Here is a 69,445-nt window from a genome sequence, read left to right as displayed (position 1 = left end):
CGCTTCTATCCTTAGCATTTCAAGCTATTTGTACATTGTTCGTACTCGCATTTTCAATTTCCTGAAATAATAAGGAAGTACGCTTTACTTATTGCTTTTTGGGAACCTTCCGGACCCTCGAGGGCTCGGGTGCACACGAACATTGAGGTACGCTCGGCTTTACCCTCGGCAAAGCCGAGCCTCCCTCGGGGGCTACTATGGGGGGAACCCCCGAACGTCCCCAAAAAGTCGCCAATGTTTTTTCGAAATATTTCCGTCTCGACCCTAAGCTTCTCGTATCCTTAGAAAAAACGGATGCGAGGCGTAAGCAACTATGGTACGGGGCTGGCCGAGTCGTGGGGCCGCCTACGCCTCCGGGATACGGCACCCCTCACCACCCTACGCCTACATTGCTTATGAACGCGAACTTCCTCGCAGATGTTTATCTAAGTCGCATACGAAGAACACGGAAATAAAGTAAAGAAATATAGGCTCGAACTCACAAGGCCTCGACGGGCCACACATTCAAATTATGAAAATAAAATCTCTTATATTCATAGGATGCGATTACAAAGCGCGACTATGATAAACACTAATCTATTTACACGGGCTTCGAGGCCCAGTTTTCCTACAGGCCACCATCCCCCCTTGCGGGCCCTCAGGGGCGTCGAATTCGGCGATGGGAGGGATGTCTACTTCGAGCTTCTCAGCGAGGACGGTGACAAACTCCTCCGCGGCTGCGTCAGCTTCATCCATGATGACCGACGCGGCGTCCGCATCCGCATCATCGGGAACGACGTACCCCGACGACACCCTCTGGAGATCCATGAGGTAGTGTGTCGAGGCCACGGCGAGAGCCCGCAGGACACCAAGACGGAAGGTGCTCTTGGCGTGTTCGGCAATCCGGCCGCCTAGCGCGCGCAGGCGGCTGATCACCGAACTGCCCGAGACGGCACCCTCCCCCTCGAGCTCTTGACACACGCTCACGGCGGTCTGCTCCAGCTCAGCAAACTCCATCTGCGCCGCCGTGAGCGTGGTGTGGACCGCTTCCTTCGCCGCGGTCTCGTCCACCACCTTCTGCCTCAGCTCTGAGCAAAGGAAACCAACGTCAGTTACGAAAAGTAACAAATCAACGAAAAATCGAAGGTACTCACCCGTGATGTTCCTCTGCGCCTCCTCCCTCTGGGCTCGAGCTGCCTCTTCGAGTGAGGACAAGGAGGCTTCCTTCTCCTTAAGGGTAGCCCCCATGTTCTGGAGAGCCACCTCCTTCCCTTCGAGGGCCTCGCCCTGTTCCCGGAGGGTCCCGGTGAGCGCAACCACGGCTACCTCCCTGTGGAGGAGCTCGGCCTTCTGCTGCTCGAGCGTGGTGCTGAGACGCTGCAGCTCGGCGCTTTGCACCTCAGCCTCCCGAGTTCTATCCTCGAGCGCCGTCCGAAGGCGCTGCAGCTCGGCAGCTTGTGCCTAGGCCTCCCGGGCCTTCTCCTCCGCTACCGCCCTCTGGACATCCCGCTCACCAGCAACCCGCGCTAGCTCCTCCTCCAGCGCCTGCTGACGCGCTCCCAGATCCGCCATCTTCGCGTTGGCGTCAATGTTCTTGAGTACCAGCTCGGCGTTGTGTTGCCCGAGCTGGCTCAGCTGGGAGTACAGCCGGTTCATCTCGGCGCTCTTTTCGCGCGAGATTTCCCTCAGCTGCTGCAAAAGGGAGGACGTGGGTGAAGACGCGTAAAAGTTAAACCAAATCCGAGCAATTTTCGGGGGGGAAGCATTTACTTGGCTGACCTGGTAATCCGCATTTGGGTGGAGCGTGAAGGCGCGGTCGAGGGCTTGCAAGATCTCGCGACCCACGCCCATCTGCTTGTTCCAGGCCTCCTCCTCCTCTTGCTCCTTACGAAGGAACTCCGAGGGGACCCCGGACGGAACGATCGCCCCGAGATGGCCCCCCTCGGACGTCCCCGCTTCGAGCGTTCCCGCGCTGGCTGACGCGAACTCGGCGATGTGCGCGGCGGCGCTTGCCGCAGCAGCGGGGTCGATGTCCATCGAGTCCCCGTACTCCTCGCTGCTGTCCGGCAGCTCCACCACCGCCGTCACACCCCTTTGCGCCGTTGGCATGGGCACTACCGCTACAGTACCCTCGTCCCGGGCCTCCGCGGGCCCCGGGGCGGGAGCTCCTTCCACCATCGGCACCTCTTGCGCCGTCTCCTCCTCTGTGACGCCCTCGCCCTCGGCCCTCGGGGGTTTGAAGATGAGGGTCTCCTCCTCCACACGGTCGGCAAGGCGCTCCTGCGTGCCCCCGCCGGTCTATCCTCCTGTGTCCGGTCGGGCGGCGCTGGCCGCATTGCCCTGACCGGCCTCAACTTCAGTAACGGCTAGGGTGGCGCCGTCCACACCGCCCTGGCCGGTCTCCCCGGCGTCGACAGCCGGAGCGGCTGCTTCGGCACCGTTCTGGCCGGCGTCACCCTCCTCCTCCTGTGCCCGAGCTTGCTGCGCCGCCTAGGCACCCCGAGCCATGGCCTCCCGTAGCCTCGCGGCCGCTGCCTCGAGGTCCACAGCAGGCGGGGGCTGCGGCGCCGTGTGCGGTGTGCTTCGTGCCCCGGTCTAGAGAGCCTTGGCCGGGGCAAGCTGCACCGCATCTTTGGGGACGGCCCCGGGGCTAGAAATCGAAGAACACGAGTTGAGGGCAGTAGGATCGAGAAACCCACCAAACACGCAACAAAAACGAAAGCGAGGTCTGCTTACCCGGATCGAGCACTCATGCTCCACTTCCTCATGGCGCTTCTTCGGGCCCGAGTCGCCATGCCGCCCCTCGAAGACTGCCCCGAGGGCGCCCCCCTCGTGTCGGCCTGGTGACTCGAGGCTGCCAGCACAGACGACTCCTCACCCGCCGCAGCCTCGTCGCCACGGACCAGTACCTGGGGCGCAGGCGTCTCCTCACCATCTGCCAGAGGCGACGACCCCCGCTCAGCCCCCTCGAGGTATGGGTGCGCCGAGGACTTTGCTGTGGCCCTTGTCACCTCCGGCGCCACCGGCTCCGCCTCGTCGTCATCCCACAGGTAGAACGGCGGGGGGCTCGCGCCCGCGGCTTCCCCGTCGCTCCTCAGAGCATGGTCCTCGGCATCCGAGGCCTCCTCCTCCTCCTCCTCCGAGGACTCGGGCGTGGCGGGCCGTGCTCTCCCCTCCGCACGAGCAAGCTTGCACTCCTTGTCATGCTTCGCCTTTCTCTTCCTCTTCCTCTCGGCCTTTGCCTCCGTCGCGTCCTTCCGCCTTTTCATCTTCTCCGCGTGGAGACGATTGATTAGGCGTTGTTCCGGGACCGGGGGCTTCGAGGTGCCGCACCTCAACCCCTGCAAAGCACGCCCGAGATAGGGTCAGGAAAAGGAGACCACACAACATACAACGTATTCGAAATCAAAACTTACCAGAGAAATATACCCCGGCTCGGGGCGCATCTTGATCCTCCAGAGGTCCTCGGGATTTTGAGGGAACTCCGCCACCGCGTACTTCGTCCTCCAGGCGGCGGCGGTGTGGGAAAGCAGCTTTTTCGACGTCCTCGAGCCCTCCACCTGGCTCCCGAGGGTGAGCTCGAAAATCGGCAGGGCCCTTTCCACGAGAGGGATAACCCTCTGCCGGTGGAAGTTCGCGATGACGGCCGCAGCCGTCAGCCCCTTCCTCACCAGAAGCGCCAGCGCGTCGGTGAGGCCCTCGAGCTTGGCTTGTTGCGATGGGGGCGACACCCCCCAGTCCCACTTCGGCGGACGCTCCCGGAGAACTTTGTTAGTAAACACCGGGAGCGCGCCCCTGTAGTTCCGAAGGTAGAACCACCCTCGGCTCTACCCGGAGTTGTTTGTCGTCATCTTGCTCGTGATGTAAAGATTCCTCTGGGTCGGGCGGACGTGGAGCGTCAGGCCCTCGGCGCGCACGAACTGCCTCGGTTGGCCCTGCGCGTTCTCGACGAAAAGTTCGCCTCGGAACAGACGGACCCAGAGGTCCCAGTGGGCTTCGATGCCGAGGTACCCCTCGCAGATGGCGACGAAGACCGCCGCCTGCGAGATGGAGTTGGGGCTGAAATTGTGCAGCTCCACTCCATAGTACTCGCACAAGGCCCTCATAAACCTGCTGACGGGGACGCCGAAGCCTCGCTCGTGAAGGTGCACGAAGCTCACGACGTAGCCTTGCGGGGGCTTCGGCTCGGTCTCATCCGGATGCGGGTAAATCCACGCCGGCGCCCCCAAGTCGGTGATCCGCGGCAGCAGCCGGTCGGCGACCAGCTGCTCCAGGACTGCCACGGTGGCGGAGGACTTCCCCCAGGGCAAGGGCTCTTGGATGTCCGACATCTCTTCAAATTCGAGGGGGGAATGTGGGGGCGAAGACTCTGGGATGGCTAAGGTGCTCTTTCTCTCTCTCTCCTCCTTCTTCCTCCTTTTCGCTCTTGGCTACGGGCTCAGGATGCAAAGGAGGCGGAGAAGGCGGAGAGGGATGAAGGCAAATGGCCAGGTGAGCCCAAACAACCCATTCCTCTTCATTTTATTTCACCACGACGGGCGCAGCCGCAGCCACAGCCACGGCCCAAATTTACCGCATTGAGTGCGGTAGATTTTGCTCTCGCTGACGGTTGGGCCCCACGACCACGGAGTCTCCCACGCGCGCACGCAGCAATAACTGCGGCACGGTAACCGGCGGGCACGGCGCGACTGTTGCGCTATCCCATCCGTCAGTCGCCGCCCACGCCGCTTCATCTACCCGAGGCTGTCGCCTGAAAAGGCGCACCCACGCCGCGCCACACAGATCGGGCCACGTCGCCCACCACCAGCGGAAGACCCGCGCGCATAACTCGCGACTCTGCGTCGTTTCCGAATCACGACGGAATATTTCTTCGAAGGGTCTCTTTACCCTCGAAGGAATCGCATTTCGAGGCCTTACTGATCAGGGGGTCGAAGCCTGGCCCTTCAGGGGGTTCGACAGGCGCCCCAGATCACCAGAGTCAGGGACTGCTGGGATGTGTCATACAAGCTACCCTCGAACGCGGAGTTCGAGACATCCTACGCAGTGTTCGAGGCCAGTCGAGGGTGCCTAGAAGGGGATCCCATCGAGGGAGAGCATCGAGCCCTCGGACCCTATCGAATGGGTCCGAGCCCCGCCTAGCGAACCTTCGCAAGTGCTCTATGTGACGTGTCTATGGACCACAAGCCGACCCTTATCGAACGGGGCACGGACGTCCGCTTGAACAACCCGCTAATAGCTCACTGAAGCAGCCATAGCTCGCGGCCCGGGCATGGGTAGCATGGTGCGCTTCACCCCTCCTCCCTGCGGAAGGGCGACGAGGGTCGTAATCAAAGCCGAGGGTTCCCCTGAACGCCTTCATACGGGCCTGGGCTCGGGGGCTCCTCGCACACCACGGTTCAAAACCACACCCTCGAATAAATCGACAACCGTCACTTATGAAGCTCCACGTGTATAACTGAACCCCCCGCTATTAGCGTACGTTCCCCTAACGGCTAAGCTGAATGCCGGGTCGCTGTACCAGCACTGAGAGTGCCGAGGCCGGTTGAAAAAGTGCCGATGCCGGCTGAAAAAGACGCTGGACGGCCATCCCAGTAAAGCTTCCCAGTGGGACAACGTTTGTAGCCCTTGGACGAGCACAAACACTCCTCCAAGGCCTCGGGGGCTACACCCACGGGTGTGCTGACGCGCCCCCGCGAAGGAGACTTCACACATATTCGAGGGTCGTAACTCTATGTACACCCCTATACCCTCGGTAATCCTCCCCGTAGAGGAGAAAGGGGACTTTATTGCTCAAATGCAAATAAAGATTACAAAGGGTTACCAGCGCGAAGCCATCGAAAGATACAAACACGTTGCCACCTCCGTGGCAATTTTCCCTGTCTTGGGGAGGAGCGGGCAACGAAGAAAGGCACCAGGCCCCTGGCTAACGCAACAACGAGGCTGCTAGGGATGCGAGAAGCAGCCCCCAGACCTCACGAGTCCAGCGGGACGCTCTCCTCGCAAGCCTTCTTCTAGCGTCTCCTCCACCGAAGACCACGCGGGGGGTCGAGCTGGCGGACAGTGCCCTCCGCACCATCACCCCGAGAGCAACCTTGTCACCGGGGGGGACGATGCGAAAAACAGCCGCCAGACCTGGCGCCAGCGCCCCGGTCAGGCGTCTCCATCCCCCTTCAGGCTAGGGGACATCGCAGGAGCAGGACCCCATGGGCCCAATGCTCTTCTGCTGATCCCGCTGAAGCTGAGGGATGGTGCGCACACCCACTCCGGTCTTCCCCCACCGCTCGCAAGCTTTCTTCTAGCGCCAAAAGCCTAAAAAAGCCAGGCCGCCCCATCCGGGGGCCGGTCACAAAAGGGCAGAGTAAACATTACAAAATTAGGGTAATACTGGAAGAAAGAGCTGAGAGGTTGGAGAAGAAAGGGAACCCCATGACCCCTATTTATAGCTGCGCCGGGCACAAAGCTTCAAGCTTATCAAATGGCGGAGGCTTGTTTCGCCCGTGACGAAGCGGCGCTCCACGAGCAAAGGATGTCCTCGGTCCCCGCGCCGAGACACGACCGAATGAAATAAAGCGGAGCTGAGCCCCTGGACGCTAAGCGAGGCAGTGTCGGCTCTGGCCGACTGCCCTCGAACGGCGGGCCACAAGGCAAACAGGAACGCCGGGGCCAAAGCCCTATCTGCGTGACAGCGCGATGGGCGCACCAGCTGCCGAGCAGCGGGCGCCACCGTCGCCCTGGCCCCCTCAGCGCGCGGACACGTCTTGTCCTTCAAACAAATAAAGAGGCGCGCGCCTCGAAGTATTCCCCTCGCGGGCGTACTACCCCGACCGGCGTATTGTCACATTCGCCGGGCTGGCGCTCAGGCGCGTCTGTTGGGTGCGCAGCATTGACTGATCACGTCAAAGGAGAAATCGCCGAATCACCCTTTGGTCGAATCCATTGACTCGGCCAAAGCCTCGGGGGCTACTGTCGGGTACCACGATTAGGGGCACCCTAATCGGGGTACTAAGATCGCTTTAAAAACACAAACACCTGTTAAGACAACTGGGCCCACGAAGGCCCATGGCCTGCTTCCCATCCGGAAGAAAGGAAAGGACTCAAAGAAGCCCAGCATGCGGCCCATTCGCATCCCCCTCGAACCCGCGAAAACGATCTCCGCCTCGCTCGAGGGCTCCCCTCGGGACCCTCGACCGCGCAACACACCTCCGCCTCGCTCGAGGGTAGCGGATCTACCCTCGAGCGGGTGACTCATCTCCGCCTCGCTCAAGGCCGTCTCTCGGCACAAGGGACAAACGGCCCCGCCGCCCAACCGACCGCCATACGAAGGCATTAAAGGCCAGCCACTCCGCCATGGCTCAAAGGACGGGCGGCGTCAGACTGCCACTCCCACAGTGGATGTGACCGGGGTCCCATCCGCTGACTTCGATCACCGCTCCGCTGTCCCAGTTGCTATAGCAACGCTGTGGGACCAGTGATACGGGACAAGACAGGCCCGGCACTGCTCCCGTACCATTCTGCCGACACCGACCATCCGGACTCACCTCCCCGCTGGGGAAGGGGTCCGGCGATGTCACGTGTCCTTCCGAGAGGGGCACTCAGCACACACGGGCGGGGCCCCGGACCTCCCCCCTTGTGGAGTCCGGGACCTCCGCGCGTACCCCGGACCTCCTAGTGTGCACGCCCGCACTCCGACTAGGGGGTCCAGGGCCGCCGCGCGCCCCGCTACCACTGCCGCTGGTGCTTGCCGGACCCTAATCCGTAGGGCCCACCGAATGCCACCGCGCCGTATATAGGAGACCATACATCAGCGACGACCACGCCGCCTACAGGGACACTGCAGGACGACCGACGCGATCCTCGCAGAACCAAGGACGAAATCCAGAACGACAGCGACGCGCGCCGCCTTCCTATAGTGTACTTCCTACAGTATCCAACCACTGTACCCCGCGATTCAGGGGAAAACGACGACTTCTATGCCCCCACTCATGTACCCCGCCCCTCCTTGTGACTATAAAAGGAGGGGGCGGGCTTCATTTAGCCGGGGCTGCGGGCTGGTTAGTCTCTCTCTCTGGCTTCTCTTTTCCAAGAGGACGTTCAGGGACTACTGAGCACTCATCTGAGCCGACTCCACTTCTAGCAGAGACTTGGGGGCTTCCCTCCCTCTCTCGCCTTGCTTGTATCCCCTGCTACAAGCACTCCGGGTGCAAGATAATATAGTGCCCTCGCACATCCCCTTTGCTGGACGTACGGCCCCGCGGCCGGAACCAGGATAAACCGCGCGTTATTGTGTTGCCTCTTGCATCATCATCTAGGACGAGGAAGCACGCCGCATTTACTAGTTGGGATCCGGGGCCCCTGGGTCGGGACACCGACAATAGTAAGCTCGCAATAGACTCCCTAAGATTTGGAGTTTATACTACCAGGTCACGGGCGTCTCTTTTTTTTCTTTACTTTTGTACCCCGTGTTTTAGGCCATGTTGGATTGTTGGTATGACCACGTGTCAATAGGCTAACAGCTACTACTCCTTTTCAAATTGTAGTCGTTTGACTTTTTTTACTCTAAATTTGACCACTCGTCTTATTTAAAAAAAATTACAAATATTGTCAAATTTAAATCATTCTTGAATATTTTGTATTGATAAAGCAATCCACAACAAAAGAAGTGATATTTTGTATAAATTTTTGAATAAGATGAGTAGTCAAATTTGATGTCAAAAAAGTCAAACGATATGTAACTTTTTTTTAGAGAGCAAACGATATGTAACTGTAAACGGAGGGAGGACCACGGTAGCTCTGCAGTCTGCAATAATACTACACGTCCATTTAGCCAACACCACTAATGCACATCATGTACAGGTCGTTAATTGAATTTTCAAAACTCAGGGTTACAGTTGCTCTTATAGCGTCGTTGGCGTCCTAGTTTGTATCGAATGATCGGGGTGATGGCAGTCCCTTTCAAGTTTCATCACTTCGAACAAGGGGTGATTGGTAGTGAATGGCCGGCACCCCTGGTGGTAGGCACTAGGCGCGGCAAAACAAGCTACATATTAGCTATTTAGGGTGTGTTTAGTTCATTTTGTAAAAACTTGTAAAGATGTAAACAAGACATTTGAAGTATTAAATGAAGTCTATTTGCAAAACTTTTTTTGCATAGATGGGTTGTAAATCGCGAGACGAATCTAATGATGCTAATTAATCCATGTTTAATCAATAATTAGCGGATGGTTACTGTAGCATCACTATTGCAAATTATGAATTAAGTAGGTTCATTAGATTCGTCTCGCGATTTACAGTCCATCCATGCAAAAAGTTTTGTAAATAGACTTCATTTAGTGCTTCAAATTAGTAAGATTTCGTTTCACTTTAATGTGTTTACGTCTTTTTTGTGTTTACATGTAAAGATCTAAACAGGGCCTTAAAGCTAGACACACCAAAAACGTGTGCCTTGGCAGAAACTATTTTGCTCCGTAAAAAGATCTTACAAAATTCCAAATTATCTATTTACACTCTAATTTTCAACAGCTATACAAATCACAAACCAAAGTTTCTCCAGCCCTGAGACTACTAACTAGGGTTCGAATACTGTATCCCGCAGAAAAAATCACTGTCTATCAGTCTGTAATCCTTCTACCTGTGGAGTTGTGTGCTCCCTCCTACGAACGGCTCCCCGCACGAGAGGCCAGCCTTCATGACTTTTTCTCGGCCCTTGTGGTTTGAGGGTTTTCATCTTAATACAAAAGTGGTGAAGATCTTTCTTCCTTAGTAGGGTCCAGCCTTTTTAATACAAAATCATAAAACTTGCCGAAATACTAGTGGACCTTCTTCTTTGTCACCATCAACAAGAAACACGCGGAGTGACTTCCGATAAGAAATGAATGGTGTGCGTGAAATCGTGTGAGTGACTGATCGTTGCATAGTTGCATTGAGATATTGATTGAAAACCTTATTGAATCAGTGATTATATCTGCGTGATTTGGACATAAAAACGGAGGCTGATTCGACACGAGCATGAAGAAAATCGAAGAATATGTTTCAAGGCTAAAATTGGAATGGTTTCCTTCTACACAATTCGGTCGGGATTCAAAATGTCTTGCGTGAAATTATGCTTCCTCGCTTCAAATGAGTTGTAAATAAATAAGTACTAATATGATTTGGAGGTTGGAGCCATGCGCTTGATGGGTAGTCAAAATTCCTGGGTCAAAAAGAACACAACCGCCGCCGGCCGCCCGCCAGCGGCAGAGGACCGCGTAGGTCAGTCCTGTCCTGTCCTGGCGAACCCACGACGTAAGCAGTTGAAATCAATGCTACGACTTTCACATGCTCAACGAGCACGAGAGAGCACCTGTCCGCTCCGGGCCTCGTTTTGCTGTGCGGCTCGGCTGCCCGCGTAGCACTCGGGGGCCAGACCAGAGCAGAGCAGAGCAGGCACGAGGAAACCGTGTGCGGGCACGGCGTTGGCAGCATGGAGCCGCGGCGGCGGCGCCCGATCCCAACGCCATCCGTACTACGCGCGCGGCACTGTGGTTGCCCGCTGGCGCGGCGTGAAGCCGGGCCATGCCACACGCAGCGGCCGTGGCCGTGGACCACCGTCGCCGGATCACAGCGGAATAGGTAGGACGGCGGACGGGCGCGTACGGGCACGCGGGAAACAAAAGGAGGGAGGGGGACGATCGGAGAAGCACGCGGCGCCAAATGTTGGCGACCGGCCAGGCCGTCTCCTCTCCGATGATTGGCCCCGGCCGGCGGATCCGGTGGCGCGGTCACGGCGCAGGCGTCGTAGGAGTAGGACGCGGCGGTTTTAGAATTTAGGGGACCGCGAGGGCCCAGGGGCACAGGATCCTCGAGCGCGTCTCAGCGTGACCGGATCCGCTGCCCCCACACCACACGGGCAAAAAGAAAGGGACCTCGAAGCTACCATGATCTTACACTGGTGGGGTCCGACCACACGAAATGCGTCGCATGCTCCGGCTCCGGTTCGCGCCCGGCCGGGCCTGCTCCGTCCATTCCCGTTGGCCGCCGGCGGCCGGCGCCGTGGTCCGCATTCCATCAGCACCGTGTCATGCGTGCGTGTGCGCACACGACACGACTGGGTGGAAGGCCCCCGTTGCGCTGGGCCACGACGTGCGGGTAGAGACAGGACAAATCATGGGGAAAGTTGCTGATTGGATTTGGAAAAGGGCAAGGGGATGGACGAGAGCGCGTGCGCCGAGACCGTATGATCCATCCCCTTCATCTCCTAGTGGCCAGAACGAACAGTGACGCCCACTGCACCGACCCTCGCGCGGATCGACCCCGAGCCTCGAGACGTCTCGTCCCCTTCCACCGAGCCCGTTCCGGGCAAGCAACATGCGACTTCCCCTCCCTCCCCGTGTGTGTGGACAGCAGCACGGTGCCCGCGATAATAAAAATGCAAGGGCGACCTGACGGCATGATAAGGGCGGCAGCAGCAGGGTACGACTTGAGATAATGAGATCGCACAGCATGTCGGGTAATTTTCTGGCAATTGTTCATTGTGCCCTCTAGACTTCGACAGGAGAGGGGGCGCCCGTGTCTCTCTTCCGCGCCACGAACTTGACCTCACCTTATCGCAAGATTGCAAGAAGAAGAAGAACTTGCTGGTACTTGCACCATGCCCTTTAGTTTTTTTTCGAGGGGCAAGGCTAACATCACCAACCAATTTTCCTGTCATATTGTACAAGCAAAATGACTACCAGCACACTTTAGACTTGGGTTTAGTTAGGTTCACATGGCAAGTAGACTATAATAAAGAGGCAAAGAAGAGCTTTCTGCAACTGCAAGACACATTTTTTTTAGATTATAACTGCAAACCACATGACGACCCTTTTATTCCAGATAAGCTGCACACGTTTGTACGGCATCTTTCTGGTTGCAAGTTTGGATGCATGGGGAACACATGACACTTCGGGGTGGAAGATACTGATCCTCAGCCATACACGCTTGGCAGAAGCCAAAAACAGTTGACCAACAAATTTTCATATGATTGTACCCATTGTCATTGGTGTTGCTCACAAAGTAAGTCAAGCTGAAGCAATATCATACATAGTTATCAAAGGAGGTTACCAACCCCTGTTAGTATCAAAAAAGAAAAGCATACAGTATCCTTTTTTGGGGAACTTCTGAAATATCTGAAGATAGAGGGAACGCAAGCAGAGGGAACTCCTGTTGTAATGCCAGTAAACGCCTGATGGCTTCCATATGGAATTTCAACAAGAGACTAGCATACCGGCAGCCAAGCAGGCGCTTTTTAACACTCATGATTTACAAGGCATCCATACAAATTTGTTCATCTTGCAGACCGGATTGCTATATTAATTTTCTTTGCAGACACTAGACAACATTGTTCAGACTATTCTGGCACGACCAATACTTTGTGTCTACACCTTCAAGTCTGAAAACAAGAGATAAGGTTCCTGTCAGTATTAGTTGAACAGGGCATCTTTCATTTCCTTCACCATGTTAGCTTCTTCATCACAGAGATGAGGTCCTTAAGAATTCACACATCAAACTCAGATTAATTGGCCAAATCACTCAGACAGAGACGCATTCTGACCAGGGGTGAAGCCTGGCCAAAAGTTAACTGGGGTCATGTCTATCAAACAACAGGGCATCGAGCACTATTAACCAGTATGAAGTATGAACAGTGATTTCCATTGCACTTTACAAAATTCGTTGGGGTCGGCAGACCCCGGTGAGAAGCTGCAGCTCCACCCCTGATTCTGACTTTTCTAAGAACGAGGAAAAAAAGGATATCAGCTGGTTAAAATCTTATATTGGTCTTCAATTTTCTTCATGAAAACAAATCATTGCTACATGCTTGAGATAAACAAGCTCAAGACAATGACTACCAGATAAAGTGCACTCAATTATTTGATAAATGGGGCTTTGGCGTTGTTGGCCCTGTTTTGAATGTCAATGGTGATTTTGCCCCTCCTTTTTGTTTTGTGCATTTTTGCCCTCACTTTTCAAAAACGAAGCTCTTTGCCCCTATTCTGTTAGACACAGTTAACGGTGTTAATTCCATAGCAAAACTACAGATATATCCTTTGTGATTCTGCCCCTCTTTTGACATCAAGCACTTTGTACATGCATTATACTCATGTTTTGACCTTTTTTTCTGTTATGTTTTCACATATTCTAGAAGTATTCGGATAAATTTCCAGAAGCAATTTGACAAAATTTAGCAGCATTTGGATAACAATGGATTCAATTGTCTAATGTTGTGCTTAACAGTAACAATAATAGACGCATCAGCCAATCGGTGGACTAGGATTCAGTGATTGGCTGCTCCACTGCCAACGTATCCAAGCAAAAGAAATCTCTCCAAACCTAGGCCTTCTTCAAAAAAAAAATCAATTCAGAGAGGAAGGCACGAAGGCAAAAGCACGGTGGTCAGGTTCAGGGACAAAATTCTTGCAGCCGTGTGCCCGTGCCGGGGAGGCCAATCTCGCGTGCCTGGGAGGCCACCATGCCAGTTCACCGTGCGTGCCTGGGGGTGCCGTGCGAGCCTGCACCTAGCAGGCCACCGCCTGCTCCCGCAGCGCGTGCCTGGCTCCCGCGTGAACACCTGGGGGCTGCGTTAGCCCGCGCCGCGTGCGCCTCATGGTTCGTCAGGCGTCGCCTAGGCGACGACTAAGCGTCCAGACGCCCTCGGGGTGGTAGGCATCCCCATCGTCTTGCCAGGATGTGTATGGCGTCCGCCTGGGCGTCCTAAGGCGTCCTCTGGACGCCATGGAGGATGAGGCGGGCACCATCCTTGTACCGTGTGGGAAATCGAGCGGGAAACAAAGGGAGGGCGGAAATTGGGCGCGAAATCGAGTGGCAAAAGTCCAGTGCAGGCTTAATCGAGCGAGGGAAAGAAAGAAGAGAGGGAAACAGAGGAGAGGCGGGAGAACTCACGGAGCGTCGGAGCGGATCTCGGCGAGGCGGCCACGGCGACCTCGCAGACTCGCACATCTTCCCGTCCGCGAGGAACGGCGTGGCCCTGCGCATCTCTGCTCGTCCGCGAGGACCCACCGCGCGGCCCTGCACATCTCTGTCGTCCGTGCGGCCCCGCACATCTCCGCCGCCCGCGCAGCCCCGCCTCCTCCGCGCGGCGGCGCATCTGCTGGTCGACAGCCCCGTGCGGCCGCGGCTCCGTGCACCTGCTCGACAGCCCCGTGCGGCCGCGGCTCCGTGCACCTGCTCTGTTTCTCTGCGGCCTCGTGCGACCCCTGCAAGACTGCAATGGCCAGGCAATTCCATCTCCAATCTTTCTTCCCTCTGCTCTGCTGGTATGCTGCTCTGCTTTATGCCTCTACTGGTAGCTTTAGTAGTGCGTGGCTCTGTAATTTGTGCCTCTTTTATTTACTAATTAAGCCATGCGATGTTGCTGTGTGCTATGTGTTAAGGGTATAAGTGTCATTGTACTAGTCTAGGGTTTGGGGTCTCCCCTTGTATATATAGCCCTTTGGGCATATCTCAATACAAGCATACAGTTCAGTCTCTTCTTCCCCTGTTAAGGGTATAAATGTCATTGTACTAGTCTAGGGTTTGGGGTCTTCTCTTGTATATATAGTCCTTTGGGCATATCTCAATACTAACAACAGAGGAGTCCATCTTCCTCATCCATTCGTGACATGGTATCAGAGCTCTAGGATTCTCGATCCGGTCCGCCACCCTCGTCGTTCCCGTTGCGCCGTCCCTGAGAGGATGATTCTTCCCTCCCGGGGGCGGCATCTCCAGCCCCAAACCCATTTCTTTTTTTTAGTTGCGTCGTAGCAGCAGCAGCAGGATCTTGTCGACATCGTCGATCCGCTCGCGGGAGGGGAGCAGCAGCCCCTGCCCGTCATCGATCCGTTGCCGCCATCCTCTGCCCGCAGCCCGTTGCGGCGGATCCATCTGCGCCGCCGTCAGCGCCGTCCCCGTCCGCGCCGTCATCCTCATCTCCGCCGGTCGCGGAGCCAGCCATCCGCCCGTCGCGGCGGCCTCTGCCGTCGCGGATCCGCCCGTTGCTGAGCCGCCGCCCCCCTGTCCGCTGCTCGTCGCGACCTCCCTCCTCGCCGCCGTCGCGGCCTCCTTCTGCGCCGCCGTCGTGGTCGTCCGCTGGTCGCGGAGCCGTCTGCTCGACGTCGCGGCCTGGATCCGCTCTTCCCGGAGCCGCGAGCCTCCATCCGCGCGGCCGTCCGCCGGTCGCGGATGCTGCCGCGGCCACCCGACAATCGCGGCCCGTCCCGTCTACCGTCCGCCCGTGGGGGAGAAGCAGTGCCCGTCGCGCGGAGCCCGTTCTCCATTGCGGCCGCCCGTCGCGCGGCCGCCGTCTGCTCCATCTGCCGCGCCCATCGTGCGGCCGTCGTCCCTCCGTCCGCGCGCCTCCGTCGCAGCCTCACCCCTCCGCTGCTGGCTGCTGCTGCCACCCCCTCTGTTTTTTGCGGCAAGGGGGGGGTGTGCGGCTCCTCTGTCTGCCTTTATTTGCTGCTGGCAAGGGGGTGCGGCTCCTCTGTTCTGGATTTGCCGGCCGCCTGTTGAGGCCTGTCGTCGCCGGCCGCTCCCTCCGTCATCTCGTCGTGCCCCACCTCCTGCGCCTGTGCTCACTGCTGCTTCAGCGCCGCCACCCACCCTTCTGCAGCTTTGCCTGCCCGTGATGTGTGGGTCAAATTTGGGCCTGCAGGTCTATTGGGGCCTCATTTTGGGCTGTTGAAGGCTCGATTGAGATGGTTTGCGCCCCATTGTTCCTGCCTTTGTTCCTGCCGTTTGTATGTTGCTGCTGCAATTTCTACTGCTTTTGCATGTTGCTTGCTTCTGCTAGTATCTACTATATTGTGTCATATTTCCATCAGTTTTCATCCAAGTCTGCTGCTAGCATTAGTGTCATTTGCCTTTGCTGCATATGCATCAACGTCGATCCTAAGTGCATATACACTTCTTCAGTTCGTCAAAGCCGTGCGTGTCCACATATCTTAGTTGCCAAATCAGCCACTTTCATTTTCTTTTCGGGGTTGCCATGATGTGTGGCTGCCCCATCATCAGTTGTTGATGTGACCTTTGCCCTCTTGGTCCCTTTCGGAGCCGTTTTGCTCCACATCATGATCAATGGCCGTCTATTCGTCATCATCAACACATGTCCTCCTGCTTGCCGTCTTGCAGCAGTGATCTCTCATTCTACTCTCCGTTTGGCTGGTTTGACACATCTCAAGTTATTGTCAAGTTCAAGACTCCAAAGCAAGGCTCGTGTTTGAGGAGTTGATGTACTGGTTTGTGAAGACTCGGGCTATTCGCTGAAGTACGGTTGTGAAGGCGATACCCTCTTGTGGAGGAGATCATTTACATCGACAAGTTCAAGAGTTGCACGCTTTGATGTCGTCTTTGATTTTGGGCTTCGGATGTATCAATTTCATATTTCTGTTTAGGTCTAGTAATTAGTCTCAACTCTCCAAATGCAACGTCATTGCATTCACATTGCATTTGAGAGGGGGTGTTTAGGGTATAAGTGTCATTGTACTAGTCTAGGGTTTGGGGTCTTCTCTTGTATATATAGCTCTTTGGGCATATCTCAATACTAACAACAGAGTAGTCCATCTTCCTCATCCATTCGTGACACTATGGACTAACTGATGTATACTTTATTACTGTCAATTGATTAGTATAATGTTTGCTAGATAATACTATATTGCTCTCTCGGTTGTGCTGTGCAAGTGCTTGATAGTTTAATAATTCTCTTGTTCTTTATACACAGCCAACAGGGCAACACCAGCACCAGCAACACAGCAGCAAGTCCAGCTTCTGTGGCAGCCAAGTACGATCCCAAGACTGATCCAAAGAGAAGACCAGCCAACTCAAAAGATCCAAGATGGGAGTTTGGCTACTGGGAAAATCCTAATGATCGAGATAAAGTGACATGCAAGATGTGCAGCAAGAAGATTCCAGGAGGAATTAAAAGGTTTAAGCAACATCTAGCTGGTGGTTATGGAGATGTGATCCTATGTCCAGGGTCTAGCACTGAGTTAAGGAAAAGGATGAAAGCATACTTGGATGGCAACAAGAGGAGGAGGCCACTGTACTTGGATGATCAAGAGAATGCCGAGAATGATAAAGAAAAAGAGGAAGATGAAGATGTGGTGGAGGTGGTACAAGAAGAGGCTTCAAGGGCTGCCACTGCAAATTCCCAGGTCACCACCAAGGTGACAAGTTCAGGAACAGCAGCTAAAAGAAGACAATCAACCCTCCAATTCAAGCCTGCAGCAGCTAGCAAGGGCAAGGAAAAACCAAATGAGAATAAGAAGTCAGTTGTTGCTATGTTTAGAAGAACTCCTGAAGAGATTGTTGATGAAAGGCATTCAGGGAGGTTCCAAAAGACCATCCAAAACAGCATGAGGACTAAGGATGAGAAGCATTATGTGGATCTGCAATGGGCTCTGTTTTTCTACAAGGCAGGCATAGCAATCCATGCTGCTGCTGCAAGACAGTTTGAGGTTGCACTTGAGGCCACAACACAATATGGTTCTAGATATGTGCCTCCTTCTAAATACATGCTCAGGGAGCCATTGCTTTGGGAGTATGTCAAGTTGACAGGTAACATGAGAGTTGACCATGAACGAGCATGGAAGCACTATGGTTGCACACTTATGTCAGATGGTTGGACTGATAGGAGAGGGCGTCATTTGATCAACTTTCTTATGAATAGTCCAGAGGGGACTTATTTTTTGGAGTCAATTGATGCATCAGGTGAAGTACATGATGCCTATTTGCTAGCTGATCTGTTGGAGGAGAGAATTAATCAGATTGGAAAAGACAAAGTGGTTCAAGTTGTCACTGATAATGGTTCTAACTACAAGGCAGCAGGCAAGCTTCTAATGGAGAAGATTCCTACACTGTTTTGGAGTCCTTGTGCTACACATTGCCTGGATCTTATGCTAGAGGACATAGGGAATTTGAAGGAATTTAAGAAGACTATTACACGTGGTAAGCGACCAATTTCATTTATAGGCATGGGAGAATTCTTAGTGCAATGAGGGAGAAGACAAATGGTAAAGAAATTGTGAGACCTGGTGCCACACGATTTGCAACTTCATATCTTTCTTTGAAGAGCTTGTATACACTCAAGGATCCATTGAAGGCCTTGTTTGTTTGCGACATATGGACTACCAGCAAGTTGGCAAAAACTAATGCTGGGACAAAAGCACATGACACTGTGCTCTCTACTGAATTCTGGAACTTAGTTGAAGATTGTCTTAGAGCTTCAGCCCCACTGCTGATTGTGCTAAGGGCTGCTGATGGTGATGAGAAGCCGGCAATGCCGGAGATTGCTGCACTAATGGCTGAAGCAAAGGAAAAGATAAAGCTAAGCTTTGCCACTCAATACAAGTCAGGGCTGCTCAAAAATATCATGAGAATTATTGAGAAATGTTGGTTGAATCAAATGGATCATCCATTGTATGGGGCTGCACTATATTTGAACCCAGGAAAATTGTTTCCACTCATAAAAGCTGATGATGATGAAACTGTTGGGCAGCTAAGGGCTTGTTTCCTTAAAGTGCTTCGAAGAATGGTACCGGAGAGAGAAATTCGGAATAAAATCAATGATCAAGCCATGGACTATGAGTGTCAAAGAGGAGATGCATTTTCAGATGAAATGGCTATAGAAAACATTGAATCAAAGAGCCCTCGTAAGTGCTGTTAATTTCTGCAATTTATTACAGCTTGCTAAGTTGATTTCATTACTCTTAATGTGTGCTATGCTTGTATTTGCTATTCTAGTTGATTGGTGGCGTTCCTATGGTGGCTTGGCCATTGATTTGCAAAGGTTTGCTAGGCGTGTTGTTGGCTTGTGTGCTTCCTCAGCTGGCTGTGAGCGAAATTGGAGTACCTTTGAACACGTGAGTTACTGTAATATGTAGTTTGTTTGCTGTTTTTCAGAAAAAAAATATAATTACTAATACATGATCTTTCCAGATCCATACAAAGAGAAGGAACCGACTGCTACATAGGAGATTGAATGCCATTGTCTTCATTTCGTACAACCGCAAGATGAAAACTAGGTTTCAGATGCTGCGTCAGAAGAAGAAAAACATAGATCTTTTGGTGATTTCACATTTTGATTGGGACAATGAATGGGTTGATTCATTGCATGTACCTCCTCAAGGTCATCGTGGCTGTGAGTTAGATGATGGTCTTACATGGAACCTTGTTGATGAAGCTGTTGGAGCATCAGAAACACTTCGTGGTCGCAATCTTCCTAGGGCAGCTCACAGAAACAACCATGGTGAGCCAATCACTTACAGGAAGCGAGCAAGAAGTTCTAGAATTGTTGAAGATGAAGACATAGAATCAGGGAATGAAGAAGAGGAAGAGCTTCAAGATCCATATGATGATGTAGACGTCACCGATGATGAGGATTCTCCCTCCAATGACGCTGAAGAAAACAGAAATGCTGCTAACCCCAATGAATTTGATGATGGATATTGAGAGCTGAGAGACGGGAGTTGAGAGATTTGGACTAATGCATGCCGCTTTTGCCTTGTCCCCTACTTATTGTCTTTTATTCTGTAATGTGGTCCAAAACAGTGGACTAGGACCTATTAATCATGCACACTAGATTCTAAGCTTGTGGAGTGATGTATTGAACTAATGATATTAGTTATATTATTATTCCCATGCATTTATGTTGCTAATGTACAACTTTCACTTAATTATTTTGCTGTTGGTCCTGCTGATTGATTTCTTGCTCATTCTTTTATGCAGCTTGCTGCTTGGGACAAGAGAAAGGATGGCATGAGCAATTGGGAAGGGAAGAGTGTAGGGTACAACAGCTCAACAAAGGTATGTATATGCTACTAAATTATGCTATGATGGTATGTCTAGGATATGTCTATGGCGTCGCCTCGCCGCACGCCTTATACGCCTAGGCGTTGTGAGGGGGGTAGGTCGCCACGAGTCGCCGCAACGCCTTAAGAACCATGGTGCGCCTGGGGCCGCGCGAGGCCGCACAAGCCTGAGCCAGCCAGCTGCCGCCATAGCTAAGGTAAACGGGTAGGAATCGTGAGAGTTTGGGGGTGAAAAGGAAGGGGAGAGTTTTTGGATAAGATTAGGAGTATTATAGTCTTTCCTCATTGCTCTGAATACTTTTTGTGGGCCTCTAACTAATGGGTTAGAAATAGGGGTAAACGGTTCATTTTGCAAAACTAGGGGTAAAATCACACAGTTGAAAAACTAAGGGTAAAATCACCAATTGCCTTCAAAACAGGAGCAAGAATGCTAAAATCCCTTGATAAATATAAGACAAAATTTAAAATTTTAGTAACCAGATTGCCACCATGATCTTGGCTTGTCCACAGATGGACTCCATTGCAACCATATCTACATTTATCCTCGAAACAACTGAAATTTGTGCTTTTGGCACATGACAACATGAGGGGAAGTTCATTCCTTCTCAAAGTTAGCAAAGCCTGCAAAGGCCAAAGGGTGCATGAAAGTAACTTTATTTTTGCAGTATCTCTCAGTTTTAGTTGGAACTTGGAACTGCATTCTCTTTTCCCTAGCCAGAAATTCCCAGAAAACACACAATTTAATCATCCGCCAGCTATACCCTAACAGCAAAACAAATAAGATTTGCTTTACTCGTTAACAGCTAACGTTCAACTGTGAATCTTAATTGCAACTCCACAACTATCACCATCAAGAGCGAAAACTGACAGTGCGAGAAAAGGTCACCTATCAGGATAAACACCTTGCATCTTCAAGTGCAACCTCTTCCCAGGCAGTTCAAGCAGCGTTGCACCCTGAAAAAAAGGGGGAAACATCCATATCATAACGACATTACCACAAGATGACAGGAATCCAACAGCAGCGACCAAAAATAGACAATGCTGCAGAAGGTGGATAACCTGGTCCCATCGCAGGTAGGGCAGAGGCATGGATTGACGAACACCGGGTCGTGCATCGGAGACCACTCGATGGTGGCGCTTCCCCGGCAGAGCCTGCACGCGTAGGTTCCCTTCCCCTCGCAGGCACCGCACGGCGTAGCGAACTTCCTCTGACAAGGCGCCGGGGTTAGTGAGCCGCATGGCAGGCGGCAGCAAAATCGAAAGGACTGAAGGGCTCGCGCAAACCTGGTTGGCGTCGGAGAGGGTGCGGAGGGAGCAGACGCCGACGGAGGCGGCGGTGGAGACGAGGAGGAAGCCGCCGCCGAGGTACGCCGCGAATCGCCCCACCGATTGCAGCTGCCGCCGGACACGGTCGCCGGCGCCTCATCGCCCTCCGCCTCCGAGCTCCATGAGCGGCGACTGCAATGGTGGTGGTGGTGGGGCCGCGTATACCCTAACAGCAAAACAAATCTTGCCATCAAGAGCCTAACAACAAAACAAATAAGATTTGCTTTACTCGTTAACAGCTAACGTTCAACTGTGAATCTTAATTGCAACTCCACAACTATCACCATCAAGAGCGAAAACTAACAGTGCGAGAAAAGATCACCTATCAGGATAAACACCGGCCCTCATCGAGTTGGCTGGCCTTGCCGCCCACCGTTGGGCCTTTGATGGGCCCGCAGGCCCATGGACAAATTCAACCCAAAATCCACCATAACAATCACCACAAAGAACTCTTGATGAATATGGTACTCAACAGTCAATATTACTCAGGTAAAATGGGTGACTGACTGACTGTACTAGGTAGCAGCAGAGGCTTATGAAATACCTCGTACACAAAGTTACCATGTATGCTACGGTGATAGGACAACCTGAATTTCTCGAGGCCAAATCGTTTGCCTCCGGTTAGGCGAAGTTCGTTGTGTGTTTTACTGTGAGTAAATTCTCAAGATGCCATTAGAATTTCTATGAGTTCCCTCATTGCCATTGAAATTTTCAAGTTCCCTCCACTGTCACTGCTAGAATTTTCTTCTCCTTAGTTACCACTCCTACAATGTGCACTAGAAGCAAGACTCTTACTCCTGATAGCCCTGCAATGAGCACTAAAAGCAAAAAGAAAAATCTTGGAGTGAATTCCTTACTATCTTGGTCTGTTCTTTTGCTTATTTGGTGGGATGAAAATGCATGTCAAGTGTGGTGAAGATGTTTAGTGTACTCAACACTACGATTTTGTGATGAGAAACTGATACTCAAACTCATTTTACTTGGGAGTGCACCCGCTATAATGGTCCTCTTACCATTTGCTTTGCTAGCCTATGTGTGCCAATTATGACAGATTATGTAAGTGATGTGATGAATCTGGTAGACTTACGTTAGCCTATGCCATATCATATTGAAATTGGATGTACATATGTGTGTCATGAGTGTCTTTGTAGTCAACTATCAAACTCCTTTAACCTCTACATATTACTGGTTAGTTGTCCAAATTATTTTAAATATGCTACTCAGTTCTACAACTTTTTTTTTGGCCAAAGGATGTTAGCCCAGTTGGTTAGTCACTCCGGCAGCACCCCTCAGGTCCTGAGTTCGACTCCCCGTGGGAGCAAATTTCAGGCTGAGGGTAAAAAAATCCCCTCGCTGGCCCCGTGTGCCAAAGCACTGGTTGTGAGACGGTCCAGGTCGGCCTGAGGACCCTTACATGCCTCAGGCACAGTTCCCAGGGGTTACATCTCCCAGTATCAGGGCGGGGCCAGGGTTCGGGGATTTTCTCGGCCGGGGAAGCCGAGACTTCTTCTTAAGTTAATACCGGTGGGGCGGTCTTTCCCCACCCGACCGAGTTTTTAGTTCTACAACTTTTTTTTAAACATCCATCATGCCTTACATACTTTCGAGAATGACATATTACTTATAGCCTTTTCATCTGAATCCATCTCAGGCGTCATTTAACTATTCAGTGGCATCTAATTAAGGAATGAAGCTAAAATTCACTCCATTCTATTGAGAGGGCATAACCATCTTTTCCTATCAAAATAAAAGCAACTTAACAGTCATGTAATGGGAGTGGCAACCAAGGAAGAGGAAAATTCTAGCAGCGGCAGCGAAAGGAACTTGAAAATTTCAATGGCAACGAGGGATCTCATTGAAATTCCAATGGCATCTAGGGAATTTACTCTTTAGTAGCCCTGGGCATTCGGTTAGAACCGAACCGAGGTTCCCACAAAAGTTCGGTTCCTACAAAATAAGAACCGATCGGTTCTTTTCATAGTCAGGAACTGAGCAAATTCGATTTCGGTTAGTTCGGTTCCGGTTCTACCTGAAGGAACCGAGACCATCTCTCAACACAGTTCACAAAATAAAAAAATCCGAGCGTAAGGGTCGCTGCGGCGCCGCCGAGCCGTGCAGGAGCTCACCGCAGGCCTGCCGAGATAGAGGCGCCGCCGAGTCGCACACCTCCAGAGGTGTCCGCTGCCGCGCCCGCTCTGGCCGGCGGGGTGTGCACAAGGTTTAAGTTACCGACCGGACCGGCCAAACCGCCAGGGTCCGGTACCGGTATACTGGTCCGGTTTGGCCGGTAACCGGTCGGTACCGGTTGAATTCAAAATTGAATTCAAAAACCTTAGTTCAACCGGTTCGTACTGATATACCGGCCGGTTAGACCGGTTTACCGGCCGGTTTGGCCGGTATACCGGTGATTTAAAGAAATTTTCCAACGGTTAAAAAATAGATCCCGGTGTGAAATAAAAGGAAATTTCGGCATGAGCTATGCAAATATTAATATAAATGACCACACCAAAGCAACAATTTATAATTATGTATACAAATACAATTGTAATAAGCGTGCATACAAATACGGAGTCATACACTTATACACATGAAATAAAAGTTCAACGTAGGAACGGGAAGACCCCCATTTGTGATGCGGTTTGGTATTCGGCGGTGGACATCAAAGCGATACCTCGCACTCTAAACAGCTCAGCCATGTAGTGTTGCCAAGTTTGGCCCGTCCACGCCGATATTGTCTGCCATTCCTGAACTAACATAGTGTAAAAATGGGGTCTTCCCATTTGTACACCCATCTCGTTGGTGGCTGCATGCTGATGTCAGGAATGGGGTAGTGAAAAGAGTGCCTGAAATCGATGTAGGAGGAAAAAGAGTATTGTGGAGTGTCGTTGTCCGTTGGTCCACCTGTTCTCCTCTGCGATTGTGGTGCTCCATGGTCGGTGTCCTGAGTAGCATGTGTGAACTGAGTCTCCCCTGCAATCAACCATATGTCATAATTAGTAGTAAATACTTATAGTCAGAAATATGTGTGCATTTATATGTGCAATGTATACCTGTGAAACGAACACCACGAGCACCACCACTACCACTAGCAGCACCACCAACATCAGCACCGTCACTATCATCATCGTCATCGACCGAGCTGCTATCCTTGGACTCTTGATACGGAGGACTACGCTCACCTTCGCCATCATCAGTCTCGGTGTCGTTGCTCACTGGTTTTACTGTTCCTTTGACTTTTCGACGCTTCGGGTGACCCTTCGTAGATCCCTTCTGCAACTTCCTCTTCCCTAGGTGAGTGTCACCCAAATTTTTACGTGCCCAATCGCTGATGGAATCATCCCCCGTAGCCTCACGTAGATCTGACATGTTTATTTGATCTCTGACAATATGGGACGGGAGAGGGATGTCGCCGTCGTCATCATCCTCGTCCAGAACTGGAGCCCGGTTAGATCTACCATATTCCATCCATTCCCGCACCAGATTATTCTCATCATAGAAAGAAAGATGGGCCAGCTGGTCAATGAAATCACCTTCTTCACGCATCGGTGGGCCGGAGACCTCCTCAAGTCGGAGATGAAGGTTGTAGTTGACATAGACAAGCTTGTTAATTTTCTTGTGCGACAACCGATTGCGAACCTTTGTATGCAGCAAGGCAAAAGTACTCCAGTTCCGCTCGCATCCATTGGACGAACAAAATTGTGAAACAAGCCTCATGGCAACGTACTGCAGCTTTGGAGTGGTTGATCCGAACATCATCCACCAGGACACTGCATATGCAATCGAATATGTAAGCAATATATTTGAATAGAGAAAACAACAATGTCGTACGGAGTAACTCTTACATGGGGATGTCTTTGGGTCCATCGCCATCCGCATTGCCATTTCACTGCCATACTCGCCAACCTTCTGCTGAAACACGTCAAACTCCTGCAATGCCTGCACAGCGCTCTAGATATCTGTCATGCGCTGAAATGTATCCTTGAGTCCACGAAACATTTGTTGAGTTGGATCCATTATATATGCATACCTCGGATTTAGGACAGCAGCTGCAAAATATAAATCACTTCAAATAAGCATCAGATCAATAGAGCATAAAAATATATGACTCGTGTGTGCTTACCTGGACCCACATATTTGCCTACAAACACATCACCTAACCTCTCGTCCACCACCTGAATATACTCCTTCAGTGTGGAAACATTTGTTCCAAAGAAAGACCGCAGCTCCTGTTTCATAGTCTGGTAGGCCATCACGACTTCGCAAATGTTCGGCTTCTTGCCCTGATCAGTGAAGCGGATGAACTTGTATATTGGTTGAATCGTGTCGATGATATATTTCAATGCATCCCACTACTCCATACTTGCAAAACTTGCATGAGTAAATCTACCATCTTCGGTATTCGCCCATTTGCTGTGTTGGAACTCAGTAGATGCCATCCACTGCATGAAACGATCACGTCTCCGATAGATGCTCTCTAGGAACATATAGTTGGTTCCAAATCGAGTGACATTCCACTTGACCAACTCACCACCGATTGCATCCCTCATCATTGTATTCAACTGACCATGATTGTGTAACCAATTTGAAATTCGCTTGCACTGCTTGATCATAACACCATGTTCAGGCCTTCGAGCTATATCCTTCAACATCAAATTGACGGTGTGTGCTAGACAAGGTGTCCAAGCTATGTGTTCATACACCTCACTTAGTATTTCCTTGCATGCTTTCTTGTAGTTCGAGCCGTTGTCGGCGACTACGTGCACGACATTCTCCGGTCCAATCTCTTCCACCACCTTTCGAATCTCCTGCAAACAAAGACATATTGTTTAGTAACATATGAAAACATATTCAATGTGAATAGAACATGTTTAGGGACTACCTTGAACAAATATGCAGCATCTTGAGTTCTTCCACTCGCATCAATAGACTTATAGAACCACATGACCCCATTGCAATATATCAAAAAGTTGATGACACTCATTCTCGTCGGCCCAGTCCATGAATCACACATCAACGTGACGCCAAATAAAGGCCAATCTTTCTGAAACTTTGCGTACCTCGTCTTCAAGTCTTGCTCGTTTTGATCAAGGTACTTGCCATCAATATCCCATCCAGTGGGTGATGCGATACCTTCACCTGCAACCATATGAAAGTCATGAGATACAAGAATGTAAGCTCATAGGTGTCATTCCAATGAAAGGAAATTTACCCCACTTCTGTGTCTCCCTGACCGCGCTGACAAAGTATGGACAGTCAGCCTGTCTTCCAGGTACTCCTGCAATATGGAAAACATTGACCAAGCTTTACCAATAGCTTTCTTTGCATTCTTACCCTTCTGCGTCCAGGAGTCTGTATCAATCCTTGGTTGCGTCATTCCTCTTCTCCCACCAGCTGCCAAGTTATAGTCCTCCACCACAAGACTCTCCCTCTGCGAAGTGGTCCTTCGAAACATCCTCTGCATAACATTCCCCCTCGTCGAACCACTACCCCCTCCACGCTCATATGAACCTCCTCTCTGTTCCACCCCCGTGGGAACTCTGCTTCCGCTCTCCATAGATCCATGGCACGCTGCACCTGAGCCTCCTCCTCTTTTCACCGTGTTCCCATACAACATCTCTCCCCGCCATTGTCTATCTGCATACATGGACAACAAAAACATATCATCTAATATTCTAACTCCTAATTCATAGTTTCACAAATCATCTAATACACCTAAATCAAATCTAACTAAAACCTACAACATAGTGCAAAAAATCATCTAATACAAATAAATCTTACCTACATTCTAAATACACCTAAGTCATACACCTAAATCCTAAAACAAATCATCTAATACTCTAAATCATAGGAGAAAAAAAAACTTACCTGGCCGCGGCTTACCGCCGCTCGTGGCCGGTTTCCGCCTCTCCGAGCCGGTAAACCGAGCTCCTCAGGCGGCTAACCGATCGGGACCGGTAGATCTGCTACCGGCCCGGCTTACCGGTGCAGCTGACCGGCTAGCCCAGCGCCGCGGGCGGCTAACCGGGGTAGGGCGGCGGACGGGGTGTTCTGGCGGCGGATAGGAGCGTCTGAGGGGGGGGAGCGGACTGAGGGGGGCGCGAGTCGCGCTGAGGGATACTGGGGGGAGGTAAACTGCCCGCTGCCGCGCGATGGGCCTTAATGGGCCGTCGGTTTTTTTTCTTTTTCTTTTTTGATTTAACTTCAAAATTCCGCAAACTATACTAAATGAACGAATTTTTGAGAAAATTTGACACCATTAGATTCGTCGCACCTTGAAGTATTTTTAGGAATTTTTTATTTTTTGAATTCAAATTTGAATTTTGAATTTGGGTCGGTTTGGTACCGGCCCAAACCGGAACCGGGTTGACCGGGTCAAACCGGACCGGTTCCCACCGGTTTTGCAAACCCTGGGTGTGCACCGCCGCCCTTCACCCGCGCGTCGGGAGAAGGGTGGAGGACGAAGCGGTGGCAGACGGGCGGGAGCTGGACGCAGGTGCCGGATCCAGGCGGGGATCGACGGGCGGTGGCGGCCTGGTGGAGAGACGGGGCTGGAGAAGGACGTGGCGACGAGGCAGACGAGGCCTGGTGGAGGACGAAGCGCCGGCGGCCGGCCGGGCACTGGGCGGAGCTAGCGGCGGTGAGCAGCTGGCTGCGGGCAGGGGTGCGCCGGTGCGGTTCGTGCGGACGCCAGGACCGCGCGCGGGGTGCGGGGTTCGCCTGCCGGATCTGGGGTCTGGGTCTGGGGGTTAGGGGTGGGCGGCCGGGGGGGGGGGGGGGGTCCCCCGCCCGGGTGGGGGGGTGGGGTTGGGGGGTTGGGGGGGGGGGGGCGGGGGGGGGGGTCTGGGGCTGGCCGGCTGGGGGGGTGGGGTGGACGGGAATGTTAGGGTTTTGGTGGGCGCCCAGTTTCATGTCTTCGTGGGCTCAATGCATGATGTGCTCGATTTTTCGGTTAACCGACTTAGGAATCGAAACCGAACCGACTACTTCGGTTTTTGAAACTAGGAACTGAAATTGAACCGAAGTTCTCAATTTCGGTTCGGTTTCGGTTCTCGATTTTTTTTCATTTGGTCCTCTGTTCTTGGTTTTTGTGCCCAGGGCTACTCTTTACAATTGGGATTGAAGGCTTTTGCTGGCTATCAGAAGGTAAGAAAGTGGTGACACAAAATTACAAGTGGAAAAGCTTAAAAGATTCATCTCATGGTAATCATAAGACTATGTAATTAGTTATTTTTAACTATATTTAATTCTCCATGTATATGTCCAAAGATTTGATGTGGCGGATTAGGGCTGGAAAAAAAGCTCGAGGCTCGTGAGCTGGCTCGGGCTCGGTGCAGCTCGGCTCGGCTCGGAGCAGCTCGCGAGCCTTGAACGAGCCGAGCCGAGCCCAGATATTAGGCTCGTCCAAACAGCGAGCCGAGCCGAGCCGGCTCGCTTCAGCTCGTGAGCCGGCTCGCGAGCTGGGCCAACCCAGTAGCAGGCCGGCCCATCCACCCAGCAGCCCATCCACCCAGCGGCCTCATAGGCCCATCCACCCAGTAGCCAGGAGGCAGGACGCGCCGCGCCGCCGCCGCCACCAGCCCACCGTCCCCTGCCGGCTGCCGACCTGCCGGACTCCGGAGTGCCGGTCCCCGCCGGCCGCCGCCCTCGCCCCCACTCCGGCCCTCCGGGCCGGCGGCCGCCAGCCCGTTGCCCGCCACGGCGCCACCAGCCATCAACCGCGCCCGCCGGCCGCCGCCCCTACCCTCCAACGGCGGAGCCTCCCCGGTGAAGCTCGCGGCTCGTGGCGTGCGGCGTGCGGCGGTGCTCATGGCGGCGGCGGATAAGCAAGGACGGCGTGCACGGAGTTCGCTGCGGCGCACGGAGCAGTAGGGGACGGGCGGACGGCGGCGTGGGGAGCACGGCCGCGGGCGTGGGCGGCCTTCTTCCCCAAAGCCGGCCATCTTCGATTCGCGGGCGCCGCCGTCTTCTCCTCCCCGCCGCCGTCTTCTCCTCCCCTGCGCGGGCGAAGCCGACTGCCACGAGTCCACGCCGGCGCCCCCCTCCCTTCTCTCCCTCGCTGCCCTGGCGGGTCAACGCCGGCCCTCCGCCCCCTCCCTCCCTCTCCGCCCTCACTCTCCTCTCCTTCCTGCTCCCCATCCTCTCGACGGCCATGGCGCTCGCTGCGTGGGCGGAGCACGGCCGCAGGCGTGGGTGCGTCCTACCTCCCCCTCCCTCGCCGCCACCGCTCCGCCCGGCCATGCGCCGCTGCAGCTCGGCCGCGCGCCGTCGCGCGTGCTGGCCGGCGGCAACTGCTGTGCCCCGGCTCGCGAGCCGGCTCGAGCTGGCTCGCGAGCCTCCTTCGAGCCGAGCCGAGCCTACTGAATGAGCTCGCCAAAGGACCGAGCCGAGCCAGGCTCGGCTCGTCCACCCACCGAGCCGCACCGAGCCGAGCCGAGCCTGGCTCGGCTCGGCTCGTTTCCAGCCCTATGGCGGATACTGTAGAAATTTTTTTGAAAACTAAACAGGGCCTAAACAGATACAAATTTAGATGCATTCATGCATACTTACATTCCACGATGTTGTAAAGAATATATACTACACTATGGAATGGACTTCTAAAGCTATGAGCATGGATTGTGAGAATAGACATTGAACGCGAAACTGAAAGACTGTTTTATTTGGCAATGAAATGCTGCCGTGCTGTTGCTTTATCGGGAGGGTTGGTAGTTTGAATTTTGAAAGCTCGCCATCGAACTCCGAGGCACTAGTACGAGCGGCAGGTTCGCTCTCGCCGTCTAGCGGGGGCCTGGTGCGCAGGACGAGGGAGAAAAGTTCGAACAAAAGCATCCGACTCCCGCCGCTCGTTACCCTGAGCCATGGGCCCCACCAGAAATTATTCCCCGCCCACTCATTTCTAACGTGCATTCACCCCACTCGAACCACCCATAGATATGCCCCGCCACCCGGGCCCGCAGTTGAGTGCTCACGACCCACATGTCATTGACGTCGCGGTACTCCCTGACTGCTAGGCGTTCCCGTCGCGGCAGCCGGGGCAGGAGCAGGTCGCACTCACACCCAGGCCGCTGACGTGGCGACGCCCGTACCCTCCCTCTTCGGTCGGTCACCTCACCGGCTCACCCGCTCTCACATGATCCACAAACCGGCGCCCGCTCCCCGGGTCCACCCGTCATTCTCCCCGCCGGCCCACCGCGCGCGCGGGGCCTGCGCGGCCGCGCCCCCACGCTCCGGGTTCGGGGCGCCGACAGGCGGGCCCCTGCTGGCCGGCCCACGGTGAGGTCGGTTCACCCGGGGCGGCGCGGTGGCCGACAGGGACGGCGCGGAGAAGCCGCCTAAGCTGTGTTAGATCCCGCAAAAAATTGCGAAAAAAGTCACATCGGACACTATAGTATTTTTTTTATTTGTGATAAATATTGTTTTAGCATGATTTAACTAGGCTCAAAAAATTCGTCTCGCAACGTACATTAAAACTATGTAATTAGTTTTTTTATTTATTTAGTACTTCATGCATGAATCATTTGCTATATTTAATATTTCGATGTGATTTTGATGTGATGGAAAGTTTGGATTTTGTGGGTGGTTTTGGATCTAAACACACCCCTAGAGAGGGAACCCTAGCCAACCACGTCACCGTCCACGTCACGCCCACCTATAAAGTGGAGCGAGCCACCCAACCGGCCTGACCCCTTGGCCCCGTCTCGTTTCCTCCTTTCCCATCCCTTCCTCCCCACATCGCCTCTGGGCTTGGCGTCTACCCGGCGCGACCCGGACCCGGACCGAATCCGAGGGCCCCGCCGCCGCCGCCGCCCCGTCGGTGCTGGGATCCCCGCCGCCGGCTCCCGCAGACACGGTAAAACCTCCTTCACCTGCTCCCCGTCCACGGCGCCGCAGTCGAAGCGGCGGCGCCGGGCGCGGTCTCGCCGCCGGCGCCGATCTGGGCGTCGGCGGCGTTGACCCCGACCGATTCGGCCCGGGCCTTTGTTGGGCTGCGCGACCTGCGCCTGCGCGCGCGATTACTGGCAAACTTTACTCGGCTGTGGGACTCTCGAGTGGATCAGTTGAGGACATCAACTTCTGCGAGATGCTTTTCGTCCGTGAGCCCCACCCCCCCCCCCCCCCCCCGCGTCCTGGGGAGCGATTCGTAGAGCTTGATGATTCCGAGGGGTCTTCTCAGATGTGGCGTCCTCCAAAGTGGCTACCCATGTCTTACCCTTCTAGAGGCCTGAAATCGGAGTCTTAGTAAAAAAGAGTTTAAATCAGAGTTTGCTTTGGTGACGAATCATGAATTGATTTCCTTTTCTGCAGGCAGGAGATAAATACTGTTTAAATCAGAACTGTTCAATCCTTGTTCATTCATCATATATATGTATGTGTACAAAGGATACGGGAAACTGTTGCTTGCGATCTGATTCAATTATTTCTTCTTTGTATTGTGATTTTCTTTTCAGAGTTTGGAGTAAAGAAACCAACCTTGCATCTGTGTTCTGTCTGTGCCGCTTTCCTTTGGATTCCAGAAAAAAAATTCAAACAAGCCATTGCATCTCACTGACTTGAGGTAACTATGCCAAAGGACAGGAGCTCCCGCGTTTACTCCTATGAGAGCCGCCGGTCTCGTGCCTCTCCGTACTTCTCATCGCCGTCGCATGGACGGAGTGGTGGTTCTCGCCGGTCAGAAGAGTCTTCCGCGGCTGCAGCAGCTGCTGCTGCTGCGAAGCAGGCTGCAGAGTGGGAGGAGGTCCGATGCCCTGTGTGCATGGATCACCCGCACAATGCGGTCCTGCTGGTCTGCTCATCTCATGAGAAGGGCTGCCGCCCCTTCATGTGTGACACAAGCTCGCGGCACTCCAATTGCTATGATCAGTACCGCAAGGCCTCTAAGGACTCCTCCAAGGATTCTGCGGCCGAGTGCAGTGAGTGCCAGCAGCAGGTCCAGCTCTCTTGCCCGTTGTGCCGTGGGCCTGTCAGTGATTGCATTAAGGACTACGATGCAAGGAGATACATGAACTCCAAGGTACGATCGTGCACTACAGAGTCATGCGAGTTCAGGGGTGCCTACCAGGAGCTGAGGAAGCACGCAAGGGTGGAGCACCCGGCGGCAAGGCCAATGGAGGTAGACCCTGAGCGGCAGCGGGATTGGCGCAGGATGGAGCAGCAGCGGGACATTGGGGACTTGCTGAGCATGCTGCGTTCAGGGTTCAGCAGCAGTATTGAGGATGACAGCGGCGGTCTTGGAGCCACCGAAGAAGGAGAAGAGGACATTGCCGAGAGGACTCCAGCCTCTATAACAATGGTCTTCATCATGCCGTCAGGTGGTTCGATCATGCAGTACTTGACTGAGCGCAGCAGGGCAATCATTGTGGTCAGTCGGCGGCGAGCAAGCAGAAGTGGCGGCGACGCTGAAGCCACAGCTCCAGACAGCGAGGAAGGTGATGACCCTATGCCATCGGCCGATGCATCCGCTAGCTCACAGCATTCTTATGAAGAAGCTGAAGGTGACCCTGCACAATGACACATGTAAGCTGGAAGGTGTCCCCTGGCGTCATCGTGACCTGAAGATCCTGGCATCCCAACGTGGTATGTGTTGATTTTGCAGCACAACATGCATATTGTACCTCGTGCCTGGGGGTAAGAAACATGGACGCTGATGTCTTCAAGGCGTAGTCAGGACATTCTGCCTACGCGGGAGGAGGATTAAGGGAATCAACAACGCAGGGAAGGGTTCGAAACTGTGGTGGATCATGAGGTTGGTCTGTAGTGTCCTTTCTGATGTATCTGCTGAGGTTTGTAGCAATGAAGAAAAGAAAACAATTGGATGGTTGAATGGGTTTACATGTCCCTACGTTGTGATTATCTTATTATCACATCGAATGGATTTGTCCCGAACTAAGGAATCTGATCGTACTTGCACTGGATAATAATATCTGTTCCTCGTAATTTACTAGTTTGCAGCTGTCCTTCGAAGAATCTGATGGCACTGCTGCTGCAGCAATCGCTAATCGTGTGGACTGTCCTGAAGCTGTTAATGTCATTTTGTTTTGTTAGGAAAAGCATCATGATGACTTTATTGATTATCGGAAGTTGCTAGATCCTCTGATCCAACTAATGATAAAATCTGGGCTTCATCGACCCAATTAGTCTTATGCCAAAAGCAAAAGCGAGCTGTTAAAGACATTGTTCTGTTAGGAAAAGCCATCATGGCGACTTTATCGATTACAAATAATTGTTAGATTGTCTAAGATCCAACTAACAATGATAAAATCTGGGCTTCATCGACCTAATTAACCTTATGCAAAAAAAAGCGAGCTATAATGACATTGTTAAATACTATAATTGTAAGAGGAGCTAACTATCCATAGCTGTTACGACTCAACTTGGAAGGAGGAAGCCTCCGTAAATAAAATGCATGCAGGTTTGGTAGTTGTACTGGTGTTACAACTCACAGGAGTTCCGTCCCATCGGAGACCGGCCGCCGGCACCTGTCTGCGGTTGCTCTGCTCGGACCATCGCCTCGCCATGGACGAAGATAAAGAGCAGAGGCCAAGCTGCAACTGCAAGAAGACCACCTGCCTCAAGCGGTAAGGAATCGGTGAGCTTCCCCCTCCTTCTAGTCTTCTGCTTCTTCTCTGCCCAGCTCACGATCAGAACTCTCCCCCCTTCGTCCTTGCCATCGCAGCTACTGCCAGTGCTTCCAGGGCCACTTTTTCTGCTCTCACGCCTGCAACTGCAAGGGCTGCTGGAACAGCGAGCACAGGAGAACCTTCGTGGAGGAGCACGCCGAGCTGAGGCTCAAGACGAAGCTCGGCGCGTCCCGGTCCAAAGACAACGCGCTGACGGCAGAGCAGAGGGTGCATGGCAAGGGCTGCACCTGCAACAAGTCCGGGTGCAGGAAAAACTACTGCGAGTGCTTCAAGGTATGCTAAGGAAAACCATTGGTCTCTGATGGCTCTTGCTTGCTTGCTTGCATGATTCTGATGATTGTGTGCTGCTGCTCAAATCCCGTTGCTCGAATTGTGGTGCCGAAGAAACAAGTTGCGTGCACCATGAGATGCAAGTGCCAAGGGTGTGAGAACAGTTATGGGACAGGAGGGAAAGGGCTTCAGGGGAACGGTGATCCGGGTGGACCGTCTGGACAGCCCAATGGAGCACCTGACGGCGGTGATGGATCACCTGGCGGTTCCGGCGAATCCGCGGTGGTCATAGACGAGGAGCTGCAGCGTCCAACAGAAGCGGGGGTGGCGGAAAACGTTGCGGCTATTGACCCTTTGGATCCTGGTCATGGTAATAATTGGTAAGCTCATGATCTGAATACTTGTGATTTTGTGAAATGTGATTTGCAGTCCTGTTATTGTTCCGAATACAAAAAAAAGTTAAACTTTGTACCAATTTGATTATAGTAAGGTAGAACAACAAACTGATGGACTAGATCTCCTGGTGACCTGTTCCTAGCTGTTCTTGCGATAGTTTATTTCATTGGAATAGCACAAAAGACTGTCGTCAAATGAATAAACGATGAACTGCTGTACATTAGGTTCCATGTCAGTGTTCTGATGTATTCCTGTTGTGCATCTCTCTTAGGTGCCATTTACTTCCACCGGAACTCTCGACCCCAAAGGAATCATGGGCCTGTGCAGGCAACCCTGACACATGAAACACCAATGACGACAACGAGAAGGATTCTAGTGCAAGCTGGGAGTGATGAAGCTGCTGAAATTCAGAACATAGGTAATAGGTATATGATTGCACCTGGCACTAGATATCCACCCCTGTACAATTTCAACATTAGGCTTGCTTTGAAGTTTCCTCTATTTAGTGATTCAGTCTATAAACTTTTCCTAGTTTGATCTTTGGTCAGTGTAATACTTGCATCCTGAAGCTTGAATATGTTCTGCTAGTATGCGGTTTCATTTTCAATCTTTGATCTTGTCTTTGGATGATTGCGGGAAATATGTTCTGTTGCGAACTCACGTTATGTAACTTGAATATGCAGTAAACTGATCTGGAGCCAACTGTATTAAAGAAGACTCAAGAGCATTATTACTAATGTAATCAAACAAGCAATACAATACTACATTACGGGCATCCTCTTTAGTGGTAACAAGGTACATTACCGGTAAACTAACATGATATGTATGTGTGAGGAAAGCACATGGGGTTACTGCCTACCAAGCCATGACAGTCACAACTCACAATTCACATAACCTATCAACCTTCTGCATATTGTCAATACTTCTTTCTATATCTCACTACCAAAGCCATCGCACCGCCAGCATGTTTTCAGGTTAGCCGCAAGGTCGGTCAAGCCCCAACCTTGAGCTGAGCCACTTGCTGACATCATCCATTTCTTCAGGGATGGTATAGTGACCAAGTCTGCACAAAAAAAATATGTTGTGATTTCTGAATCGCAGAACAAAAATTGAATTGTTAAAGGTTCAATGACAAAATTGAAGAATATCAATGTTTACCCATTGTAGGCTTTGAAATACGTATACTGGAACCCTGAGGATCGCAGAATCTCAGCCGACCTCTCACCGTTCCTGTAGGTGACAACCTCATCGGCTGCATGAACACAAAGAAATAAACCATTTTTAGCTCCTTACAATTTGCATAGATTCAAATTTAAACACATCCACTACGAAATATATCAATGTTAACCTCTTCCATGGTTGAGCAGGATTGGCAACGCAGAAGCTCTTCTAAGTGCAGTCTGTGAGTTCTCAATTTTGCTCCTCAGGGTCCTGAACAAGTAGGCATAAAAAACACTATAACTCAGGACATCAAGAAAAAGTATAAACATTACCATTTTCCCGAATATTAGAAGGCCTAAATCATACCTAGAGCAAGGAAGCCAGCCACTTAAACCGACGACAACACTGAGGGTGATCGGATAGGCAATGCCATTTGTGAATCTCCCATGAGCATAGCATGCAGCAGAGTGAAGGGCAGCCGCAGCACCCATGCTGAATCCTCCGATCCCAAGCCTCACTAGCATTGCAATTTGGTCACCATTAACGACATGACTTGTGATCAATTTACATTATTGGGAATTGCAAAAAATGATAATTGTATTCTTGGTGAATTGGTATACACTTAGATAAAAATAAAATTGCACAAATTCTAAGGGAAAATAGAAGTTAAGTAGCCGATCTACAGCTTATAAAGTATTAGTTCCGTTTAGCGCTTGACTGTTGTCTCGCTGCTATTATGTAAAGCCTGAAATTAGTACCATCGGATGGCTCAGAGGACAGTAGGTTTGCGACATGAGCTGCTGAAGCATCAAGTCCTTCGATATCATCTCGGCCATCCAATGAAGTCTCCTCCACATCGAACCCTGTTTTAGTTTCAGAGAAGAAATAGAGAATCAGTTCTTGCTCAATACATAAAAAAAGAAGCAATATCATCTTTGTCTCAGAATCTGCAGCCAAGTGGCAGCATAAAAACAGCCTATAAGCTTAGGAAAGCAATGTTACAGGGTTTGAGCCAAGTCAAATATAGAGTTCAGAAACCCACATGCAGTGCAAGGGAATCCACCGAAAGCCGCAACAGGCCGTGTTGGTGCAGTAGGGCAAATCCATTTGATCTGCACAAGGATGAGATGAGTTCCAGAGTCAGTGAACTTAGAATGCCGGGTCGATTCTATGGCTATCCTAGCAAGCTGGATAAGTTTTATTACTCTGAAGATAACAGAAGTTATATATATATGTAGATAGGGGAATAGGTAGATGTCTGCATGAAACTATGAATAATTCAATTGCAAAAGTGAAAGTGTAGCATGGTTTCTTACATTGGGCAGTGGAAGAGAATCCAGGAGCTGGGACCAGCTGCAAATGGGAACAAAAATGAAAAGGATAAGGAAAATAAGTTAGGCCAGCGTTTCAAGTACTGCAGCAAGTGAGCAACTAGTGAAGATATTTTAGCAGTAGCTTCTCTGAAATGACATCTTCTAACATTACATATTGAGGGGCTCTAGGAGCACATATCCATGTAATTTAGTTTCTTTTGGTTTTTCTTGAACCCTACAGTCTAACATTATGGGGCAATAATAAAATACTTAGGTTAGTCGTGAAACATGCCGGTGTTGATTTGAAAAGCACACGCACAAGTGGGGAAATAACAATTGAAGCTGACACTTTGGACACTTTGCGCATTGATATATTGATGGAAATAAAGCAAAAAAATTATTCATGCCAGCATATTCCCTTTCTTTGCTCCCAAAACTCAGAGAGCAGGACGACACCAGGGAATTTTCAGTAGTTTAATGCCACATCACAGAGCTGGAGGTGCTCGATGCGTTCTGCTTGTTGGCAGACAGAACCTTGCGTGAGCTAATTAACCCACAACTTTGCAACATTAGTTTAACATGTATTATTCCCACATCCAAAAAAAAGAAGCTTCAATTTAACTATATTTGAGCGTGTCAGTTTACGCGCCCGCTCTTTTATAAGGAAAAAACAAACAGCACAGATCCTATCTTGATCATGAACATTATTAAGCTTGCATAGCGCTCCTCTTTTATGTTACGGGATATGTATGAACAATATTCTTTTTCTCGGAAAGAGTGGCACGACGTCAGCTTCTGCTTCCTTTCCCCCTCTTTCTGACTTGCTGTACCGGATCAAAAAGCCAATGGTTTCGTTGTTGTTGTTTGTTGGGTAGCGAGCTAGAGAGAGGCGGCACAGCAGTGCAAGGGAGATGGCCAGCTTTGGAGCAAAGCAAATCCTAGGAATATATGCATGCATGGACACGATTGGTGAGGCCCTGCCAACCATTTCTAGCAAGGGGATCGATGAGAATAAAGCGATGTGGAGCAGTGTATCGATCTATCTGCATCAACATCCGCGGACAGCCTAACCTAGTCCATCCCCCCCATGTCATCTCACCGATCACGTCGATCCATCCCGCCCACCCTATACCTTTCCCATGCCCTTGTTGCATTCAGACTAGCACTAGACATCCAGCTAGCTTAGCTCTGTCTGAAGTCTAAAAATAAGTAGAACTTTATTTGCAGTTTAATTGGTTGATTTGTCACCTCTGAGAGACTGAGAATATCATGGTCGATCACCTCTGAGAGATTGTACTAAAAGAGTAGCAGCGGACAGTGATCACTGGTGATCAGCAAGAACAAGGATGGTTTGTTTCAGTAGTTACCTTGCGCCATTGTCGCCGAGGCCGTGGAGCCACACAATGGTCGCCTGGTGCCTCCCCTTGGGCCTCACCACGTAGGTCCTGCCGTACTCCAGCCGCCGCCCGCCGCGCCCGCCTGCATCAATTTTTGTTTCCATGGCCTGGTCAGTTAAGTCTCATCATGCAGCTAGTAGCCAGTAGCCACCATGCATCGCCATGGCGCCAGGCACACGCAAGACAGAGCAAGGGAATGGGTTACTGAAAGATCAGACACGGACCGGACGAGCTTCCCCCGTAACTCATGGTGGCGCCTCCGCTGCAAACTCCCCTGAAGTCTGCAAGCAGTAAGAGAGAAGCCGGCCGGTGATCGACGAGCACGATGCTGGAGTAGTGAGAGGAGAGCTGCTAGCTTGGGGGCTTTGTTGGTGGCGTTGCTGTTGCAAGTACGAAGTGCACAGGCCCGATTGACCTCTATTTATAGTGCGAGCTCGGCCTGAGGCTGCCGGCTGCTGCGGCTGAATCCGCACCCGGTAACAGCTGGCGGCGGGGAGGTCGGTCGCCATGCGTCGCCGCGGGCCGTCGCGCGATGTGCGAAGCGAATCCGGGCGTCGCGTGGAAAGCGAGCAGCCGGGATCGCTGCAGCTAGCTAGCTAAGGCAGGCTAGGCTAGGCGCCGTTTGGGAGTTGGCGCGCGCAGGATAAAAAGATGGAGCCCTTTGTTTCTTTTTTTTTTGAGAAAATTCCTTGCATGGCCCTAGAGGAAATAGAGCTTCCTTGTGTAGCCCTGGAAAAATAAAACTTCCTTGTATGGCCTCTACTTTATTTTCGATCCCTTCGGTGGCCTTTCCGTCACCTCCCATTAGAAAATCCGTCAATATCACACGGGCCCGGCGGCCGTCTGCTCCACATCCCCCCAACCCCCGCGATGCAGGCCCCGGCACCGTCGCCGCCCCGCGCCCCCATTGACCTGTCGTTGGAGGCATCGCCGCCGCCGCCGATGAAGGCAATGACGCCTTGTGCCTGTTTGCCCACCCCGCCGCACGGGCCATGATGCCCTGCTCCTCGCCATGCTCATTGCCGCGGCCGCGACCGCCTCCCCGGCCACGTGCGCGTCGTGGACGCGCTGCTCTCCCTTGCCTCGCGTGCCCCTCCTGGACCTCCACACCTTGCTGCTGCGTGCGCTGCGCGCCGCCGGCGCCTCCCCCGGCGGCGGCGTCCTCTGGGAACACGAGCGCGCCGGAGGGAGCAGGCCGCTCGAGCAGAGCCGAGCAGCCCGACCCCCGCCGCGCCGGCCGCCCCAGCACTGCCGCGAAGGCCCGCCCAGCCCCGGGCCGAGCAGCCCCCCCGCAGGCGGCCGCCGTGGAGGGAGGAGCGCCACTGAGGGGAGGCGGCCCCGCCGTGGGAGGACGGAGAGCAGGGGCGGAAGGCGCCGCCGCGAGATCCACCGGGGCAGCGGCGGTGCTCGAGCTCGAGCCGGTCCTCCCGCGGAGTGCAGAGGGACAAATCCCTCGCGCGTGCCGGAGCGCCGGGGAGGGAGGCCTCCCGCGCTGGATTCGAGCGCCGCCATGGCCACGCAGGCTGGATCCGGGGCCCGCCCCGCGCATCTTCCACCGCCGGCGAGGGAGAGGGAGGGGGAGGGAGGAGGAGCGCCGGCCGTGTGGGGAAGAAGAGGGGAGAGAGATAGGGGAGGGGAGGTGGCGGTACCCGCTCTGCCCCGCCGAGCTGCCGCCGGCAAGGCTCCCCTACGCGCGGCCGCTCGCCACCGTCGCCGGCCCACGCGTCGTCATGTGTCGGGGCCACTCGGCCCGCCCGCCGCCGCAGCTCGCGGCGCGCTCGGCCCGCTGCTCGCCACCGCCGTGGCCGCTCCGGCCGCCCGTCGTGGCCCCTCCGCCGGGCGCACGCGAGCCAAGCGGGAGCGAACTCGCCGGGGCCGGCGCGCGGCACGGGGCCGGGGCTCCCCTGGCGGGAGGTTGGGGAAGGGGCGGGCCCCACCTGTCAGTTGGGCGCCGAGAGCCCTGTGGCCGCTCTGGAAGGACGGCGTTGGCGTGCCGCCCAACGGAGGAGTCACGGAGGTCACGGCAAGGCCATACAAGGGATGCAACATAAAAATCAGATCAAAGAGGGAAGTTTCAACTCTTCAGGGCCATAGAAGGGAGCGTGATTTGTTCTAGGGCCTTCTAGGGAATTTTCCCTTTTTTTTTTGTAACAACACAACAAGAGGGGGAGGAGAGAAGAATCCCACTGACCTGCTGCCATTGCTCGTGTGATTGCGCGTTTGCATTTAATATTTTTGTTAGATATTGGTACCTCCGTTCTCAAATACTCCGTTCAAAAAATAAAAGTCATTATAGGAGTTTTAGGACAAATTAATAGGAAGGTAGAATAATAATTATGTTTGCTCCTATTTATTATCCATATTTAACACTAGTTAATTCTTGTGTGCACACGCACTTTCTAAAAAGGTAAGATGACATGTTTTTTCAGACAAATTTTAAATCCTAGATTGACTTATTTTTTAGGATGGAGTGTGTGTGTGTGTGTGTGTTAGATTATTTTTAGGCTAATTAGGTTGTCCTGAATGGAGTTTTTTTGCGGGTAAGTTTGTCCTAAATGTGTTAATGTTTAAGAATAGAGAGAATATTAAGGAAGATTTGATTCACTATTTTGAACGCTATGGCGGCAGCGTGAGAGACAAGGATTAGGGAGGAGCAGGGTGGGCACACAGAGTACATACAATTCCTAGCAGGCTAAGCCGTGTCCATGCAGGATCAAGGAGGCATTTGTGTTGGGCAGGGCACAGGAGAGAGGGAGGGAATTGGAATAGATGCACCCTTTGAGAATGGAAGGGGAACCGGAAATATAAAAATATTACTTTCTTTTCCAAAGAAAATATATTAAATATTGCTTAGCAACACCTTTCAGCCGCTCCTCTGCGATCCTGATAAGGAACTAATGCCCACTAATCTGCCACAATTCCTAAATAATATATATATATATATATATATATATATATATATATATATATATATATATATATATATATATATATATATATAACCTTAATCGAAATGACAAGGAATAAGCATAAGTGTACACTGATTTTCCTATTAATTCCCTGTGAAATGAAGTAAAATAGTAATTAAAATAAAGGCAGTGAATGTCACGCTGTCTCGGTAGTGAGGAAATGTTCTTGTGGGCGAGATTAACACCCCATATTTAGCAGCAAAAAGGCGGAATGTTTCACGCTTTTCTCCCATCTGTGGGATGTTTCCTGCTGGAGGCTTTGTTTTCACCATCCTGTCCTACTGTGATCAAAAGTTACAATGGATTCAAATGGACGCCAGCAGAGGTGTGCCATCAGCGTTTTCAGTCGAGCATAAAGCACAATTGGATGCTGAACTGATGAAATGCTTGATGACTCTGCATATGGGTACTGTTCCATATGTATGCTGGAAATGCAATGAATAACTATGCAGCTACAAAGATTCCTGAAATATTTTTGCAGGCATCTTCGACATCAACAGGAAACAGATATCTTGGGCAACTTGGTACAATTGCAGGTCCAGTGGCACTGCAGAAAACTAAAGTTTTATTGGTGATAAGGTATCTAATTTCTAACAGTATACTTTAAGAATTAATAGTACTTACCGAATATATCGTGTGAGTAGCCTTAATTATGGGCATGTTGGGACTATTTATGAATATATCCAAACTGCAGGACAGCAAACTGAACTGCTCAACAGGAAGCATGCATAGGGAAGTGATAAACTGACAGCAACGCTTAACTGAAAATTTGCACATTGACAGTAACCAGGGGGGACTACTGTACCGAAGAATTTTCGCGCACCTTCCCACCCTCTTTCGTACTACTTACATCGCCATTATACTATATCTCGTCACGTTTGCATCGGCGCAAATATTCCCGATCAGCGACATGCATAACAAACTGCTGTTCTGAGGTTCTTGGCTAAAAGGAAAGCGATGCACCTTTTGCAAATGCTTCAGGGCAGAGGTAGGCTCTGATCCCTTCTCGACGATGCAAATTTAAAACCCAATAAACAAAGGCCTAAGTCAAATCTAAACTACTAGTGACCGCTAAGCGCATATTGCAGAAGAATAATGCAAAGGAATTGCACTCGGTTTTTTCATCTCAAAATGTGACAGGTCCACTACATGCAGTGCAGCAGGAGGAATCATATTCAATCCACCTCTGCAATTTTCTATGCACTGGGATTACCAGCTTGGGGGCAGCTTCAGCTAGATTATGTGAGCTATGCCTGGTTTTTGTCCCTATGTTTGCTTGAGACAACAGGTCTTAGCTGAGGTTTGAGGTTTCCCATGGAGACAAGGATATTAACTACCTAATGTTTGCACCTTTCATAGAGGTTATAGGCCATGATTGTGTCCTGCCATAGGGCTTGGAGGCTGCATATTCATATCTTTTCCTTATATAGCATAGGTTTCTTCTAATGCAGATGCTCCTATGAAATATGAAGCATCCATAAAGTTTTGGTAAAAAAATAATTGTTCTGAAAAGGTTGCACAAGTGAAATATGAACAATTGTCATTATGAAAAGCTCAGTCTGTTGGCTTATGTGAACAGATGTCGTTTGCAGAAACCTTCTTAGAATTTACTATTTTTCATAATTATCTTCGGTTTAATATGTATACATACACCATTCAATTTTGAACCCAGCTAATCATAAGAAAACTGCCAACTTCTTTTTGCTTCCAAAAAAAATTAAAAGGGAGAAAAAAGCACCCTGCAATTGATCTCTCCTCTTTTTTTCTGTTGATTGCTAGCAAAGGTTGCAAAGACAAGAAACCGACAAATGTCCACATAAATAAGAATTCGAAGAGTTAAATATATTATGTTCTGGAAAACTAGATTTGTGCCTGGATACTTAACACGTTACTTTTACATGTCAATCGCTAAAGTCAAAATTTGAATTATGTAAGTGGGCATCAAAGAACAACATTATCACAATATGTGATCACACTTCAACACGGTTTCATATAATAACTTCTTCCTTTCTCACAGAGGTCAGAACATACTGCCGACTGTAGTGTGTTTCAAGCATGCTTCTGATTGCACATACCGTTAGGTTTCATATAAAATTCATCATCTCCAACCAGGTAAAACAACAGAAAGATGAACTACTGTACGAATTGAGTCCACATCAAGGCCTAATCAAAAAAAGGTCAACGACCAAATTGCAACAAAGAATGATGCAAAAATAAAGAGAAGCATTTGAGGCCACCATTGTCTCAAGAAAGAATAATGCCATCTTATAAAGTCTCCAAATTCTCCTGCCGGTTGTAGTTACAGGACCTCACCTGAAAATTCTCGAGTAAACCCATTTCTGTACTTTCTTTCCCTTCTTAATTGTGTTACGTTTCTTTTATGCATTTGATTTTTGTCCTTTTTATTCAGTGTTAGAACTTTGAGGCATTTGAAAGCCTTTTGGGAAAGAAAAGAAAATTAAAGCTGATTTAGTGCTGAACATATACTCTTCTGAATAATCCAGAACAAAAGTTGTTCCGTTTATCTGGCCTCTTCTGAGATGTGATAAATGTTCTTGCATGTGGCAGAAAAAGGAAAATGGCATCAAAAGCTAAAAAAAATTATAATATTGTTACCTTCAAATCCAGCTTTTCACATGACCACTCATATTATAAGGTTTCAATATCAGATTTTATTCCATCCTTGGGTGGAACCATTCTATGTGAAATTTTGTTTGTCAGCATCCTGCGAGTATATTTAATGATCAGCAGGCCATGAGTTTCCAGCCCCACAAAAACCGCAGTTACGAGTTCATTCCGGTTGCAGTAAATCCATCTGAATGCACTGAATTAGCTGAAAAGAAAAGAAAAGGGAAATTCCAACAGAATATGATGATGTGTATGAAACCGTCCTTTCACACTTTTTTTCACATGAAAGGAACTATGCATGGTGCACATTTCCATTAACTACTATACCGTCAAGATTAAAGGGGAAAGGAATTTTATCTCATTTACCACTTAAGCTTCTCTAGCCCCATTTGAGGTGATAAAATGAAATTGCATGCCTAGCTCCTTTGTAAATATATATGTGCGGCATCCGAAGACGCTATGCGCGCATACGTAATCCTCCCCTCCACGAATTAATGCCTGAAAGTAACACGGCATGAAAGGAGAGAGTGGCATTGTCACCATCATCCGATTCAGCAAACGCCGCGGGAATTTCTCTCGTGTTCTTGGCGCCCTTCTTTTTCGCTCCTATTTTCCACCATTCTGAATCACTACAACACTAGCTGGAAGGTTATGGAATAGGGGAGAATCCAGGCACAATCTTTTTGCAGTCTCACTTTTCTTTTTATCGGAAACTCGGAGAATACCATATCCTGGCACAACGCAAGATAGACGTCGGTTTCATATACATCAAAGGAAAGCCCAGTACATACAGCGGCTGAAAAAGGAAGGGATGGGGTAGGTAGGAGGAGGAAGAACATCGAACAGCTAGACAGCACTGCCCCATCTCGCAAAGGACGATCTGCAAAACACTTGAGGCCTGAGAAGTCGCCAAATCTAGTAAAGAATCTGATCACCTTCATACTTACAATTCTGTGCCCGGGTGCCGTGTCGGTCTGGTGTCGCCTTCGCCGAGCGGCGAAGCATGGGCGGAACATTGCACTGACGCCTCCACATCATTACCCATTCACCTCGAGCATATTTTCAGTTAACGGGCGGCAAGCACGTCCCCTCTAGAGGCGGCGCGCTCCCAAATCCTGCGTCCTTGTCACACACTCACAGTCGGTTGGCATCACCGATCGGCCATCACCTCACCGGCGTAGAACCATTGGCCTTTCTGAGATTTTCCGTAGAGCAGAGAATATTGCAGTATAATTTGCGCGATCAAAAAATTTTCTTTTCGGGGAGAATTCGATTTGTGCAGTGTAGGTAGCATAGGGTATCTGACTGTGCATGAGATGATGTTGGTGCCGTTAAAAGGAAGGTCTTGTAAGACAGTGAGGTGGTGATTGGGAGTATGAAATGCACAGAAGAGTTGCTCTCTTTTTTACCCCCTTTTGCAATGGCTGGAGGGCTGTAACCAGTTGAGCAGACAGGCCAATTAGCAACTCAAATCGGCTACTGCAGACATGAAAAGGTATTGCATTGTCGTTCAGATCACACATTCACACATGATAAAAAGAGGCCTTTTTTTGCGAGAATTGGAAAAGGTGATGGAAAGAACGGAACAAAGATAAGCCGATTACCCCGCCTTTCTCGCTTTTCGCAAGCCTTCCCATTCGTCGAAACTGGAATTTTGCTATGCAACTCATGCTGGCACGAGAGGTAATCGACGAGGAACAAGTGACACAGAACCTCTTCTTTTTCTGAATGTTGTGAGCTACAGGGGTCTCTTGTGTTCAATAGTCAATTGTCGCATAGGTGCTGGTATCTTATTCCAATACAAGGGCTGCCTCCTGTACGTCCAATCTATGCTGACTGAGCTGGCATTTGGCTCTCTCTGGAAAGTTCTTTTTTTTTGAGTTATATCTCTGGAAAGTTCATGGTACGAGTGCACTTTGCATGATACATCTTCCAACCATTAACTGAAGAAATACATGACAACATTCAGGTTGCACTTTTCAATTTTTTTGGTTGATGCAGACTGACGAGGTTAAACGGGCAGTTAACGCGGGTCACGATTGCTCGTGAATCGAAGATCACACACACACACCAAGAATGCACATGGAACGGGGCAGCCTACGATCCAACTTGGCGTACCATTTCATTTTGCACAGATGAGATATGTACAGCAAAAGAGCTAGGGCAGGTCACAATAGGTTTACCAGACCAGGCCCACTGCAGGTAGAAGTTGAACCAGTGATACCACAATTTTGTAGCCACGCTTGGTATAATTAACAGAATACGTACCACAAGCTGTAGTCATTAGCCATTAGCACTTGGAAAGTTGAAAAAATGGAGACTGTCACAGAATAGCGCAATTATTCAGATAGCAAAAAATAACAAAACAATTATTAGTGGGGAAAAAAATTGTGATAGGTTACTCTGATACTCAAAAAAAATGATCACCAAACTGTCTTGAAACTTGTCAAAGATTTAGGAGGCCTTCTGTAAACTGCCTGCCAAACTAAGCAGAGAAATAGGGCTGTTGCATGCCTGAATATAACATGCCCATCACACCCGATGGGCAATTAGGTAGCAAAAGAAAGCAATCTGATGCAGTCATCTTTTATTCGATGATGCTCTGAAACAAATGCACAAGTCAAATCACAAAAAGCTTTTGTTTGGACAAAATTCCTAGGTGAAAACTACCACCTGCTTGATGGCCAAATGTCTATTTTCATAAACAAGGACCCCGTAGAGAAGTCTGGTGATAGAAAATAAGTATAATGAAATCATCTGCCTCATCAAATTCATTATTTTCTGAACCCTGAGGCATCCTTAGTGATGTCCTTCATCATCGTTGTCATGACCATCTGGATCTCCACCATCACCAATGACCTTCAGCTGCACAAAGCAAGCAACACTATGAGATCAAAATGGCAAGCAACGTGCAGAGTAGCAATAAATTCATAATAAGCATAACAACAATTTAGCAATTTAAATTACTAATTACCACAAAGTATTGCGAGCAGACTGGACACTCATGTGGCTCGTCTTTTTTCAACCAAAACCATACAACATCATGTTCATCCTCTGCAAGTTAAGAAGGTGAGGAAAGGTTAAAAAACAAATAATTTGTTACATAATTGATTCACACCTGCCACTTAGTTTAAACAAATGACACGGACAACACTGACTTACCTCCTTCACCACCGGGGCAACCGACTATCCGCTTGTTGTAGTAGGACTCAATGACAGCTGGTGCCTCCTGCAGTAGCAGCATCAAATGAAGCAATGAATGACATGGGGCAGAGTACATGAGAAAAAAAGTAAGAAACTCTCCCTGTTTAGATCCACTGTTAAAGGTAAGAAGAAGATAGAACAGTGAAACTCTCTGTATTTGAATTCAATACCAGATTTGCGCAATAGAGCAAATAGCTAAGTTTATAATAGCTCATTAACTGTAAGGTGATAGCTTAAATGGTAAACAACAAATATTATTGCTAGGTCCATGAACTTATTTTTATAGAACAGATATGTAAAAACTCAATAACAAAAATGACAGACAGATCATCCAAAAATGGAAAGGAAACCAAATGCAAGACATGGTACAGATATATCCTAGTTCTTTGACTCATGTTCATACTGAGAACACTGTGCAGATAATAAATGTGTGTACAAATGCTACAGCTCATATAGCGTGGACGTTAAATCAGTGCACTTGATGTCAAGAGTTACACAAGGCATTTGATAATACACGTAATATGAATCTAAGAATCTTGATATCAAGGCAGAGTTACATATCAAAACAAAAGCAACCATGATGCAGACTTAAAAATGACTTTAAAACTTATGTTAATGGTTAAAACTTTTCCAATGCACTGTTGAATTATCAAGGTTTTAGTCCATATAGCATTTCAGAACAGAATGTGTATATCAGACTCTTATTGCAATACAGTACTTATGAGCCAAAGAATTAGTGGTACCAGACTATCAGTGTGTCCATTGGTTCTCTAGAACCAAGCAGGCTAATGACAACACTGTGAAGGTAGACATCTGCTATTCAAAAATCACTTTTGTTAAAGCATGTGCATCTCACGATTTGATCAGTTTGTTTTGCCTTTCATGTCTGCATTGCGGGCACACAAGGAGGGATAAAGTCCGGAACGAAGTTATTCGGGATAGGGTCGGGGTGGCACCAATTGAGGAGAAACTTACCCAACATCGGCTGAGATGGTTTGGACATGTCCAACGGAGCCCTCCTGAGGCGCCGGTGCATAGTGGGGTTCTTGAGCGGGTCAATAATGTAAAGAGGGGTAGAGGTAGACCTAAACTGACTTGGGATGAGTCGGTTAAGAGAGACCTTAAGGATTGGAATATCTCTAAAGAGATAGCTTTGGATAGGAACGCTTGGAGACTAGCTATCAATGTGCCTGAACCATGAACTTTATTTCTTTTGGGTTTCATCTCTAGCCTACCCCAACTTGCTGGGAAAAAAGGCTATGTTGTTGTTGTTGTTGTTGTTGTTGTTGTTGTCTGCATTGCAGCATGAGTATCCAAAGAGCATAGCCCACTGGCTATCTCGAAAACAGCTTGATATGGGAAAGGGAACATATGCATGAGCATAAATGTACAACAATAGTTTGAATCTGTCCAATTACTAACATAGATAGTATATAGCCTCAAAATTGATCTGTATTGTTAGTCTGGTGGATATTAGGCAGGTTGCAGCCGTAAATAAAATATATGGTGTCTAACATATGGTAGTTTGAAACCAAACAATAATCTATCTAATATGTGGAAAGCGACTTTCTGTGAAGCAGCCAAGCAGGCTTACAGACTCCCAGAAACAGTCATAAAAGTAGCTATTCACAGCCAAGCAGGCTCACAGCCTCCTAACTCTAGTCATAAAAATTATTAGCTAGGAAATGTGAATGATTTGCATAAACCGTGCGAAACCGTACTAACAAATCAGCAGAAGACATGGTATGCTAGAGCCAAAAAGAAAGATGAAACACCAGCCACAAGATACTGTGCATGACCCCAAAATTCTTAAAACAATGTATGATAAGCAGGCTTGATGTTGTTATCCAGGCATAGTACATCAGACAACAAAGCATGAATACTGGTAAATGAGGCACCAAGACACAACGTCACATATTTTCCCTAATAATCAGGCCAACAGCTCACCGCACAACGGAAACATGATCACTCGCAAGTAATTTACCTAGATGTTATCAAATGTCAGAACCAGCCATTTCATTACACTACGAACACATGAAGCATCAAATGACTCAACAAACCTAAACATTGCCGCAATATATGATCCCGATCAAAGATTCAGAACAACAGAAACAATGATCAAATATATGGCGGACAACTCACCTTGGTACCGAAGGGGCCGACCGGGGGATCCATGTCAAACCGCTTCTTTCCCTGCAAAACCCAGACCGGATCGAAGAATCAGCGCCCATTCGACCCAAATCGGACGTGCTCAGGCGTGCATTCCGCTCCAGCGGCCCCCCAACAGAGCCCCGACAGAGGACCAGGCCATCTCACCTGGAGCTCGGCCTCCAGCTCCTCGCGCTCGAGCCCGGTGGCGATGGGCATGACGTCCTCCACCCTCGCCGGCTTGTCCCCTGCAGCACACCCACGCGGTCGCCGCCACTCGATCAGCGCCCGACGCCGCCAGGGAATCGAGATCCGGGGAGAGGGGATCCTTCCTTACCTGAGAGGAGCGGGCTGGTGCGGCGGAAGGCGCCGGCCGCCGAGGAGAGCGGGGCAGCGCGGGCTGCAGAGGCGGCGGGCGCCGCGGGGGTGGATGCGGCGGCGGCGGCGGCGGCCCGGCGCAGGGCGGGGGCTAGGGTTTGGACGCGGCGCCACATGGTGGTGGGTGGGGCGGGGCCGGGATCTCTCTCTCGACGGCGGCGGCGGCGGCGGAAATGGAGATGGGCTCGATGCGATTTGACCCGGAGATGGAGACGGCGAGGGGTGGAAATAACCACTAGGGGACGGGGAGGGGGCTTGCTCGGGCGGCGAGTCGGGGAGTGGGTGGTGGGGGTGCGCGTCAAGGTTCGTGCGCCCGTGTGATGGACGGATGGGATCAGGTCTGGGGCGCGTGCGCGTGACACGGCCATGCCGAGGGGAGCGTGGCGAGGAGACGCTCGCGCGTGAGGTGGCACGTGTGGAAAAGTTTGTTCATGGGGTTCAATGGACGGACGCGATTGGATGGAACGCTGGGCTGGGTTGGTAATTGGGAGTGCCAGCTCAGACTGGATCATAGCACGTTGAAGGATCGTTTATTCTTGAAAATCCAAAGCGCAAACATTTCTATACTCAAATGATTTTGGGAAGTTCACCCAAATTTCTTTTAGTTTATTTTGCTTATTAAGGATCGTTTAGAAGAGTTTCTTTCTAATCGGCTTCACTAGTGAAGTCAAAGCCGTTGAAACAACAAAAAAAAGCTAGCTTCATCCGGCTTCTAGATCATTTTAGCCCCGTTTCATGCTGCATTGCCTCGATTTGCGCAAAATAGGTAAAGCCGAAGTCCCAATAAACCCTCCTTGTAGGCTTTTAGAATTCATGTTGAACAATCTTCATCTTTAATTTTGGGATATATGTATTACACTATGATGGAATGGTCCTTCTATACTCTACCAGATTGAATTTTATGTTTGTGGTACGGCCGCACATGTGACGTCATTCTTATCTAGTCGCATTTCATGCTCGGGGAATCTCTTCATCCTACCTAGATGATAGTTGCAACACAAATATGCATGTTCATTAGAATGGTGTTCATATAAGTCGGTCGTGTCCCTCGTCATACCATCTGAAAGACATTGGATTGAAACTTCCTTTTTATAAATAATACGATGGGAATTACATATACGGTGCTTATACATTGTGGGCTTGCTAGGTCTTGTTGTTTTCCCTCATTCATTAATTTATCTTATGACATACCTTCGGCAATCTTCTAAGGAGTCATCAGAGATAGTATTTCTTTTCCATTAACGTATGTTATTCTCTCCTCATATTTATATGAATTCTTCTTTTCTTCCACCTAAATCACTAATGGACCATTGATAGGCTGGCAAGATAAAATTCTTCTTTCCCAAACCAACCATCTTTTGAAAAGCCATCCATGTCGCATTTACTAGCAATGTTCTTTGTGAATGTTTTTTTAAATATAAATGTAGATGCATAAAAACACATGTGTACATTCACCTTTATCATACTATTCATACATTTTGTTGATATATTATCTTCCTTTTTGCATTGTAAAGGTACCTTTGTTGTAAATCGATGCATGGAAAGATTTTTGACAAACCCACCACTTGGAGCATGACCATTTGCATTAGACCAGATGCATGGAAAGATTTTTGACAAACCCACCACTTGGAGCATGACCATTTGCATTAGACCATATGGCAGAGATACATCCCTTGTAAATTAGTCTTGTCTGTGTTACTAGTCTCCTAGGCTGTTAAGCCCGCTCCAAGCTCTTTTAACAATCTACTCATGGTTTAGCTAGCAAAGGGTACTAGCATAAAACCCAACAAACATCTTAATATTCTTTCGTCAACTTTCACATGTATGGCTATTTTCCCTTGTCCAATAGAAGCTAACACATTCATCTAGATTGTAGAAATTTAGTGAAGCACATTCATCTAGTTTCTAAAAATTTAGTGAACTTTGATATGAAATATATTTTATCGAGGATTATAAACTAAACAGGGTCAATATGTTGGTCCTACACAAATCAAACCAAACTATGTACACTAGAACAAGAAACAATGCAAATCAATTCAAATGCACCAATATTTTTACTAGTTAGATCTTTGCTATTGTATATTTGTATGTCATCATGTTGTGCTATATCTTTACTTTTCGTTTTATCTTTCGCACAACAATGTATGGAGTTCAATTGTTATCTCAAGTGGATTTTAACCTTTGTTTGCTGTTTCGCGAGGTGTGATTAGCATGTGTACAATTTACGTTCTAAAAACTACAGCTATCTTGCCCAGAGTCTTTTTAGATTTTTATGGAGTTAGACCTGTTAGTGGATTTTTTATAGCCTTTCCTCTTAACCATATACATTTACGAATGATTGAATCTAAATGTGTAACCTTATAGTGATTTTTTATAGCCTTTCCTCTTAACGATGTACATTGATGAATGATTGAATCTAAAAAGTGTAGTCTTATACTCTCATCAGTTTCAAATTAGTCATTGCTTTAGTCTGTTCTAAGTTAAATATTTTTAACCAAACTTACAAAAATATATGTAAAGTCTCAAATACCGAATAAATACACTATTAATTTATATTCATGGTGCATTCAATGAAAATAATTTGATGGTGTATTTTAATACAAGTTGGGTCAAATTTAAATAAGTTAAATTTAAATAAAACTAAAGTGACTAATAATTCAGAACAAGGGCATTATTATTATTTTCTTTGCGAAAAATCAAATTTCATAATTTTTAAACAATTGAATGCAGTAGTAAAGATTTTTTTAGATAAAGGTAAAATTCCGATCTTAAACATTTACATGTGAATGCCTAGGTCCAATCGTTATAAGCTGCACTCTGAATCTATCTAGAAAAAAAAACTCTAAAACAGAAAAAGAAAAAGAAAAGCTTGTCGGGGTTTATACGCGCGCTTCGTGGAGTTGAGCGGTGACAACTCTGCTGTGCAGCAGACAGCAGCTCGCCGCCGCGGCCGCTGTGCGACCGTCGGGGGTGATGGAGGCGCCGGTACCATGGAGAGTGCTCGAGTTCTACAGCGGCATCGGCGGCATGGTCGTACCCAGCACCCTGCTCTCTACCCCTATACGCCGCATCCCATCTAATCTAGCGGCGGCTAGGGTTTGGCGCCTTACTGCTTTTGCTCGCAGAGGTACTCGCTTATGGCGTCCGGCGCGCGGGCGGATGTGGTGGAGGCCTTCGACATCAACGACGTCGCGAACGACGTCTACGAGCACAACTTCGGCCACCGCCCCTGCCAGGTACGCCGCTTTGACCCCAAAATCGCACGCGGTTTGGCAAAAACAAATTCGAACTGTTCTGTGGCGTGCAACGGGTGTCGATTAATGGTAGCGTAGATTTATCCTAGGCCCAAGGCAGAAAATTGCTGTTGTCATGATCACTTGAAGATTCAGAACCTTGGCTATGCCACCTGATTGTTATTGTAAAAAGTTACCTATAGCTATGGCCAAGTTGAGTTCAATCAGGGATGCCTTTCTTCATTGTTTGCCCATAGCTTGATAAATTAGGGCGAGTTAACTTAGCAAGGGAATAGTTGGGAGATTACATGTATTTCTCATTTCTGTAGAGTTATGCACTTGGGGCATGTAGCTGTGTCTTCTCTTCATGAAGGACGTTAGTATCTTATTTCTCAAACACTGGTTTTTATGTTTTAGTTTGACTTGTGAATGAACTGAACTATGGTATGATTGTTTTATTAACCATGCATCATTCTCGAACATCAGGGGAACATTCAAACACTCACTGCTAGTGACCTAGACAAATACAAGGCACATGCATGGCTTCTTTCTCCTCCATGTCAGCCATACACACGGCAAGGTTTCCTTCTCCAGAAGATTTATTGTAGCACTCTCTGCTCCTCTTCAATTTTGATTCATGGATCAACCATCATATAGGGCTTCAGAAGCATTCAGCTGATGCCCGTGCATTTTCGTTCATCAAGATTCTTAACCTCATGCAGAACATGAGCTACCCTCCACAAATGTTATTTGTGGAAAATGTAGTCGGATTTGAGGTTGGTATAAACTTTATTTGAAGTTTTATTTTTGCTTCAGCAGTTCAGCCTCTTAACAGTTTATGGGTCTTCTTTGTTAATGCCAGGTGTCTGATACACATGACCAGTTGCTGGAGGTCCTTTCAAGTCTAAATTTTAACTTACAAGAATTCATCCTAAGCCCATTACAGTTTGGTGTCCCATACTCTAGACCTCGCTACTTTTGTTTGGTAAGAACTTTTGAGTATCTTGGCATGTCTAGATTTTGTGTCACTGTTATGGCATTCTGATAGCCATTGTTTTTATTTTTATTTGCTTATTGCTTCTTAAACTCTTTATATCCTGAAGGAAGTCCAGGGAATGTGTTGTTTAGGTTTGTTAAAATATGATACTTTTCCAAGCATGTTGACAAATGTATAACTAGTGACTGCAAATGTATCTATTTCTCTCAGAAAAGAGAAAGTGTCTCTTTATGGTGCATTTTATGAAAAATCCACTGGATTGTGACATTGTGTAAAGCAATTCTGTGTCTACCTGCCAATTTTGAATCAACAGGCGAAACGAGAACCTATGCGATTTCAAAATGCATCAGTCAACAATAAGTTGCTCCGGACACCTATGTGCCTAAGCCAGACAGTGAAATGTACATCACAGGATAGGGACCACCAAACTGAAGAAGAGCAGGATCCAGTATGTAAACCAGTAAATGACTTTCTTGGTGAGTAGGGATGTTCACCCTCCAATCTTGTCAGTATGTTAAGGTCTATGGTTTGTATTTAAATTGACATGATTTTATTTGAGGAAGCTGATTCACAGTTAGTTCTAACAACACTGCATTTTATGTAGTCATGGAGGCTGATGCAGGCATTCAAAATCAAACAATTTTGCAAGATTACATAGTCCCGCTAAACTTGATTGAGCGGTGGGGGAATGCTATGGGTATCCTTGGTTCTTTCTTGTATAAAGTTACCTTCTTTATTATTTTTTTATTGTTCCTTAGGTAGGGTTCTTTCTGTTCGCTACTTTGATGCTTTTTAGTTAACTTGTAATGATCAATGTCGTATTGTGGTGACTCTTGACTATTTGCAAGATATTGTATACCCTGAATCCAAGCGGTGCTGTTGTTTCACTAAAAGCTACTATCGCTATGTGAAGGGGACAGGCTCCTTGCTGGCTACATCTGAAGTAAGACTCACCCTCAACACTCTTCTCTTTTTGTTTATGTTTCTCTCATTTATGCATCCTCTGATTTTGCCTCTTTAATTCTGAGTTCTGACGGTTTCTATTTTTTTTCTTAAATGATTACCTACTTCAAATACTAGAACCTCAAATGGGTTCCTGAAGAGAAGCTTGCAATTTCTTCCCTGAAGGAGTTAGGCCTACGATTTTTCACCCCTCGAGAGGTAGATACTTTTTTCACACTTTGTATGTTTTTACATCCTTCCACTAGCTATCATTTAGCATGTGTCATTCATAAATTTTGAGATAGCCAGTTTCCATTTTTTTTCCCAGGTCGCCAATTTCCATTCCTTCCCTTCAAGCTTCTGCTTCCCGGATCACATAAGCCTTAGGCAACAGTGAGTTTGGGTCCCACTGTACATTTCCGATTTGCTTCAGGGAACTTGTAGAACATTAGAACTACAATCCATATAAGATCATGAATGATGAAGTTATTTTTTTAGTAAGAACAGGTCACTGTCCAAATGGTTTATGATTACGACCTGCCAGATAACTTATGAAAATCACATTTTGCAGGTATGCTATGTTGGGCAACAGTCTGAGTGTAGCAGTTGTGGGTCCTTTGCTGCGTTATCTGTTTGCTGAGGCATAGATAAGTCCACCAGCCAGCTGGTGATGTTAACCTGACACAAACACTTCGGCTACTAGTTGCTGGTCAAAATTTTCCATAACTTAAGCAAGGTTGGTATCTAAGTATGATATATTCTTCTCCACTTCTCTGCGGGTTTACCACCATGCTCATTCGAACGATTCTCCACTTTTTCTGAACCTGATTGCTCCAGTACCACCATGCTCATTCGAACTATTCTCACATTGCCATGCAACTTGTTAGGTTTTAGGAAGTTTGGTCAGTGGGAACACTTCGAAAAGGAGGCTGCTACCCGCAAAGGATCACTGGAACTATGGCGGATCTAACCTATTATTACAAGAGAAGCTGTTTCTGCGTTGCTTTTCCCCCATGCGCACCTCGTCATGTTGAATACTTGAATGATGGTTGGAATTATGACATGTGATCCATCGATATGTACTTTAATGAGGTTATTGTAATGATTGTGGATCTGAGCTCAAGTAACTTCCACTGAATCCTGTAGCCAATTATTAATAGCGAATATATTTGCTTTTTTTTTCAACTTCTTTGCAAGTTTCACCGCATGCATCTGCTGCTCAACTTTTTTTAAACTTCTTTTCAACTTTTTTTTTTCACAGCTGTACAACCAACCACTGAGCAACACTGCTGCTCAACGTACTAGAATATTAGTAGCAATTGCGACTTCGAATGTTGGTGCAGGCATGCGGCTTCGAGTGAGTGCACCTGTGGCTAAAAAAAAAGTATCATCCTACCTCCTTCAGTCTAAAAAAAAAACTATATTTTTATGACGTTTAGAACAAACAAATTAGCCCTGTTTAGTTCTTACCCCGTAAACGCAAAATTTTGCGAATGAATCTTGCTAATTTGAAGTACTAAATGTAGTCTATTTACAAAACTTTTTGCATGGATGGACTGTAAATCGCGAGACGAATCTAATGAGCTTACTTAATCCATGATTTGCAACAGTAATGCTGCAGTAATCATTCGCTAATTATTATTTAATCATGGATTAATTAGCGTCATTAGATTCGTCTCGCGATTTACAACACATCTGTGCAAAAAGTTTTATAAATAGACTTCATTTAGTACTTCAAATTGGTAAGATTCTTTTGCAAAAAATTTTTGCAAAAAGAACTAAACACGGCCTTACTAATTCAGAGAGAACGGGAGGCAGTACAGTTTCTATGCTATTTGTTTCTCAGGGATTAAAGTTTAGTCCCCATCACATCAAAGAGAATCATACTATTTAAAAAAATATTAAATAAAATCAGTTTACAATTTTTTGCATAGATGAATGCTAATTTGCAAGACGAATCTAGTGCTACAGTAACCATCCGCTAATTATAGATTAATATGTCTAATTAGATTTGTCTCTCAGTTTAGCTCCAAATTCTGCAATTAATTTTGTATTAAAATTTTATTTAAAAATTTTAAATAACAAGATTTTCTTTGATGCGATATGGACTAAAATTAAGTCCTTGATCCAAACACCGAGATTGAACAGGAAATGAATCATTGCAAATGGGGAGATTTTGGGAATGTAAAACAGCTGACTTGATTCCTCCTGGCCTCCTGGGAGGCTGGGAGTCCACTGATGACTGAACGCTGAAGCCCTTCCGCCGTTCCGCGCCACCATGCGCCCACCACGGCTCCGCGCCGCCGCCGCCTCTCCGCCGCTCCCACGGCGCCGCATATGCACCGACGCTGCCGCCGCCACCTCCTCCGCGGCATCTTCCTCTCCTTCCTCGCCGCAGCAGGGCGCCGCCCAGCCCCTCTCCGCCCAATTCGCCAGACCCCTCGCCGCCCGTGGCCCTGCCGTCGCCGATGACCTCGCCTCCTCCCTCCGCGCGCTCCTCGCCTCCTCGCCCACGCACCCGCGCGCCTTCCCGCTCCTCCGGTCCGCCGCGCTGCAGGCGCGCCTCCCACCGGACGCGCTCGTGGACGCCGTCCTCTCCGCCGCGGACGCCGGCTCTCCGGCCGCGGCCGCGCTCCTCAGCAGCCTCCTCGCCTGCCTCTCCCGCTCCGCCCGCGATTGCTCGGCAGCCACGGCCGCGTACGCCCGCATGGTCGCCCGGGGCGTCGTCCCGGACGCCAAGTCCCGCACCGACCTGCTCGTTGTCACGGCGCGGAGCGCGTCGGCCGCGGACGCGCTCGCGGTGTTCGACGATATGCGGAGTAAGGGGTACCACGCCGACGCAATGATGTACGACGCCGTCATGCGGGCCTGCGTCAGGGGAGGGATGCATGGGGACGCCGTCAGGCTGTTTGACGAAATGGCCAGTGCCGGGGTCAAGCCCGACGAGCACGTGTATTCTCTCATAATCGCAGCCTTGTGCAAGCTGCACGATGTGGACAGAGTGCTCCAGGTGCTGGGGGAGATGAGGGAGGCAGGCATCAGGCCATGGGACTCGTACAATTACGTGGTGGATGCGCTCGTGAAGGCAGGAAGGATGGAGGAGGCACTGCAGGTTAAGGATCAGAAGCTGCTAGCTGCTGGAAAGAAGATGGATGTGGTTCTCGCGACGACGTTAATGCATGGGTATTGCTTGCATGGTAAAGTTGGGAAAGCACTGGATTTGTTTGATGAGGTTGTCAGGGATGGTTTGGCACCTACCATTGTAACATATGGGGTTCTGTTAAAAGGTTGTGATGCAGAGGGGATGACAGATAAGGCATACGAGCTATGCAGACAGATGATAGAGCAGGGATTGTTGTCAAGCGCATATGAGTTCAATTTGGTGATCAAAGGTCTCTTGCGAGACAAACGGTGGGAGGATGCCATCGGCTTGCTTGAGGTTGTGGTTGATACTGGGGTACTGGATGTCTACACATACAATTGTCTAATTCATTGGCTCTGTCAGCATCACAAACTCCGCGAGGCACTCAACTTATGGGAGAAGATGAAGGAAACAGGAATAAAACCATCTATTGTGACATACCACAGCTTGCTGCTGGGTTACTGTGAGAAGGGGCACATGGATGAAGCACTCAGGTTATACTCTGAGATGCCTGGGAAAGGATTCACACCTAACGAAGTCACTTACACAACTCTGATGAAAGGTTACATCAAAAAGAACTCTTTTGACAAGGCCTATGCCCTCCTCGATGAAATGCATCAGCATGGGGTTTCTTGCAATGACTATACATATAACATTCTCATAAATGGACTTTGCATGGCCAATCGTGTATGTGAAGTTGATGACATGCTGAAGAGATTTATAAGTGAAGGTTTTGTTCCAACCGCAATGACATACAATAGTATCATCAATGGATTTGTGAAAGCTGGTATGATGGGCTCAGCATTTGCTATGTATCAGCAGATGTGTGAGAAAGGTATAACTCCCAATATAGTAACATATACCAGTTTTATTGATGGTTATTGTAGGACAGACTGCTGTGATCTGGCAGTGAAGCTGCTCAATGACATGAGGCACAAAGGCATTCAACCTGACATTGCTGCATACAATGCTTTCATAAATGGGTTCTGCAAACAGGGGAATATGTCACATGCACTCCAGTTTTTTGTTCTTCTATTGAAAGATGGTTTAAAACCAAATGTTAATGTCTACACTAGTTTTATTACAGGGTACAAGAATTTGAAAATGATGGAAGGAGCTTCAAGGTTCTATTATAGCATGCTCAAAGAAGGAATTGTTGCTGATACAGCAACCTATACAACCTTAATTGATGGGTTCTCAAAAGCTGGCAATGTAGCCTTTGCTTTGGACCTGTACTCAGAGATGTTGGCCACTGGCAATATTCCTGATGATAAAACTTTCACAGCATTAATACATGGCCTTTGCCGAAGTGGAGACATTGATGGTGCTAAGAAGTTATTGGACGAGATGAGAAGATTAGATGTAGGTCCAAATGTTTTTACTTATAACATGATGATAAATGCATACATCCGTGATGGTAAGCTGCAAGAGGCATTCCAATTGCATGATGAAATGCTGAACAGCGGAGTTGTGCCTGATGATACTACATATGATATACTAGTTGGCTTGAAACCTGTGGAAGCGAGTCCCGCAGATGCAGAAAATCCTGTTCTAAATTCTGCCAGTTAAAGTATGAAGATCCTTAAGTCAGGCTTGAGCAGATTGAAATTTCCATTGTATGACACTGTTCAGATGGGAAATTTGCACTGTAAATAAATTGACGTTTTGACAATGTCATATGAAAGCGAAGGTAAGAAGTGGAACATGAATGTAACCAATATCTTTTCATTTTTTGACTTCTACATCACTGTTGATTCTTTATTCCACTCCAACATTCCTTTGTCTTTTATCTTTCGTAATTACCCTTTTCCAATACTTTTCTTAGTTCTTTTTTATCAAAACTTTCAGTTCAGTCTTTGGTTGTAAGGTTCAGCTGATATTATGTGTACCTTGTGGATGTTCTGAATTCAAACACTTTAGTTGTTGGATCTGACCTGAATAGTCAGTGTGTGCCCTATCAAAATCAAATTTGTAATAGCCCTGGTACCCACAATGTTTACATTTCAGTATATTAGATATATGTGTGTGAGGTATTGCTTGTTGCAAATTGCAATGGCTGATAATTGTTTCTGCATGAACTGGATCAGATCAATGCCAAATAAAGCCGTGGTGATTAGTTATAATAGACCAGTTAGATTAGACAAGATTGGTGTAACTAGATTCATCATGAAAAATACTTCCATAATATATAAGTCTTTCTATTTGAAATTGTATATATTTATAGATACTGTTAGCCAAATTCTTATATGGGAGACCTGATCGCCAAATGGATCCGGCGAATTATTTTGTAAGGTATTAACTTGTTTCCTTAGGCATTTAGCACAATCAACTGATGTTTACTTGGGCTTTACACCCGGACAACTGATATAGGAGTACTTCACCCTCCAAAATTTGAAACCTTTCCACGCCTTGAAGGTAGGGGTTCGTGTCCCGGGGATGCACAATAGCCAGTTACGCCCCCCCCCCCCCCCCCCCCGCAAGAAGGATAATAAGAATTTCCCCAGGCATGGATTATTTATTAGTAAAGGGCTAAAAATGGATTGTTTCCTTAGCATAACAAGACTATTTTGGCAACTGGGTTAAAGCCAAATTGGTGTTCTCCCTGCTATCCAGGTAAACAGTTGGTCTATATAACTGGTGTGATAGCTGTATAACTTGTTTAGATCTTATTGCTGAGTGTTTCTTACATTTCTTCTCTTCTGGAGGCACATTCTCTTTCTCAACCATTGTATCTCTTTCCTTTTTTATACATATTTATCTACTTACTGCAGTAGAGCATTCCCTTGCTGTTTTCGTTCAGGGGAAAAAAAATACTTCTAGCTTGCAAATGCTCATCATTTGAGCATTTGCAAGCTAGTTGGTTTATCACTTTAGTATAGTCAAACATTTTGTGATATTGATCAAACGTTTTTATTTTAACTGGATTTATTACGACAAATACTTTCATGATATATATGACTCTCTCTATATAATTTGTATTTTCACTGATATTACTGGTCAAGATGTCGTATATCGATTGGGACTACGGAATTAGGAGCAGTGTGGCTATCTCAGGGGGGTCCTTATGTATCTCGTGGAAGATGGCTAAGCAACTCACCTATAAAGCCCACTAAGACTCATCTAACAATGTATTCAACATTTTACTGAAAAAATGTTGAATTAGCATTCTGAAAATGTTGAACTACAATTTCAAAAATGTTGAACCAATCGTTTGAAAATGTTGAACTAATACTTCGAAAATGTTGAACCCCACCTTCTTCTCCGACGCCGGCGGCCGGTGGCGGCGGCCCGGCGAGACGGCGACGCGGGCGCGGTGGCGGAGCTGGCGGCGGCGGAGTAGACTCGCGGCGGAGCAGGAGGAGGTGGTGGCGGAGCAGGCGGCGGCGCGCAGCAGGCGGTGGGGTGCTCGGAGCAGACGGGCGGCGACGCGGGGGATGACGGCGGGGCCGCAGCCACGGCGGTTGTCCAGACCAGGGGAGCGGCGGCGCCGGGACGTCGGGGCCGTGGGGCGGCGGCGCACGGCTGTCGAGGCCGCGGGGCGGCGTCGCACGGCCGCGGGGCAGCCCCCCGGTGGCAGGTGGCGGCAGGGCCGCAGGCGCGGGGGTTGTCCGGGCTAGGGGCGCGGCGGCGCACGGCCACGGGGCAGCCCCCGGTGGTAGGTGGCTGCGGGCAGTGGGAGGGAGGAGGGAGAAGGAAGACAGAGGTGGGGATTAGGGTTTAGGTGGGATCCAAGGGTTGCAGTTGATTTGCACGAATCTCAAACACTGGAAGGTGATTAGAAAAAAAACTTCGGGAAGATATATAGGTTCCACCCTATCTCAGAGACTACTATACTACTATCTCCGGCCCGGCCCACTTATCAGCTTACGCTCACCCGGCCCACTTATCAGCCTCACTGGCATGAAAGGCCCACGCGCCCTGGCGAACGGCGGAAGACGCGGTCGTGTCGGGCGGAAGACGCGGGCAGCCGGGCGATGAGCCCCGGCCGCAGACGGCTGCGGGCGCAGCACAAGAGGCTTCCGGGATTTCCATAGCACGCACGCCGCCGCACCGCGCACAGCAGTGAGCATCACCCGCGGGAACCACCACGATCGAGGAGGAAGAGACAGAGGGGGGAGGCAGAGGAGGAGGACGATGCACCGGTCGGCGAGCTACTACCTGCAGCAGTCGTCGTCGTCGTCGGGCGCGTCGCCGTCGCCGGCATCCGGCGCGGCGGCGTCGGGGCCGAGTGGCGCGGCGGGGGCGATGGACGTGGGCCACCTCCGCCTGCCGACGTACGACCCGCGGTCGGACGCGGCCAAGAAGGAGGCCCTGGACGCCTCCCGCGCCGACCTCGCCCGCACCCTCGTCCACCTCATCCCCGTCGTCGTGCTCCTCTGCGGCCTCCTCCTCTGGTCGCTCTCCAACGCCACCGTCCCCGGTAACGCATCGCATGCAACCTACTCGCAAGCCTATTATTACTGTAGACTGTAGTAGTATATGCCGACGCCCTTTATTCAGACGATCGAGGATGTTCGTAGTCCGTACCGTATGGTCCGTGTCTACTGAGAACAGCGGACTTTTAAAGCCATGGTGAAGCCAGGTGATCACTGCAGAACTGCCAGAATCTGATCACCATCGTCGCATGTTTCTAGGATCCATTTACTACGAGTATGGCTAGGCGTTCGGGTTACCCGAAAATTTCAAGTTGGATTTTTCGAGTTTTAAAAATTTCAGGTTTCCAAAAATACCACCCGAAATTAGCTTGAAAAAAGAAGAATTTGAAAATTCGGGTTTCCCCGAATTACCCGATTTGCTCTATTGAACTGATGGCTTGATTGCTGGCCATCATCGGTCTGGCACTGGCGAACAGCGGTGGCGGTCGCTGGTTTGGCGCCCTGCTGGCCGACCTGCAGTCGAGGTCTTGAGGAAGCCGGGGTCGCCGGAGGTACGGAGAGGCAGAGAGCGACACCAACACCGAGGAGAAGGGGCCTCGCCACTTCGGGCTCGGGGGACGGCTGCACGCTCAGTCGCGCCTCGCGTGCGCAGGCGCAGTCGCGCTGCCGGATGCCGGTGGCGACGGGCGGTGGTGCAGTGGGCGCTGCCGGTGGCGAGGTGGGCGGCGGGCGCTGTGGCATGGGCGGGCGGCGGGGGCGGCGCTGGAGTCTGGCGGCTGGGGTGGCGCTGGGCGTTTTGGGGGGGGGTGCGGCGCTAGGGTCTGTTTGTCTGGGGTGGCCCTATGGTCTTGCCGTCTGGCAGGTGGCGGCGCTGGGCGTCTGGGGGTGCGGTACTGTGGGGGTTCTGCCTAGGATTAGAGTTAATGAACAAACATATTTGGGCTATTCGGGTATTTCGGGTACCGTGGCCCAATACCCGAATTACCCATACTAATTTCGGGTACCGTGCGCTGGAACCCGAATTAGGGTTCAGACTTTTCAGGCTCGGTTTTTTCATATTCAGACTTCGGGTTTCGAATTTTTTGCCCAGCCATAACTACGAATCCTTATGTTACCCCTACCACACAGTGTATGTTAGCACAGGGACAGGGGCAGAGGGGCCCACGTTTTAGGCAGCTGGAGTTCGAATCATCGTGCAAACTGAGTCAGTTCAGACGTCGGTGCTGTTCGGGTCATTGTTCATTGTCTGGCCTTCCCTACTCGCTTACAAAGCTACAACCCCATTTAGGCCGCCTCCGATAAGCTTGACGAAGTCGCTTACCGACGTGGAGCTCAGAGATAATAAACAATGAAAAAATTTCTCTCCGCACTACTCAGTACCTGTAGCTTCGGCAAACGCGCTCTCTAGCAGCTTTTAGGGCGCGTTTGGTTACCTGCTTCTGCGCGTGCAAGCATCCGCAGATGCAACCTCTTGCTGTTTGGTTGCTGTGAGCCAGGCTCTGTGTGTACAATGCTGGTGTTTGGTTGCCTGCACCGAGGCTGGGAGCAAGGCTCGCACGATGTTTAAAGCACTCTCAGCTAGGCTTCGCACATACGAGCAAATTGGTCGCATCTCGGGAGCCAGGCTCCGCCGGTGCTGGCTCACGCAGCCTGGCTCGCGGGAGATGTGAACCAATCGCGCCCTTACCAAACGTGCTATGCACCAGCGACCAAACAAGAGCTAGTGCAGCAGGTTTTGCACATTCTCTCTCCACCACATCAGACGAGGTCCACGATATCGTCGCCCGATGGAGGAGGCCTCTACTGGCACCGCTACAACTTCCAATAACTGTTGAGGCCAGCCAATAAACTGTTAGAGTTAGACAATGCAGGCAAGCTCGCAGTCAAAAAAAAGAAAAACAAAACCCTTAATTAATTTGAGAGGCCCTGATTTACTTAAATAAGGTGCATCCACATCTTAACAGAGAGAGAGAGAGAGAGTAAAAACGAATGTTCCACCTAAAGGTGTGGACAAATCTAGTTGAAAAAAGATTGGAAATCCACATCTCCAAATCATCGTTTTATGAGGTGACTTTTAGCGTGGGTTTGGATTGAGGGTTGAAAGGGGTTGGGAAGAGTTTGACCCGGGTAGACCCATGTTTAGTTGGAAATGCAGGTGGGCTAGGTTGATCTCGCAAAGGAACATTCTGCTTAGATCTGGGTTCAATCCGTCTACCCAAAATGAGTGGACGAGGTCAATCCCTTTCGCCCCGCCTTGCTCCATCTGCAACCAGCACAAGGCCACGCAAGATCGGTGGGGCGAGCGGAGCCGGCTGGCGGAGGAGGCAAGGCGAATGGGGTCAGGCGGCGAAGGAGGCAGGACGAGCGGCGCGCTCTAGCATGGCGGTGCAATTCGAGCAGTGGAGCGCGGTGTGGACTGCGCAGGACGACCTAGGACGGAGGAGCGGCACGGGTCGGGGGAGCTCTATTCGCAGTGACAGCGGAGGGAGCTCTGCTCCCCAGTAGAGGAGGGAGGTCGGGCGGTACGAGCAGAGGCGTAGATGGGGCTTGTATAGAAAAAAAACAAAAGAGAATGACACGTAGGGCTCGCAGATGACTGTGGCTGACAGTGTAAACTTGCATTCATCCCATCCCTCTTGATCAAACAAAAAATTAGGTTGGAACTAAACCTCTCGATCAAACACTACATAAGTATCCGGCCCTAAAAATAGGGATAAACCCAACCCATCCCACTTGGTCCCCAAACCACAAATATGCTTATAGTGAAACCAATTACCATGTTGTTGTAAAGGTAGATTAACCTGCCAACAAAAAAAGGGCATCTTTTTGGTATCTAGTACAAGTAATCTAGCCAATACATATCATGTGTACAAGAAAAGTAATCACTAAATGTTAAAATTGATTAGAAATCATGTCACTCTAGCTTATACACGTTGGAAAATGACAATATTACAAATTCAGTAGAAACTGAAAGTGATCTAGGCCCCTAAAGTGGGTTTTGGTGGTTAATGACAGAACACATGTGCGTTTAATCGTGTAATTGAGCGTGTGTGCAGGTGGTGAACATGTATAGGTGAATCAAGTGACGATATACGACCCTCGAAAAGGAAATGAAAAAGCGAAGTTCAAGTTTACTCAAGAAATTAGATTTTGATTTTGTAATTTGAGTATAGGAACGCCGTACTATCAAGAGGGACTTGGTTCAAGGGTTTTGATTTAGATCTTGTGCTCAAGAGAACCTATACAAACATTTGTGAGCCACAAAACAACTCAAAGGAGCCATAAACCGAAGTTTTTTTCCTGCCTGACCCGGATACTCCGGGTATAGGGCCGGATACTCCGGACCCCATTGCCCGGAGTGTCCGGGTGCTGTTTCTGGGCTGAAAACTCAGGGTTGCCCGGAGTCTCCGGGCATATACCCGGAGTCTCCGGGTACCCTTTCGCCCAACGGCTCTTTCTTGGCTGAAGACTATAAATACTCCCTCCATACCCCTTCAGCCCTCTCTCTTGCCATTTTGAACGAACATAATTCAAACCTAAGCCAAAAAGAGCTCCTTCACTCTCCCTTCTCCATTCTTGAGTGATTCCCTTGAGGGATTTGAGTGAGAAGCAAGCAAGAGCAAGGATTCAAGCGAGTGAGCCTCATTCCCATCTCTTGAGCGCTTGGTTTTGGTCAAGCCCGCGGATTCAAGTTTGTTACTCTTGGAGCCTTGTGCTCCTAGACGGCTAGGCGTGCTTGTGATTGCTCAACCAAGATTGTGAGCTGCACAAGAAGTTTGTAATCTCCATTCCTCACCGAGGAATCCATAGTAAGTAACCTTGGGCTTGAGAGGTGATCTCGCCCTTGGGAGAGGAGCATAGGGGTTCTTGAGCACCGTCTCTCGAATCCTTCCTCAACGGAGACGTAGCACCTTCGGGTGTGAACTTCGGGAAACAAATCCTTGTCTCCTTGTCTTAGTTTACTTAATTTCGTTGTCATTTGCTTGTGAGACTTCTTTTCTAGGGTTTGAGCTCGATCTACTCACTCACGAGTTTCTAGTGAACTTTATTTGTTGGATATCAACCTTAAGGAATCCCTGGTACTCATACTCTAGCTCGATCTACTTTTCATACAGAGATTCTTGCAGGTTCGGTTCAGGTTGTTCAAACCCGGAGACTCCGGATATAGCTCCGGATACTCCGGACCACCAAACCCGGAGTATCCGGGCATATACCCGGAGTATCCGGGCTAGTCTGTGTCTGACTCCTTTTGTTAAGTGTTTTAAATTACAGATTGCCTATTCACCCCCTCTCTAGGCATCTTAAGATCCTTTCAATTGGTATCAGAGCTTGGCTCTCCATTCAAAGGGCTTAACCGTCCGGAGAGGTCAAGATGTCGGATGATGAAAAGAATCAAGAGATTCCGGTTAATGAAGGTGAAAAAAGTGATCCTAGTGATAAAAGAGACAAAGACAAGAATGTAGAGCCATCCAACAACAACAAGAAGGGAAAGAATAAGAATGGTGGAGTAGAAAGTGAAGAAGAGACATCCGATGATGAGATGTCTTATGAGGAGTGGAAGGCATGGAGGAAAAAGAAGAAGGAGCAAAGGAAGAAAAAGACTAACTCCCGAGTTATCATTGACTCTATTGATGACTCCGACACCGATTCCAAGAGAAGAGCCTCATGCTCTTCAAACAAGGGCAGCTCATCAAAGTCAAAAGGCAAAGGTGATTATAGAAGAGTTGCTCATGATTACACTTTTTCTCTACCTAGTGAGCATAATGCATCAATTCACATGGGCAAGCCACCTTTCTTTGATGGTACCGGGTATAATCGATGGAAGACTAAAATGTTCGGATATATGAATGCAATCCATAAGGATCTTTGGAAAGTTGTGGAAGTTGGTTGTGAAATTCCGGATGAAGATGAAACTCCAACCCCGGTTCAAGCATATGTGCTACAAAGGAATTTCCAAGCATTGAACATCCTACACACATCCGTGAGTCCCGAAGAGTTTGACAAGATAGAGGATGCTCCAACCGCCAAAGATGCTTGGGACACTCTCCTAGTGAACCATCAAGGATCAAGGAAAGTACGAGAATCAAGAATCAAAACTTTAGAAGATGAATTGAGCTTGTTCTCCATGAAGAAGGATGAAGGTGTGAAAGAGATGTACAACCGCATGAAGAAAATCACAAATCAAATCAAATCTCTTGGTGGTGACAAGTGGGGCGACCGTGAGATTGTGGACAAGCTCTTGACCGTGTATATGGCTAGGGATGTTACTCTACCTAGCTTGATTAGAGCCGAAAGAGGATTCAAGCACTTCACCGCCGAGAATGTACTTGGAAGAATTGAGGCTCACCATGATCAATTAAATAGAGTCAAGATTAACCAAGATCTAGCCGAGCTTCAAGAACAAGCGGCCAAGAATAGTGGGTCGGCACTTCAAGCTAAATCAAAAGGCAAAGAAAAGGCAAACCAATCCTCAAAAAATGAAGGCGCTAGTAGTGATGATGATGAAGAGCTTAATGATGAGCAAATGGCTTTCTTTATCAAGAACTTCACAAGAGTATTAAGAAAAGGCAACTTTAGAAACTTTGGAAATAATAAGAAGTATGAGCCAAGAAGAAGGTCTAATAGGCCATGTTTTGGGTGTAACAAAGTTGGGCATTTCATTGCCGATTGCCCGGAAGAGAAGAAGAAGAACAAAGACACCAAAGAAAGCACATTCAAGAGAGATAGATCAAGATACAAGAAACAAGCCGGAGAAGCACATCTTGGTCAAGAATGGGATTCACAACAAGAAAGTGAGTCCGAGAAAGAAGATGTTGCAACCATGGCTTTCAAGGCGTCATCTCCACATCCTCCAAGCTTGTTTGAAGATCTCACCGATGATGAAGATGAATCTCCTATCATGTGCCTCATGGCTAAAAACTCCAAGGTAACATCTCCAAACTCATCGGACGATGAATTGGATAATGAAGTAGAAGTTGCTAAACTAGTCAAGAAGTATGGTAAAGGGGCCGCAACTAAAATGATGAAATTAGTAATGAAACTAGATGAAGCGGATGAGACTCTTGAAACAAAAGAAGAATTGCTTAGACTTTTGAGAGAAAAATTCAAGGCTCTTGAAAAGGACCTCGCCTATGAAAGGGAGGAAAACAAGATGCTTGTGAACTCAATCAAAGTCAAGGATGGCACTCTTCTTGAGTTGAAAGAGTCACTCTCTAGTGAAAAAGAAAAAGTGGATGATTTGACTAGAAAATTTTCTTTTGTCAATGACACTAACACTTTCCTAAGGAAGGATAATGAGAAACTTCAAGAGAGCATGACAAGCTTACAAGCTAATCACACGGCACTTGAAATTCAATTTAATACTCTTTGGGAAAGTACTTCTAAGACTAAAGAGACATCTAATTCATCTAGTCCTTCTACAAGTAATGGATGTGCACGGTGCTTTAATATTGATATTCAAACTTGTGCTACTAACCATGTTGAGATGAATGCAATGAAGAAAGAAATCTCTAGACTCACTCACTTGTTGCAAGAAGAGGCTCCATCACATACTCAAGTCCCAAAGAAAATTCCCTTTACAAGGGTAGGTGAATTTGAGAAACACACCAAGGGATTTGGGTCAAGATACATGAGCAAGTTTGGGTTTAAAGTGGGTAAGGGACTTGGTAGGAATGGGCAAGGAACTCCACATGCCATTCCATTTACCAAGAACAAGAACAAGACCGCCTTGGGTGCACAAGGAGGTCTAGTGAACATGACCACTCCCATTCATAAGACAAATGATGTAATTCAAGAAAGTGGTCATGTCAACTTCATCAAGAGAGGCACAACATGTGATGAGGGTGCTAAGATCGTTGCATCCTCATTCAAAGAAGATAAGTTCAAGGCCTCTAACCCAACTAAGATCAAGGCACAAGAATCATCTCATGTATCCTTTTATGCCGATTATGTATTGACAAGGAACCACCATGGTAAAGTGGTTGCCAAGTTTGTAGGACACCGTACGTGGAACACAAAAGTGAAAAAGCATGTATGGATGCCCAAAGTTCTTGTGACTAACATTAAAGGACCCAAGTATTGTTGGGTACCTAAAAGAAAAGAGTAACTTTGTTTTGTAGGAATACTCCTCCGGTG

The 69,445-nt window shown here is 49.0% G+C and overlaps 5 protein-coding genes, 1 long non-coding RNA gene and 1 pseudogene across 9 annotated transcripts; 3 read left to right on the top strand and 4 right to left on the bottom strand.

The window, feature by feature from the left end:
* Positions 1-12,159: 12,159 nt before the first annotated feature.
* Positions 12,160-21,245, bottom strand: LOC120707390 (annotated as a pseudogene).
* Positions 21,246-25,850: 4,605 nt separating this feature from the next.
* LOC120710668 lies at positions 25,851-26,101 on the bottom strand. The gene is made up of 2 exons (XR_005689977.1): positions 26,002-26,101; positions 25,851-25,927 (listed from the first exon to the last, which is right to left on the bottom strand). It is a non-coding gene; the product is annotated as an uncharacterized LOC120710668 (long non-coding RNA).
* Positions 26,102-30,799: 4,698 nt separating this feature from the next.
* Positions 30,800-35,010, top strand: LOC120707388. 2 transcript variants are annotated; one of them, XM_039992279.1, is made up of 5 exons: positions 30,800-30,969; positions 31,568-33,694; positions 33,793-34,030; positions 34,142-34,407; positions 34,695-35,010. In XM_039992279.1, exon 2 carries the CDS (start codon positions 31,681-31,683, stop codon positions 32,626-32,628), a length of 948 nt encoding a protein of 315 aa, XP_039848213.1. In that variant the 5' UTR covers positions 30,800-30,969; positions 31,568-31,680; the 3' UTR covers positions 32,629-33,694; positions 33,793-34,030; positions 34,142-34,407; positions 34,695-35,010. The 2 variants fall into 2 exon arrangements, with proteins under 2 accessions (XP_039848213.1, XP_039848214.1); XM_039992280.1 differs by having other exon boundaries at positions 30,800-31,213.
* Positions 35,011-35,126: 116 nt separating this feature from the next.
* On the bottom strand, positions 35,127-38,698 carry LOC120707389 (acyl-protein thioesterase 1 homolog 1-like). Its single transcript, XM_039992281.1, has 9 exons — positions 38,519-38,698; positions 38,265-38,376; positions 36,901-36,937; positions 36,627-36,696; positions 36,343-36,447; positions 35,951-36,101; positions 35,772-35,854; positions 35,582-35,675; positions 35,127-35,486 (listed from the first exon to the last, which is right to left on the bottom strand). The coding sequence occupies exons 1-9, from the start codon at positions 38,541-38,543 to the stop codon at positions 35,399-35,401; spliced, it is 765 nt and encodes a 254-aa protein (XP_039848215.1). The 5' UTR covers positions 38,544-38,698; the 3' UTR covers positions 35,127-35,398.
* Positions 38,699-46,282: 7,584 nt separating this feature from the next.
* On the bottom strand, positions 46,283-49,871 carry LOC120707387 (putative cytochrome c oxidase subunit 5b-like). Its single transcript, XM_039992278.1, has 6 exons — positions 49,581-49,871; positions 49,412-49,491; positions 49,238-49,288; positions 47,054-47,120; positions 46,866-46,945; positions 46,283-46,756 (listed from the first exon to the last, which is right to left on the bottom strand). Exons 1-6 carry the CDS (start codon positions 49,735-49,737, stop codon positions 46,691-46,693), a joined length of 501 nt encoding a protein of 166 aa, XP_039848212.1. The 5' UTR covers positions 49,738-49,871; the 3' UTR covers positions 46,283-46,690.
* A 2,617-nt stretch (positions 49,872-52,488) lies between these two features.
* On the top strand, positions 52,489-55,978 carry LOC120707386 (tRNA (cytosine(38)-C(5))-methyltransferase 2-like). 2 transcript variants are annotated; one of them, XM_039992277.1, is made up of 13 exons: positions 52,493-52,651; positions 52,747-52,857; positions 53,184-53,230; positions 53,341-53,434; positions 53,512-53,630; positions 53,717-53,839; positions 54,165-54,327; positions 54,456-54,548; positions 54,700-54,794; positions 54,932-55,012; positions 55,122-55,186; positions 55,365-55,529; positions 55,681-55,978. In XM_039992277.1, exons 3-12 carry the CDS (start codon positions 53,222-53,224, stop codon positions 55,438-55,440), a joined length of 918 nt encoding a protein of 305 aa, XP_039848211.1. In that variant the 5' UTR covers positions 52,493-52,651; positions 52,747-52,857; positions 53,184-53,221; the 3' UTR covers positions 55,441-55,529; positions 55,681-55,978. The 2 variants fall into 2 exon arrangements, with proteins under 2 accessions (XP_039848210.1, XP_039848211.1); XM_039992276.1 differs by lacking the exon at positions 53,184-53,230 and having other exon boundaries at positions 52,489-52,651.
* Positions 55,979-57,007: 1,029 nt separating this feature from the next.
* On the top strand, positions 57,008-59,876 carry LOC120707385 (pentatricopeptide repeat-containing protein At3g54980, mitochondrial-like). Of its 2 annotated transcripts, XM_039992275.1 has the most exons (2): positions 57,008-58,770; positions 59,023-59,876. In XM_039992275.1, the coding sequence occupies exons 1-2, from the start codon at positions 57,072-57,074 to the stop codon at positions 59,502-59,504; spliced, it is 2,181 nt and encodes a 726-aa protein (XP_039848209.1). In that variant the 5' UTR covers positions 57,008-57,071; the 3' UTR covers positions 59,505-59,876. The 2 variants fall into 2 exon arrangements, with proteins under 2 accessions (XP_039848209.1, XP_039848208.1); XM_039992274.1 differs by having other exon boundaries at positions 57,010-59,876.
* Positions 59,877-69,445: the final 9,569 nt, after the last annotated feature.

The sequence above is a fragment of the Panicum virgatum genome, chromosome 5K (genome assembly GCF_016808335.1).
Source record: "Panicum virgatum strain AP13 chromosome 5K, P.virgatum_v5, whole genome shotgun sequence".
Classification (NCBI taxonomy): Eukaryota; Viridiplantae; Streptophyta; class Magnoliopsida; order Poales; family Poaceae; genus Panicum; species Panicum virgatum.
This window is presented reverse-complemented; position numbering and strand designations above follow the sequence as displayed.

Bases quoted from the DNA above. Each gene is read 5' to 3' on its own strand.
- LOC120707385 (XM_039992274.1), top strand. From the start codon at position 57,072: ATGCGCCCACCACGGCTCCGCGCCGCCGCCGCCTCTCCGCCGCTCCCA.
- LOC120707387 (XM_039992278.1), bottom strand. From the start codon at position 49,737: ATGTGGCGCCGCGTCCAAACCCTAGCCCCCGCCCTGCGCCGGGCCGCC. The intron at 49,289-49,411 runs GTGAGATGGCCT...TGGGTTTTGCAG, and splicing joins AGCTGGAGGCCGAGCTCCAG to GGAAAGAAGCGGTTTGACAT. The intron at 47,121-49,237 runs GTGAGTTGTCCG...CTGCTACTGCAG, and splicing joins TCGGCCCCTTCGGTACCAAG to GAGGCACCAGCTGTCATTGA.
- LOC120707389 (XM_039992281.1), bottom strand. From the start codon at position 38,543: ATGAGTTACGGGGGAAGCTCGTCCG. The intron at 35,855-35,950 runs GTATGATTTAGG...CTACTTGTTCAG, and splicing joins GGCTGGCTTCCTTGCTCTAG to GACCCTGAGGAGCAAAATTG. The intron at 35,676-35,771 runs GTTAACATTGAT...GTGTTCATGCAG, and splicing joins CCTGCTCAACCATGGAAGAG to CCGATGAGGTTGTCACCTAC.
- LOC120707388 (XM_039992279.1), top strand. From the start codon at position 31,681: ATGCCAAAGGACAGGAGCTCCCGCGTTTACTCCTATGAGAGCCGCCGG.
- LOC120707386 (XM_039992276.1), top strand. From the start codon at position 52,595: ATGGAGGCGCCGGTACCATGGAGAGTGCTCGAGTTCTACAGCGGCATC. The intron at 53,631-53,716 runs GTTGGTATAAAC...TGTTAATGCCAG, and splicing joins AAAATGTAGTCGGATTTGAG to GTGTCTGATACACATGACCA. The intron at 54,549-54,699 runs GTATCCTTGGTT...ACTATTTGCAAG, and splicing joins GCGGTGGGGGAATGCTATGG to ATATTGTATACCCTGAATCC.